This window comes from Ailuropoda melanoleuca, chromosome 20 (assembly GCF_002007445.2).
Source record: "Ailuropoda melanoleuca isolate Jingjing chromosome 20, ASM200744v2, whole genome shotgun sequence".
Classification (NCBI taxonomy): Eukaryota; Metazoa; Chordata; class Mammalia; order Carnivora; family Ursidae; genus Ailuropoda; species Ailuropoda melanoleuca.
The window spans coordinates 3,544,200-3,614,487 of record NC_048237.1 but is presented as its reverse complement, the minus strand read 5'-3'; the positions used below and the strand labels follow the sequence as shown (position 1 = coordinate 3,614,487).

Here is a 70,288-nt window from a genome sequence, read left to right as displayed (position 1 = left end):
GATGACGTGAAGGACTGAGTGCCAAAAGGCCTTTTCACTTGTGTTCAGCTCTGCACACGTCCAGTGCTGCCACTGCCATATACGCTTTCCAGTCTTAAGCCTTACTTTGCTTGACCAAAAAAATCTCTGTGACCCGATTTTTTTTTTTTAACAAGGGTAAGGTTGAAAGAGAGCTGGATGCCCCCTTGTCTTTTACATAAAAAGTTTTCCGCAGAAAAGCCATGCTCCTATCTCCTCCATTCCCACCAAGGAGAGACAGCTTTGGGAGCACAAGACTTCTCCCTGGGAGGACACAGGGAAGGCAGCGGCAAGGGAACGTCCCTAGGCTTGTCCTGGGTAAACACGGTCTCCCCAGGTCCGAGGGCTCACAGTCTAGCACTTCATCCCCTCGGGAAAATATCAGCCCTTCATAAATCAACGGACCTCGAAGTTTCCCTTCAGGGGAATGGGTACTATTTAACGCTCGCCCCCGCTGACTGCTAACACCCAGCAACGGCAGGAGCAGAGAAGTACGCCGCCGTGCATGAGCTAAGCCCTAATTCATCAAGCTACTCCCAACCCTGTCTGCAGTCAGTGCGTTTTCCCTTGGCTCAGTGCCATGTGGAAGTGTATGTTTCTGCTGTGAATAGAGTTCTGGAGGGACATGGCTTCTGAGGGTTGGAAGGCATCTGAGGACCCGTGACCCCCAAAGCCCGTTCTGTGCACATCCATGATTCTCTCTCTTCAATGCATGGCCAGGCTGCAGACCTCAGCCTTCCTGGATGGGTCCCTTAGCACAAGGATGGGCAGGCCCCAGGCCAAACCCGCATGGACACGGCTCCTGGTTGAGCTGCCCCGCGGGGCTCTGGGGCAAGAGGGGGGACAGCGCTGAGCAACAGCGGCGATACAGCCAAGGTTCATGCTTGGAATGGAGAAAGGACGGAGGGGCCGAGGAGAAACAGCTGAGGAGTCTAAGAAGGAGCAAACAAGGACCGAGATGAGGTGACGTGGTGTAGACAGAGTCCTCCCACCACATCAGGCGAACACTCTTCCTACACACCCACACATCCTGGGGTGAAGTCGCAAGGCAGGGTGAAGTCTTCAGGGGAGCAAACCACCCCCAAATAAAGAGAAGGGAAGGAGGAAATGAAATATCATCCAGAGATACTGAATGACGCCCTGGATTGGGAGGCGGGAGCTCTGCTTTCCAGTTCTGGCCCTGCCCTTGAGCCTTTGGGTAAATGACACGATCAGAATGGAGTGATTTCATAGTTGTCACAGCACTCTCAACATAATAGGCACTTGGTAGTAGAAACGGTGCAAGGGATCTTCTGTGAAGGCTGGTGTAGTTCCCACTTCCCACACAGCTGCCCCCAGACCCCAGGCCTCTTAGAAGATGGACAGCTGCCAAGCCAGCTGTGGTAAGTCCGTGTTCTCCAGCGTGAATGTCCAGGAGGGAGGACCTCTAACAGGAAATGGCCAAAGACGGTCCCAGTGGAGTGTCCTTCTCACAAATCTCCAGGGAATCATTGTACATGTGAGCACATGGAAACCCGCTCAATCCTTTCACTGAACTGTGCCTCTCAGAGCTCCGACCACAGCCCAGCTGCTGCCCTGCAGCCCTTCACTGTGCTATGCTGTGGCCACACCTGCCCTGGGCTGCCCGCGGCCAAGACAGAGCAGAGCAGGGACACCGAGGCAGGACTGTTCCAGGGAGACGCAGGGTCCTCTGATGGCCGACTTTGACCAAGGACTCCCAACAGCTTTGCCAGACTTCCTTCAGCTGCGCAAGGGGCTAGGACACTTCTACCCAAATTCCTTTCTCCTCCCTCCCTGCGGGGAGACCTGCACCTCACGTGCTCACAGCTCCCCGGCTCCCCTCCCACCTTCCCCTTGGCTACATCCCTAATAAATCTTGCTCATTTCACCCCCTCTCAGTGTCCACTTCTTGGAGGGCTGCGGCTAACACTACTAGTGACCATCTCCTAACTAGTTGAATGAATGATTGTTTCTCACTGAAATGTTCCGCCTATTCAGTTAGAGCCATAGGGCCAATCTGCATGAAAATGTTTTTAAAAGGTTTTCCCAGGATTTGTGTGCAGAGCTAGCAATGGGTCTCCTTTTCGAGTGTCATGTTTATCAACTCGTTTGCATTAAGGCTTACGACATGTCCGGGACTAGAACTCAAACAGTATCGGTGACTGGGGGTCAGGCATAAATGGGCACGACCAGCAGACCGGACTCGAGGGCTACGCAGAAGCCGGATTAGAATGGGGCTCTGGGCTCCTCTGAGCAGCCACCTGAGGGGCAAGCACGCACCGGCGGACTAGAGACTGTCATTTGAAGCTGCCTCCTCCAGGAGGGCGTATCAGCGCTTGCCTGCCTCGCAGGGAAAGCAACAGGGATTTCCTGTCTGTGTGGAAGTTAAAACACTGGCTTTCATGCATTGCTGATGGGAATGTACCATGGTGCCCGCAGCCTGTGGGAAACTGTGCTACTGAGTCACGTGCTTAAAAATTGTTTAAGCGCGTTTTCCAACCAGGGCCCGGCAGCATGTCTCCTGCAAAGAAGAGTGGTGAGAAGAAGGGCCGTTCTGCCGTCAACAAGGTAGCAGCCAGAGAACACACCAGCAACAGTGACAAGCACATGCAGGGAGTGGGTCTCAAGAGGCGTGCCCCTCGGGCTGTCCGAGAGATCTGGAAATCTGCCATGAAGGAGACGGGAACTCCAGATGGGCTCTCTGACACCAGGCTCAACAAAGCTGTCTGGGCCACAGGAATAGGGAATGCTCCGTTGTATCTGTGCGTGGTTGTCCAGAAAACAGAACAAGGATGAAGATTCACCAAACAAGTTCTATGCGTTGCTTACGTATGTGTCTGTCACTGCTTTCAAACACCTACAGGCAAGTTAACGTGGATGAGAACTAACCGCTGATTGTCAGATAAAGAGGAAACTACCAAACGTGAAGACAAGGATTGTTTACAGAAGACATGGGCCTGGGTCGCCCTCACCACACACCCTGCTGCTTAGAAACGAGGGGTGCCAGGACTCTACTAAGCCAACAGCCAGTGCAGTGACTGCAGGGAAATGGGCAGGACGCAGACAACCTCTGATGCTCTGCTTAGAAGTCCCTGCAGAGCTAAGGATGGTGAGGCGTCTGACTCTTAGTTTTTGTTCAGGTCATGATCTCAGGGTCGTGAGATCGAGCCCCATATTGGGGCTGAGCACGGAGCCTGCTTGAGATTCTCCTCCCTCTCCCTGTGCCCATACCACTTGTCCTCTCTCTCTCTCTCTAAAACAAATAAATCTTTAAAAAAATAATAATAATAATTACCTGAAGTGCTGCTAATTACAGTTTCCATCAGTCTGACAATCTGAGTTCAAAAGTGACAGCCGCTCAGATTCCCCCCCAGGAAGATCCCTGGAAGCCAGACTCTTCGGTAATGGACCTACTTCCAGCAACTGTCCTTTCTTCCTCTTCACCCCCAGGGTGTCAGGAGTGGCTCAGTGTGCCTGCTTCTCTTCCCCATTTTTTTAAAAAAGATTTTATTTACTTATTCGACAGAGATAGAGACAGCCAGCAAGAGAGGGAACACAAGCAGGGGGAGTGGGAGAGGAAGAAGCAGGCTCATAGCGGAGGAGCCTGATGTGGGGCTCGATCCCAAAACGCCGGGATCACGCCCTGAGCCAAAGGCAGACGCTTAACCGCTGTGCCACCCAGGCGCCCCTCTTTCCCATTTTTATTCACTGTTTCGAGCAAGAACATTTCTAGCAGGCCCCTTGAAAATTTTCTTCACAGGGTGGTTTAAGTAGCAAGGCCTGGGAATCCACCTACATAGCCAAATATTAGAAATATGGTTTAGTATATTAACTATTACCAATATGATAGATTATTACATTATTTAAAATTGAGTAAGACTATGTGGCAACATAAAAAAGTATTAATAACAGTATTGAGGGAAAACAGAATATAAAGTAGCAGACAGACCAGCCCCACAAATACAAAAATAGTATACGTGAAAAAAAAAATTAAAGTGAAAATTTTTTGTTATATATATTTTTACTATTTAAAAAATTAATAATGTAACATACCAGAAAAAGAATGGTACGCTTTAAACGGATGAATCATATGGTATATGGATTATGTCTCCATAAAGCTCTTTTTTAAAGAAGTACAAACACAGCGGCAGCTGTGGGTCTATGACACTCTGCTATGGGGCCCCGGGAAGAGAGACAAATGCAAGCAAGAGGGGGCTGTTTCCCCTCCATTCACAATGTGATGGAGCAGCAAGGACCCAAGCACCGGGCAGGCAGTGTTTCCCAAGCCAGGCGCGCAGCTCCAGCCGTACGTGGGACGGCCTGGGGGAGGTCCTGCACAGAGGCTTGGAAGTGAATGAGCACTGTGCTGTCTCCTGGATTAGCTCGGAAGTGAACGGTGGCCCCTCTGAGGCTCCTAAGACAGGAGATGTAGGTGGAAGCTTGCAAGGGGGCAGGGAGACAGCCGTTTCAGATCCCACTGGTCAGGGCTAGTGAGCTGGCTGGGCCACAAGATGCATATTGATGGGACCACAATTACACGTGACGTCATTGGTACCCGCACGGTCAGTCCAGGGATACTCGGTATATAAACAAAGTAGGGACTTGTTACAATTATTTAGATAACTTAAAAAGCAAGAAAGACAATCTTGCCTGAGTATCTGAACTTCCTATCTTTGTGTGTATGGCACTGGGGCTCTGGAGTATATGTGTTATCATCTGAATTTGCCCTTTCTACTGTAAGTGGATACTCTTATGGGGTGCAGAGAAATGTGGGAAATGAGCTGATTTTTACCAGTGCAGAGAGGTATCTGGACAGGCTAAAAGACAGACCCCTCTTACTAACCTGACCGTGAGCCCATAGCTTTCTCAGCATTTGCAATGAATGACAGCATCCGTATGTTCAGATTCTAGGAGAAGGACACAAAATGATTGAGAGTGACGATGTTAACGTAAGTCTCCGTATTCTCGGTGTTGGCCATGCTCTCGCACATCAAATTTCCGTGTCAGAGTAATAATCAATGGACAGACAGTCATCCCAAGTCTGAAACCCCACATGGCTCCTGTAGCAATGCGCTGGGATTGGCTATTTGGATTTACATAAAAATAGAAGCCTCTATGTAGCACACCTAACAGGCCTTCATACTGGGGGAAACTGATTACTTGGGATTATTGTTACTGACAAGTGTTTTTGTTTTGAATTTTTGGAAAAGATTATACATGCAGTTACACATGTATAAATGGGTATTCTAGAAGGAAGTCTCCCTCTCAGTGCCCTGTCTTAGAAGCAACCATTGCTATGCGCTCCTTCCAGAGACTCCATAGGACTTTCAATAATGCTAAAAGTTTCTCTGCACTGGGCATGGATCAATAGCCATTCGTAGGGAGACACACCTCTTTTCAGGTGGATATTTTGTCCCCAGATGCAAATATGTGCATTTGTAAACACATAAACACACACGGGTTAGTCAAAAGTCTCTAACAGATTGGAAGAAAAACACAAACAGTGGATTTATCCCTGTTTATAAATAGAAAAAAAATCTCAACGTTTATGGGACTTTAAACATTTAAACAAGGTATGCTTGAATATTAATAATTAAAGGGATTTTTCTGGCCAAGTTCCATTTTTAAAAAGCAAAGAGTTGTCCTATAGAAATAAATGCACTAATCTAGTGACTTGGACTCCACATTCTGTGCACCTGTCTAAAAATGCAAAATAGCTATACCTTTTAAGCCATTTTTCTCCTGGTCCATTACTCTGCAGAAGTAATTTGAGTAGGCATTGATTATGATGAACACCACAGTTTAGAAGATGTTAAACCAAGCTTATCCGAGCTCACATAGAGAAACAAATTAGGCAAACTGAAGTAATTTGAGCTAATGAAGTTTGATTCCAAACATCCAGAACAATTAAGTTTCCAGTACCTGCTTGGGTTCCTGCTCCAGAAGGCAGCAAGGAGCTGCCGCCTGGAGGGCCGGGCAGAGAGAACTGACGAGAAGGTTTGTAAGTAAAGGCCACAGAGCCATTCGGGACCTCTTTCACACGTTTGAGGATCACATCATATTGAAAGGAAGGGGAAGTGGGCAATGCACCCATGGGGACCCTGCTTATTGAGGGTCTCAGGGGTTCCAATATTCCAAAGACCCAGTACTGTGAGAGTGGGACCAGCTCAGACTTTGAGTCTGAGCCTTGACTCTGCCCCTTACCAACTACAGGCACTATATCTAAACTCTCTATGCCTCAGTTTCCTTGTCTGTAAAATAATAACATATTTCTTCATGTTGTACTGTAATTATCACCATCTAGACATTCTCCCTCTCCCTCTCCTAGCTTATTCATTGTGTGTCTTATTCAATCACTCATGCATCAAGTGATTCATTCTACTGGCTCGGTCAGAGGAGCATGCGACTCTTTATCTTGGGGTCCTGAATTCACCCCACATTGGGTGTAGGGATTATTTGAATAAACTTTAAAGAAAAAAGATATTAAAGGGCAATATAAAGTGATGTGAATTGGAGTAGAGGCTATTTTGGATTGGAGGCTAAAACGTCCTCACTAAGGTGTGACATTTGGATAGGTACCCAAGTGAAATGATGGCTATCTGAGGAATTAGGAAAAGAACGCCCAGTCCAAGGGATGATACCAGTACGGGTTCTGAGACAGACATGAGCTTGGACTGTTCTAGGACCAGTAAGGACCCAGTGTGACCACAGCAGGGGAGACCAGTTAATCAGTGCCCAGACCATCTTGCATCTTGAGGCCACTTTCAGAACTTTGAGTTTTATTTGGAGGATGACGGGGGACTGCAGGAGAGGACTTAGAGCCACATTGAAGCCAATCAGCATAACTCCTAGAGACTCCTGGGTAACAGACCCTAGTTACACACCCTCAAGTTCAGGGGTCACTTGGATCAGCTGTGTTAGTGGGGGAGGGGGGAGGCTGACGGTGCCACGTGAGCGCTGTATTGATGCCTGAATGTATGGTACTTACTGCTCTCTGTGGTGACCTTGTATATTAAATGACCTTGAATGTAGCTGGTTCAGAAGAGGCTGGGCTCGCCCACGGTCTAGACCAGCAGTTGCTCTTGCAGCCTTATAGGGTAGATCTGGAATGAGAGGAGCTTCCAAAAGCTCTGATGGGACCACCACTCACTCGGACATTGCTTTCTGCAACTGCTGACCAGTTGAAGAGGCACTTTGGGGTCTAAAAGCTTGCAATTACCACCTGTCCAGGAAAATACTGCAGACACCTTTGCAATGTGGCCTGAGTGTAGGGACTTCCTTCCTGTAATTTTTTTAGATAGGTAAATGTAGCTTGACTTACACCTGTGTCAGTATCTGCACGTAATCTTCCTGTCAATCTGTGCCTGCTATTGACTCGGCCGTGTAGAAAGCTGGTGGCTGTGTAGAAACCAGGGCCCTGGAGGGTTTGCGGTAGGGGACTAACAAGATATCATTTGTATTCGTCAAAGATCCCTCTGCCTTCTGTGTGAGGAGTTTATTGTAGAGAGGCAAGAAGAAGCAGGGAAACCAGTTGGGAGACTGTTGGGATGATAGTGATGGTGGGATTTACAGTTGGGATATGTATTGAGGATAGAACCGCAGAAGCCGCTCCTGCATAGCCTGTGAAGGAAAAAAAAGGAATCCAGAAAAACTTGTAGGTTAGGACCTGATCACCTGGGAGAGCAGTGGTGGTGTTTACTGAGAAGACAGCACATTCAGGTTGGGATGGATGGAGGACTTGAGTTTGGTTGAGACGTAATAAATCTGAGATGCTTACTGGACATCTCTATGGCAATGTTGACCAGAGACGGTTCACTAATTTTCTGTCATGTGAGTCATCTGTGCACCCTTTGGAGGGAAAATATGTGCCCACCTCACATCTTTACATAAGGATGTGATTCGGTCAATGAGATGGGAGGGCAAGTGCATGGCTGCGCAAAAGCTTTAAATGTGATTTCATGGTTTATGTGGCACCCTCTCGCTTGCCCTCCACCATGAGCACAACATAGTCCAGAAAAGGGCTACTGAGTCTAGGATGAGAAGTCACACTAGTCCCGCCAAGTTAGGCAGAGCCACAGCTGACCCGTAGCATTTATGTACCTTTAACAAGAAATGCATGTTTACTGTAAGGCATTGGGGTATTGGAGTAATTTGCTACTGCATCAGGAATTGATAGCACAAGGGTCATCAGTCTATAGACCGTGTATTTAAGGCCACAGTACCCAATGATATCACTTAGGGAATAAGCATAAATAAAGAAAAAGGCTGAGTCCTGGGAAGACAAGAGTCCAGGAAAACAGAAAATCCGTGGACAAAGATATCAGAGGAAAATCAGGAAAGAGCTAGCCTAGAAGCCAAGTTTTGTTTTTTTAAGTGCTCTATGAAAAAGAACACAGTCCATGATGCCAAATACACCTGAGGATATGGGGGGGGGGGGGATACACAGAAATGACATCCAATTTAGCAAGAGAGAAAACATTGATGACCTTGACAAAAATGATCTCAATGACTTGGTGGGCAAAAAATCAGCAAAAATTGGATAGAATCTGAGGTGAGAATGGGGAGACAAAAAGTACAAATGACATTTTTAAATAAATTTGCCATAAAGGGGAGCAGAGGCATGGAGCAAGTGGAGGAGCTCAGGAAATTCTGTTTTGTTTTCCAGATGAGAGATAATACAGAATGCATACATGTGGATGAGAAAAAACCAGTACAAAGTGGTCGTTTCGAGGTAACATGAAAAACTAACCGATGCTCATATGAGTGATGAATCTTGCCAGATTCACTATGGGAGTTTTTACATAGATATTGTTTAATTGTACCATCACCAGGAATCCAAAGAAAAATATCAAAATCCTACGATGCCAATTTTTCTCTTCCCCCCAGTTCTCTGAGGATCCTAAGGGAGCCACAGACAAGGAATAACAAACAATTAAATGCTACTAATGGTTGTTTGAGTGCCTCAGCTCCAGCTCAAAGTCATAATAATGGTTCACGAAGACTCGGCAGCTCGGCTTTCCCCTTCCAGCCCCGAATCCAGTTCTTAGGATCTTAACCTCTCCAGAAAACTTTAGAAAGAAAGTCAGCTGAAGAGAGTGGTCTTGAATCCACTTACACATCCCCACAGAATGGCAGAGGGCTGAAGGGGCTCTGTTTGTGCCTGTTATGTCACTACGTTCCATCCATTACCTGTTAAGTTCCAGTTAATGTCTTGAGTTCCAATAATTCACAATAGTGGCTTGTCCTCCCTTAAAGGGGCAGCTAGCAAAGTGCAGGCAGGTCGGTCATAGAAAGGCAAGTTCTCTCCCACTGTGCAGGTGGGTCATTGTGTTTTCTCCAAGGGCAACTCATTCATATTGAACTGAGAACCTCCGAAGATAGTGTCCTCATCAAAAGGCATGGCCTTCAGAGTGGAAATTTCAGAGCCGAGGTACAAGATTGGCAGAACGACTTGGGGCAATGCTCCCAAGCCTTCCATCTTCCCTCATGGGAAAGCTGGCTCACGCCAAGTTCAGACTCCTTTGGGACTCTTATACATGCATCACGTGCAGGCTCTTCACTATAAAACCTCTAGAAAGCTCTCTTATGCTGGCGCTCTCCCTCCCGGCATGCTCAAATGAACATTCTTTTTTCAAACAGCCCATAATTATCAAATAGCTTGATTTTTATTGCAAAGAAAGAATAATTGCACCGAAATCCAGTGACCATGCTTTTTGGGAAGCTCAAAGGGAATTTCATAATTCAGAATTAATTAGGCAATGAGAGAGAACAGGAGGCATATTTTAGTCTATTAATTCATGCCAAGTTCAAACTCATTCCATCTCAGTTGCCCAGTGTGAATAATTATGCCATTAATCTAAGGCTGGAGGAGAGCTATGGTGACTGCAATACATTTCTAAGCAAATAAAGAAAAATGTCACTTCTCCTTCAACTAATGCTCTGAATAGAGCTACATAATAATAATACCTTCATTTATTTATAGGGCATAAATTCTCCAGAGCACAATAAACTATAGGATAAGCAAAATGCTAGTTAAAGAGGAAAAAAAACAGAAGTCTTCTAGCTAATTCTGAAACAAAACACTAGAGAGGAAAAATGACTAAGGAGAGAAGCTGAAAATTTTAAAAGAGCTTCGGAAAGCGCTACGGGGAAGAGGTGATGATATGGTTTTTTGATCTCCCTCTCCCCGTCTATGGAACACTCTCCTGGTGACTCAGTGACTCAGAGGGCTAGCAGTTTGCGGGAGGAAAGTTTCATTCACATTTCATCAGCTCTGAACAGGCCCCCTCTTGCCAATCATCCTTTGCTGTCAAGGTGCAGGGCAGCCTGCCCCCTTCCCCACGACCAGATGCCCTTCCAGTTCACGTACAGTTTATTGAGAGTAGAAGTACTGTGGGGATCAGATCTCAGGATCCCTGATTGTGAATTAAGGGAGAGAGAAAAGGCAAGGAATCTGGAAACTTTCAATTTCCTGCCAGCACTGACTGTCTGCATGGCGCCCTCTGGTGTCTGGACTGCGTTCTCTTACTGTCTCCACAAGGCTGTCCAGAGCAATTTTTCCCCCCACAGGAGGGAGCGAAACAGGGAAAATAAAATTATTAGAAGACATAATTTTATTTTAAAATAATAGCTTTACTGAGTTTCAAGAGAAATGTACATTCTTAAAACTTGGATTATGCAATTTACTGACTAGAAGATCAATTAGAATATGGGAAGAGAGTTTTAATAATTTTTTATTATGTTATGTTAGTCACCATACAGTACATCCCTGGTTTCTGATGTAAAGTTCGATGATTCATTAGTTGTGTATAACACCCAGTGCACCATGCAATACGTGCCCTCCTTACTACCCATCACCAGTCTATCCCATTCCCCCACCCCCCTCCCCTCTGAGGCCCTCAGTTTGTTTCTCAGAGTCCATAGTCTCTCATGCTTCATTCCCCCTTCTGATTACCTCCCCTTTCTTTATCCCTTTCTTCTCCTACCGATCTTCCTAGTTCTTATGTTCCATAGATGAGAGAGAAACCATATGATAACTGTCTTTCTCTGCTTGACTTATTTCACTTAGCATTATCTCCTCCAGTGCTGTCCATGTTGCAGCAAATGTTGAGAACTCGTTCTTTCTGATGTCTGCAGTTCTGTACACTGTATAACAGCACAAGAGCCATATTAACTTCTGATTTTAATAATGGTACCATGTCCTTAAAAAAGAATTTCTTCCTTTGGGAAGACACATCAAAGTATTTAGGTGTAAAAAGACAATATATCTGCAAGTTTCACTTAACTGAGAGAGGCAGAGAGAAGCCAATGTAATAACAAGTTGACATGCAGAACATTGGCGAAGGCTATTTAGTAATTCTTTGTATCATTCTTGCAACTTTTCTGAAATCTTGAAATGATGTCAAAATAAAATATTTCTTTTTGAAACTGGCTCCTTCCCCTGACTCAGCCTACAAGTGTGGTCAATCACCAGGTGCTTTCGACGCCATTTCCTAAACATAATCTAGTCGCTTGTGTTTCTCTCCACTGCCACTATTCCAATATAAAGCACCCCTCCTGCATGCACTAACAACTAACGAAAAATAGCAAATACCTTAATGGTATAATCTTACCTCTCTAACGTCCCTTTAAATCAACATTGCATTTATGTTGCCAGTCCTAACCTAGCAATAAGTTAGGAAAAGGGAGCAAATGTTATAAGGATTGGAAAAGGGGATGGAATAGTCTATTTTCACAGATGATGTGACTGTCCCTGTCAATATAGACAACCCGAGAGAATCTACAAAGTATTATAACTAATTAGATTCAATAAAATCAATAACACAAAAAATCTATTCCTATACAACCAATCAGAACATGTATTTTTTTTTAAAGATTTTATTTATTTATTCGACAGAGACAGAGACAGCCAGCGAGAGAGGGAACACAAGCAGGGGGAGTGGGAGAGGAATAAGCAGGCTCCCAGCGGAGGAGCCTGAGGTGGGACTCGATCCCAGAACGCCGGGATCACGCCCTGAGCCGAAGGCAGATGCTTAACCGCTGTGCCACCCAGGCGCCCCCAGAACATGTATTTTTTAAGTGACAACAGCAATAAAAGTATAGGGTTCCTAGCAGCAAATCTAACATGTTAAACACATGCACAAGAACATAATAAAAGTTTCTGAGGAACATAAAGGAAGGCTGAATAAATTCAAGAAATATACAACATTGATGGATGGTGTAACATATCTACAGGTTACCTTTATGAAATCTATTCACCACCTTCTTGTTTTGCTAACAAAACCCAAAATTTGGGGAGAGGGTAGAAACATGTTTTGCTAAGTTTTCTTGCTGAAAGGCAAAATTTTCTTTTTTTTTTTTTTTAATATTTTATTTATTTATTTATTTGACAGAGAGAGAGAGCACAAGCAGGGGGAGCAGCAGAGGGAAAGGGAGAAGCAGGCTTTCCGCGGAGCAGGGCACCGGGTGCAGGGCTCCATCCCAGGACCCTGGGTCACAACCTAAGCCAAAGGCAGACACTTAACGACTGAGCCTCCCAGGTGTCCCAGAAAGGCATAATTTTCAAGGAAGTCCTGGCCAACAAGAGGTAAACAAATGCCTGGGGTAGTTTCTGTTTGTTTGCTCGTTTGTTTGTTTGGCTTTCCCCTCTTCGTGTTCCTTTTTCCTGAAGGAAAACAGATGTGATGCCTGAAGTAGCTTCAGCTATTTGGTAACAGCAGCAAGAAGCAGTAAGCATAGGCTGAAAGCGCAACACGTACAGAGAGAAGAAGTCAAAGACACTTAATGAGAAGCACTGGACAGTCACTGCAGCGGCCCTGGGCCGCTCACCTCCAGACCGCCCGGCATACGGAGACAGGAGCCTTCACGGTCTCACTGCTCTAAGTCAGGTTTCTCTTCCTCGAATACAAAAATACCGCTCGGCACTAGAGGAGATAATGCTAAGTGAAATAAGTCAAGCAGAGAAAGACAATTATCATATGATTTCTCTCATCTATGGAACATAAGAACTAGGATGATCGGTAGGGGAAGAAAGGGATAAAGAAAGGGGGGGTAATCAGAAGGGGGAATGAAGCATGAGAGACTATGGACTCTGAGAAACAAACTGAGGGCCCCAGAGGGGAGGAGGGTGGGGGAATGGGATAGGCTGACGATGGGTAGTAAGGAGGGCACGTATTGCATGGTGCATTGGGTGTTACATGCAACTAATGAATCATCGAACTTTGCATCGGAGACCGGGGATGTACTGTATGGTGACTAACATAATATAATAAAAAATCATTAAAAAAAAATACCGCTCAATGTTGCAGCTTGGAACCCCGTGTTTTAAAGATGGCGGTCCTCCTCCAATTAATTTATAAATGAATTAACGGCAGACACCCGGAGCGATCTTCACCTGGCTGGTAAACACAGCTGCTCTTTGCGGAGCCGTGTGCGATGTCAAACAGGAAGCCACCACATCCGGTTCTGGACTCTCTTGGGCTTGTTCTGGGACCAACCCAGACGCTTAGAGGCTGTTTGCTTTCCTCACTGTGCCCCCTGTCTCCCTCCTTCCACCCCATGTCACTCCATATGCTCATGAGCTCCCTTTACATTTCTTTATACTACAGGGACACGCACCCCCTCAGCGGTGCCCTCAGTCCCGGATTCCCCTCCCCTCCCCCACGTTCACCCTCTGACCTGAAGCAGAAACTCTGGTGAGCAGGCTTCACTAGAGCTGATTCAAAAGCAGGGGCAAGAATCCACCCTCAGTGTGCCCAGTGTGGGGGAACAAGGGGAATGGGGGTGGAGGGGAAAATCACCTTCCCTGACCTCAAAATGAGATAAGAGGCTGTGTTTTCTTGGAAATAAACCTCCATATTCTGGTCACTTCCGGGGGGCTTCTGATAAGCACTTTGTCAGGTCCCCTCTCTCCCACCCACTTCTGTGGTCACACACCACACTGAGATGAGCAATCCTTTCCAAGCGCAGCCTCTGCCCCCCAGCCTCGTAGCTGGGCCCTGCCCATGTAGCCCTGGCCCGTGAGTTACCTGTATTTTGCTGGCTTCTGACATACAACTTTCAGGTCCCAAGTACCTGGCTCATGCCCTCACCCTTACCCTCCTGCCACATAATTTCCTGGAAACCCCTAAAAAAAAAAGTGCGTCACAAATGCTCACAAACAAGTCCTTTGCTAATCCGCTAATCCACTAATCCATGGCATGGCCGCTCCGACAGTCCTCTTCCCTGGTGTTGACTTCCTCTTCCCTGTGGAGCCTGACACAGCCTGCAAAACTGCACCAAGACAGCACAGCACCAACCGGAGTGTCACCTCTGAGCCGTCACCTCCTCTAACACCCCATGAAGGAACGCAGGCCATTGAGACCAAAGGATGCTGTGCTTCCTTGAAGTTCTAGAAACACCCAACCTGATCAAGTCACATGCCATGCTAACACCTCTTCCCTCTTTCCTTGGTACTAGTCTTAGGATTTGACATCCCAGCAGCACAGCAATTCTGCTTGTGCCTCAGTGTCTCCCCAAGAGTTTTAGGGAAAAGAATGCTTTCATTCTGTGCTCTTGACCTCTGTCTTCCACAAGCCGAGCTGGGACAGGCACCCTGTGCTGTCTCACTGTCCTCCTCTCTCTACTTGCATTACCCCTTCTCCTTTGCCCCGAGACTGATGGGTCACTTGAAGCATTCAATAAAAGGGATGGCTTTTGTCCCTTTTCTGTTTTTTTTTTTTTGTTGGCTGGGCCCAGGTATATGACCCTGTTTGGCTTCTAGCCTCCAGTAGATGGAAGTTGAATCTCACTCCCTCACACATTCAGCTGCCTGAGTTGGAGACCCTCCCTCCCCTCAACTGTTTCTCTCAGGTCCCAATATGGCTTCTTGAGAGGCTCTCTCTAGGCTCAATGCTTTCAGTCCTCCATTCAACAATTAAAGGAGCATTTATCAAGCACCATCACTTTTACAAACCACCCAGTTTGAGTAAAATCAAGAAACATTCAGTCACGCATGAGGGCAAAATTGTAAGGATAAGGATATGTATAGCAGTTATGTTAATAAAACGGGGGAAAATACAAATAATTTGACTGTACCAAAATAAATAATTGATTGAATAAATAATGGTATATCCCCACAATGGAAAATTAGGCAAGAGTTACAATTATTGGTGTAGAAAGGTGATTCTCAAACTGTCAAAGAATAACCTGCATCAAAATTAGCCAGAGGCTTGTTAAAAATACAGATTTCTGGGCACAGGTCCAGATTACAGAAACAGAATCTCTGGGAGTAGGACTTGGAATCTTTATTTTAACAAGCTACTCCAGTGATACTTAATGCATGTAATATTTAAAAACTTACATCCAAGGAAGTCTAGTTAACCATGAAGGAAAATGGTCATGATATATTGTTAAATGAAAATTATAGGTTATACAAAATATTTATAATATAATCCCATTTTTTAAAACAAATAGTGTAGACCAATGGATAAAACTGAAAAGATACTTCACAAAATATCAACAGGACTGAGTGGTAAGTTTATAGACAATTTTTATTTTACTCTTTTTACATGTTTGCTTGTTGTGAGCAATTTCTACATTTCTTTTTTTTTTTTTTTAAGATTTTATTTATTTATTTGACACAGAGAGAGACAGCCAGCGAGAGAGGGCACACAGGCAGGGGGAATGGGAGAGGAAGAAGCAGGCTCCCAGTGGAGGAGCCTGATGTAGGGCTCTATTCCAGAACGCCGGGATCATGCCCTGAGGCGAAGGCAGACGCTTAACGACTGCGCCACCCAGGCGCCCCCTACATTTCTAAAATAAGCACGTATTTCATGAGTACTTAACAAATGATAAAAGTTGTTTTGTTTTGACAGAATAATATAGGAGTTCGCCTGCATACAACTTTTTTTAACTTTTACTTCACCTTGGATTTAAGAAAGCCAATTTGACGCAGCTCGCAAAATTTTGTGCCACATGACAAAATTTTTAAATGAAGAATTAGAAATAAAGGGGAAATGTGGGTATTAATATAAAAGGAAGCTAGGATTAAGGTCAGTTTCCAAGAGTCCATGGCCATTAACTTTAGTATTGTTTCTAAAGTTGAGCTGTGCGTTGGGCTCTTGCTGATAACGGAAGAGCTACAGTAACTGGGCATCAAGGGCAGCCAGGCAGAGGGAGGAGGGAAGGATCACAGCTAAGTTTTAACTTTGACGATTGTGCGGATTATAGTGCCCTTAACCAAGACAAAAGATTCACGAGAGCCCTGAGCAGTTTTCTGTATAACTCCCCACTAGAAAAAATTATAAAACAGCAAGTCCGGAAGAGACTGCTCCCCTGGGTGCTGGGCACCCAGCCAAGTGACTGGCCCACACACCAGGCTCGCAGCCTGAGATTCAAACCCCAGTCTCAATAAAAAGTCAGGGACGTTATAAAAAATGAGCAGAGCAGGGGAATAAACATGTCTCCAAAGAGGATGTACAAAAGGCAAACAAGCCCTGAAAAGATGCTCTGTGTCATTAGTCGTGAGGGAGACTCAGATCAAAACCACAGTGAGATATTACTTCACACCCACTAGGATGGCCGCCATCTTTTAAAAGGTGGTGGGGGAAGTGCTGGCCAGGATACAGAGAGATCAGAACTTTGTACGTTGCTATGGGGATGCAAAGGATAAGGTGTAAATGTCAAATGGCGTGGCCCCCTGCAGGAAACCATTGCGCAGTTGCTCAACGAGTCATACAGAACTGTCCTCTGGCCTGGCCATCCCGGTGCTAGGTGGGTATCAGGAAGTAGAACACAAGAATTCAAACGAATACTGGAACATGAGTGTTCATGGCAGCGCCACACGCAATAGCCAAAAAGTGGAAACCAACCCAAATGTCCGTCAACGGATGAACGGACAAACAAAATGTGGTCGATCCATAGAGTGGAATCTTATTCAGCCATAAAAAGGCACTGATGCTAGAACGTGAACCCTGAAAACGTTCTGCTGAAATAAAGAAGCCAGACACAAGCCATCACAGACTGCAGGATTCCATTTACGTTCAGCATAAAGAATAGGCGAATCTGTAGTGGTGAAAAGGAGACTAGTGTTTTCCAGAGCCTGAGGGGAGGGGAGATGGAGAGTGATGGCTTAATGGGTGTATTTCTTTTTGGGGGTGATGGAAATGTCTTGGAACTAGATAGAACTGATGGTCACACAACACTGTGAATGTACTGCCACTAAATAGTACATTTTAAAACAGTTCATGGTTACTATTAAGTGAATGTTGCCCCAATTAAAAAAAGAGAGAGAGAAACAGGGAATTTCAGGGTCATTTAGGAGTTGTTTGTGAAAGTTAAATCTGAGAATACTGGGGTTTTCAAAAAGATTCTGGAGAGGAAATGGAAATAATTAGTCCAGTTTTGGACCCCTGAGTCTGATTGTGCCCAGAGAGCATCCAGGGGAAGGTTCTAGAAATCAGTCAGGATACCAGTCTCAAACTGGGGAGAGAAGTCTGGGCTGGAACTCTAGATTTCAGGATCATCAAGCTGGAGGTAGGAGTTGAATCCATACATGTGGGTTCTCCTTGGGGCCCCTTGTATGAATGGTGTAGAATATAGGCCCCCATGAAGAAATTCTATCATTACCCCTGGATGATTCTTCTTTGAAAGGTTTCCTCATCAGTGTGGGCTTTGTATTCATTCATTGCTTTAATGAAGGTGGAGGGTCATATGTAAACTTTCACCATGCAGAAAAGCCTTGGCTCTGATGGGAATGGATTTCTCTGACATGCCAAAATAATTTTTAAAATGTGACCTCTGTTTGACACATTACCAGAACAATCAACCACAGGCCCCTCCTTGTCAGCTTCTTTCTATCTGTACCCAGCAAAGTGTGAGAGCCCTCCCTTGCCCTTCCCAGCATGTGGTCCCAGGTGTTTGTGGTGGGCTTATGGAGAGCCCACTGATGGGTCACATGTTACTGTGACTGGCAAAGTGAGGTCATACTTTCTTCCAAATCTTTTCTCATGTTTGAATTGGAACAAATTTCAGAGCATAAATAAATTTTTAAATAGCATTTGAAGAAGACAATATGGTGGGAGGAACGGGGAGGATGGATGAAATAGGCGAAGGGGATTAAGGAGTGCAGTTGATGGGGCACCTGGGTGGCTCAGTCGGTTAAGCATCTGCCTTCGGCTCAGGTCATGATCCCAGGGTCCTGGGATTGAGCCCTGCATTAGGCTCCCTGCTCAGCGGAGAGCCTGCTTCTCCCTCTCCCTCTGCCTCTCCTCCCCCGACCATGCACGCTCTCTCTCTCTCTATCTACCTCAAATAAATAAATAAAATCTTTAAAAAAAAAAAAAGAGTGCACCTGTCATTATGAGCACAGGGTAATGCATGGAACTGTTGAATCACTATATTGTATATCCGAAACTAATATAACACTGTAGGTTAACTAATTGGAATTAAAATTAAAACTTAAATAAATTTTAAAAAGAACCAATTAAAAATGCAAAAGCACACAAAAAGAAAAAGCAAATATGACAAACTCGGTAACTGTTTAATCTAGATAAGGAGTGTATGAAGATTTATTGTACCATTTTCTCCATGATTATATCATGAAAATATAACGATTTCGCACAGAATCTTTACCATTGCAGTGATTTAGATTTCACACAGTTTATTAGGCATAATATTTGTTCCAGGCACTAAGCTAGGACATTTCACACATGACTAGTGCCTGCATGATGGACCATTTTGGGGACATCTCCTCTTCCCAATAAATGCCCTCAGCCTTAGGTTACAGTAAATAATGTTACGGAGTAGGAAGGTGATTAACGATGATCCCTTGGGTCAATAAGAGGTGAAGATGAAATCTGACTTGGATAAGAAGATTTGAAATAGAACGCATTCCCTGCCCCTACCCCTACCCCCAAAGGGATAAACCTAACTTCTCTGTATCTCCCAGAATAACATTTTGGGAGGTTCCATCACATCGCTTCATCTTCTCATAGAGAGGAGTTGACTCCCCCACATACAGGTAGAACTTTCTAGAGCAACTCCTAGGGCAGCCTCATCTGTTGGATGCTGGTTGCGGGGTAAGTCCCGCTGACAGCCCAATGTACATGGACTTCTTCACATTGCCTCTGAAGTGGTGTGAGAACGCTACTTAACTGTGGGCTCTGGTAACCACAGGCCCACAGACCAGTCCTCCTCTTAAACCAGGCACAAGCTCTAGACTGAGAAGAAAATCCAAGAAAGGGGAGAGAAGGCTCACTGCTTTCCCCTGTCTAGTCTTAGATGGAAGAACATACCTCTTGGACACAGATAATGAAATCATTACTCTGAAAATCCCATGTTAGCTCAAAGCTCTGATACCATATTATCATGGGGTATCACTGTCACTCCTGTTTCCCCTATAAGAAAAATGAGGCCAAGAAAAGCTAATGTCAAGATTTAATGTCATATCATATTAAGCCTCCAACTCTAATTTCTGCTTAGAATTTCAATTTCAATTTTAATTTAATTTCAATCTTAGTATTATGGAAGGAAACCTTTAATGAGTTTCTCTTTTATTGAAATATAAGTGACATATAATATACTAGTTTCGCTTGTATAACATAATTATTTGCTGTATTATACACTATGAAACGATCACCACAATAAGTCTAATCAACATCCATCACCTCGTGTAGTTACAAATTTTTTTCTTGTGATGAAAACCTGTAAGATCTACTCTCTGAGCAACTTTCAAATACATAATACAGTACTATTAACTACAGCTACTGTGCTATATATTACATCCCCAGGACCTACTTGAAACTAGAAGGTTGTATTTTTTGACCACCTTCGCCCATTTCACTTCCCACCCCCAACCCTGTCTGGCAAACACCAATGTGTTCTCAATGACTATGAGCTCAGGGTTTTGATGGGGTTTGGCCTGGGAGGTGGGGAATTTCACTTATAAGTGAGATCACAAGGTATTCGCCTTTCTCTGACTTATTTCATTTAGAATAATGCCCTCGACATCCATCCATGTCGTCACAAATGGCAAGATTTCCTTCTTTTTTAGTGTCTGAATAACATTCCATTGTATATATACCACATTTTCTTTATCCATTCATCCATCAATGGACACTTAAGTTGTTTCCATGTCTTGGCTACTGTAAACAGTGCAACAATTAACATGGGTGTACATGTATCTTTTCAAGTTAGTGCTTTCATTTCCTTCAGATAAATAGCCAGAAGTAGAATTGCCAGGTCTTACGGTAGTTCTATTTTTAATTTTTTTGAGAAATCTCCATACTGTTTTTCAAAATGGCTGCACCAATTTACACTCCCATCTACAATGCACAAGAGTTCCTTTTCTCCACATTCTTGCCAACACTTGTTATTTCTTGTCCTTAATAATGATTATCCTAACAGGTGTGAGGTGATAGCTCATGGTGGTTTTGATTTGTCTTTCCCTGATGACTAGTGATGTTAAGCACCTCTTCATTGAAGATAAACAGCTGCCCCCCAAAACACACACACACCAAAAAAAAAAAAGGATTAAGGAGGAAATAAGAGTTATCCAAACATTTCTGAACATCTGCCATGTGGATGGGGTCATTACAGAATTGGTATCTGTAAAATAGCTCAACTCTAGTGTTTGAGTCACAATGAAGTTATAAAGGTCACCAGCATCTTCCCAGGTAGGACTGCATCACTAAACTGTTCTATGATTGGTATACAAAATTGTCTGGAAAAAGGACCTACCATGTGCCAAGCTCTGGGCATGGTGTTTTACGTACCTTATCTCATTTAATCATTTTAGCAGTCCTGTGTGCTGACATTTTTAACATATACAGAAATGTCTCAAAGAGTTGAAATAACTTGACTGAAGTCACAACAATAGTAAACGGTCAAACCAATAATCAAACTTGGGTCAATCTGACACCAAAACGTCTCTTGTCGAAACAACTTGTTTCAGGGAGTAGATTGTTACGCAATTCAGGAGCTCATGTCTTTTTAACTTTGTTTATGGTTTCTTCTATGGTTTCTTTCTCAAATTTTTTTTCACTTAAGTATAATATTTTTCTTACGGTCTTTGCTTTCTGTGTTTTGTTAAGGAAATTTGTCTACCCTAAGATTATAAATGTATTCTGTTTTCTTTTAGACTTATAAAAATCTGTTTCTTACATTCAGACTTCTAACCATCTTTAATTTCTACTTTAATTTCTAATTTTTTCTAATTTTCTTTAATTTGATGATGGCATGAGTTAGTGATATAATTTAATTTTTCCCCACGTAAATAACCAATTATCCAACACCATGGATGAGAGTCCATCTTTTCTCTGCTAATATTTCATGCCTCTGTCATCTATTGAGTCTAAATGTGAGGTCTCTTTCTGAAATTTGTACTCTCTTCCATTGATCTTCTCTTTTTTTAATCTCTTTGTAAATACTGCATAGTGTTAATAACTATAGCCTTGTAACAAATATATTAATATTTGCTTCGGTAAGCCCCATCTTATTTTTCTCCAATTTTTTGCTTGATTATTTGAAGCTTTTTAGTTTTGTATTTAAATTTTAAAGACAACTTATGTTACTTGAAAAACTCTATTGAATTTTTGATGAGAACAATATTGTGTCTGTGAGTTAATTTTGGGAGAAGTGACACTTTAGGAATATTGAGTCTTCTCATCCAAGGACATAGTATGTTTCACCATTTATTTTTTTTAGTAACTTTCTCCATAAAAGCCTCACCTACCTATTATTTTTTCCTGGATAACTTCAAGACTTTGTTTCTATTGTAAATAAGTTTCTTTTTAAAACTTATGTAGTCTAATTTTTTGTCCTAAGTTTCTAGAACCCAATTGGTTTTTTATATTCATCTTGTACCCAGCAATACTGCTGAACTCTTATTAGCTTGTAGATCCTATTAGAGTCTTCAGCGATTTTTCCCTAATAAATACTGCATTGATTTAAGCATGCTTAGCCCCTCAGAATTATCAATACATACGTACAAAGTTTAAAAACTCCAGAATTTGAAATAAATCGCCTCTCTTATTTTCTGTAAATTGATGTAAGTTTTATTTGAGCTGGCATCACACGCAGATCATGTCTGAGTCCATGGTCTGAAACATGTCCACGGCCTGGGGGCTAGGGAGCACCCTCTCTGGTCATGTGCCCTCAGCATAGTGGGTTTGCTGCAGCCACACCTGTTCTGTCTGCGCAGCTCCCATCCTGCAGCTCCCTGCAGCATTCGTGCTTGTGAGGGACTCCTTCTCCAAGGCAGACGGGAGGGTGAATCCAACCAAGTGTTTCAACGGAGCATCAGCAGCTATTTCCCAGGGCAGAAAATGCACCCTGGAAGCAAGCCGTTGTGCTGGAGAGAAAAGGAGAGAGCACGCCAGTGAAAACAAAGTGGGTAGGGAGGGGAGAGAAGCCTTCACTCACACCATCTCACAAGCGTAAGACATAAGTGATACTTCCTCTCCAGGCACGAAAGGAGGGGACAAAGAATAAAGAGAAGACCCCCCTTTTAAACCGTCTCCTAGAAGGGGCACCTGGGTGGCTCAGTCAGTTAAGCATCTGCCTTCGGCTCAGGTCATGATCCCAGGGTCCCAGGATCAAGCCCCGCATGGGACTCCCTGCTCAGCGGGAAATCTGCTTCTCCCTCTGCCCCAACCCCCCCAGGGCTCTCCCTCACACGTGTACCCTCTCGCTCTCTCCCAAATAAACAAAATCTAAAACCTCTCCTAGAAATCCTGCTCAGCGACTTCCATTGGCTGGAATTGTATCACACATAAAGCCCAGTGTGCAAAGGAGTCTGGGAAGGCGGGTATATTTAACTGGGTGCCATCATCACCCTGAGTAAAACTGGGGTTCTTTAGTGAGAAAAAAGAGGAGATGACTACTGAACAAGCAACAAGCAATGTCAGCCTCCATTTTAAGAAGGAGGACACAACGCCTTAGTGCCTTCTCCAACGTGAGCCAGGAAATGTTGGGGGCTGTTTGAAGAGATCTTAATACAATTCACCGGCTAAGGCACACTCTGTGGTGATACTGTGTACCTCAGATTTGCAACCTGTGTATAGTGGGACACTGCTGGAGCTTGGGGCTATGAGACACACTTATTCTGATGGTGTTGCTTTGTCACCAGGGAGGGGACTTATGCAATTAGACCTGCGCTTGTGCACAGGAAGAAATGTGCACACCCCACCCCACCAAGCCCTCAGGTGGTGGCAGCTGAAGAGTTAGTGGGAAAAGCCACAAGCCTGTCATTTTATTTCTCCACCTTAACGCTCTAAACATCTTATAGGGTCTCCCCAGTCAGTGACGGGGAGCCTGCTCTGGAACCACCAGGAGCTTTTTTTATTTGGTTAAGGGCATGGGGCAGAGATCTCTTTGGACTACTTGCCTGGGCAGAGTTGTCTGAGCTTGGATTCAGTGGGAGGATTCTCTCCGAGAATCTCAGGATGTAGGTTCAAGCGGCGGCAGAGTTCCATGACCCCACCCCAGCACTTTCTCCTTTATTCCTTCACCTGAGGCTTCTCCTTCCTAGGCTAGCCTGGCCACCTGTGGGGGTCCAGGTGAAACATAAACCTTTCTTTTGGAGACTTTTCTCTCCCAATTTAACTCAGAGGGTTGTTCAAGGATCCTTCTAACACCACAAAATCTCTTAAGACTACTCCCCCTCACCACCACTCCTAGAAGGTACAAGATGCAAATTCTGACACTTTTCTGTTGCTTGAGCTGATGAAGCCAGATCTCAGAACACATGAGAAATGGTCCCTGAGGGAAGGGGTTTATATAATACAGATGGAGGTGGAATGGCCAGGTCTGGGCAATTCTTTCATTCAAAAAGAATGTATTAAGTACTTTCTCTGCGTGTGGCTTTGTACAAAGCACTGAGAATCAATGCAAAGAAGAGGGACTTAATGAGAGAAGAAGCTGAGCTAATGATCCACGACCCGGTCAACTAAGCCCTAAAGCTTAGGTCTTATCCTCCAGTTTCAAGGGCCCAAGGGAAGGGTCTGTTCTCCTTCACAAGAGTGGAACTCAGACACACCAGGATTTAGAAATCTGAGTAGGTCTGAAAGAAGAAAGGAAAGAAAAAAAAAAGAAAGAAAGAAAGAAAGAAAGAAAGAAAGAAAGAAAGAGAAAGAAAGAAGAAAGAAGAGAGAGAGAGAAAGAAAGAAAGAGAAAAGAAAGAAAGGAAAAGAAAGAAAGGAAGGAAGGAAGGAAGGAAGAAAGAAGAGAGAGAGAAAGAAGAAAGAAAGAAAGAAAGAAAGAAAGAAAGAAAGAAAGAAAGAAAGAAAGAAAGAAAGAAGAAAGGGAGGGAAGGGAAGAAAGGAAAAGAAATCTGAGCAGGGAGAGATCTGTCTACAGTGTAGACATAAGCTGATTTATATATTTATCATGACGATGTGTACAACAGATTTCAGCAAAGTGCTTTGCACTAACTCGGCCAGCACATTGTGATAAGTTTCAGAAGGAAGTAAACAATCTTGAGAAAGGAAGGAGAACAGCTGCCAAGTCATCCAGAGGAGCTGGGCTTTCCAGAAAGGCTGCCCAGGGCAGAGGTCACTCTGCACACCAGGTGCTTGCCCTCAGAGTAGGAAGGAGAGTGAGCACTCAGAGGCCCCAGCCTCTCCTTTGTGTAGGTTCCAATATTTTACTGGTTCTTGATACACTTTTCTTCCCCTGATGTCTCCATTGTCAGAAGCAAATAATGGAAGAAAATCAAGAGCTTTGGTTCCCAGCCAATGCGGTGGCTCAGGCTTAGAAATGTAGGGGAAGTCTGGACTCCTCTGAGTTAAGCTGTGAGCTGCCTGAGTTGTTGACACCATGTGAGAAACAGAAGTGAGCTGGCTGTTCTTCGTTTTGTCTGTTTTAAAACTTTTTAAGGATGGTTGATCCTATACCAGCCTCTGCGACCTTGTAATTATTCAACATTTTTTAAAAATTAATGGTATTTTTTAAAGATTTTTATTTATTTATTTGAGAGAGAGAGAGAGCACAATCAGGGGGAGTGACAGGCAGAGAGAAAGAAGACTCCCCGCTGAGCAGGGAGCCCGATGCAGGGCTCGATCCCAGGACCCGGGGATCATGACCTGAGCCAAAGGCAGACACTTAACCAACTGAGCCACCCAGGTACCCCTAAAAATTAATTGTATTTTTGGGGCGCCTGGGTGGCACAGTTGGTTAAGCGTCCGACTCTTGGTTTTGGCTCAGGTCATGATCTCAGGCTCATGAGATCAAGCCCTGCATCCAGCTGCACACTTAGCAGGGAGGCTGCTTGGGAGTCTCTCTCCCTCTCCCTCGGCCCCTCCTGCTTGTGCTCTCTCTCTCTCTCTAAAATAAATGAACAAACCTTTTTAAAAATTTAATTTTATTTTTTTAAGAAATGTGTTTACCTAGTGCAAAATTTAGGTTCCAAAAGCATGAAAAAGTAAAAATACTCCTCTCACCTCTGACTGCTAGTCATCCTGTCTCCCCTCCTGAAAGAAACAAATCAATGATATATTTTTGAGACTTATCCATGTTGATACACATAAATATAGTCCATTCATATTAATGGATGCACAATAACACAATTTATTTATGCGTCTATATCCTGAAAGTGGATATACCCTGGGTATATGGCTGGGTCGTAGAATATATGTACCTTCACTTGTCTTTAGTATTGCCCAATTGCTTCACAAAGTTATTGTTCCAGTTAATACAACAATACCTAGTATTGTAAAGTGCAATAATTTTTGTCATTCTACTCGGTGTGAAATGGGAAACCATGATGGTTTTTATTACCACTTCCCTGATTACTGGTGAGGCTCATTATATTTCAAACATTTACTAGCCATCTCAGTTAGCTCTTCTATGAATTGTCTGTCATATCCTTTGCACATTTACACTAGAGTTGTTTTCCTTAAGAATTTTTTAAATGTCTTTATATGTTTTAGACGCCTTATTCAACAGATAATTTTAATATCGTCTCCCAGTCCAGAGTTGTTTTCTATACTATCATGAGGCCTTTGGTTAAAATAGAAGACTTAAGTTTTCAAAGACTCCAATTTATTAATATCTGCCTATTGTCTTTGAACTCCATGTATTTTCTGGAAAATAGAAGACATTAATTTTTGGCGAAATTCTACGCTATTTCTAATAATGTTGGGATACTCCAGAACCTCTGGGTATGTGATCACCCCAAGATGATTACTTAAACGTATTGGAGAACATTTTTTATCTTCGACTTCATGTTTGCATTATGGGAAAATGTTACCTTCTCAGGAAAGTCTTTCCTGGCCCTTATAAAAGGTCAAGTTAGGGGCGCCTGGGTGGCACAGCGGTTCAGCGTCTGCCTTCGGCTCAGGGCGTGATCCCGGCGTTATGGGATCGAGCCCCACATCAGGCTCCTCCGCTATGAGCCTGCTTCTTCCTCTCCCACTCCCCCTGCTTGTGTTCCGTCTCTCGCTGGTTGTCTCTATCTCTGTTAAATAAATAAATAAAATCTTTTAAAAGAAAAAAAGTCAAGTTAACCTATCATATTCTCTTAATTTTTTTGCCTTCGGAGTACTTGCTGTCATTCATAATCACACACGTATGTTTATTTGGCTAATGTATGTCTCACTCCTCGAAGTTAGACACTAACTTGGTATTGCTGACCGACTGATTCCCAGTGCTTTGTACAATACCACACACAGAGAAAATACTGAATACATTCTTTTGGGCTGAAAGAATTGCCCAGACCTGGACGTGCCACCTCCATCTGTATTATGTAAAAACCCTTCCCACAGGGACTGTTTCTCACGTGTTTTAAGATTTGGCTTCCCCTTGTCAGCTCAAGTACTGGAAAGTCTCAGAATTTGCAGGAGGCAGCGTCTTTATCTTTGATCTAAAGACCACAGTTATCTCTTCATGAGGTTCCCACTGCGGCTACAATGACTATAAAGAGTCAACGGCTCTTGCAACACAGTAAACCCTAAAAGAGCGATCTGTGGTAACAGCAGGTAATTGCAATTTTGTGGTTATTGGCTAATCAGAATGAGCTATCTGCCTTAACTCAGGCTCCCAGGCATTTTGCACTTTTTCTATGACGCATTTTCAAAGGATTATTTTATTTTTATTAAGTCTGGGGCAATGGAAGGGGCATCAACATTATACTACGAGTGATCTGGCAATGTTGGAATGCCTGCCTTCCATCCGGATGCCACAGAACAGGGTTAACATTGTCTGCCTGTCACAGGTTTCCTGAGTATATCATATGTACCCTCCTCTCCTCATCCTGGCTAGAGTTTGGGGTGGAAACAAGATGACAGATGAAAACATTGATTTGGACTATCAGGTATGTGGTGTACAGCCATTTTATATAATGAAGGAAAAAGGAGGGCAGAAATCACATGGGAAAGAGGGAGTCCAGTGGAATTTCTAAAGATGAAAAGTTATTCTTCAATGACACAATGAAATGGAAAGACGTTCCATACTCATGGACTGGAAGAAAAAATATCATTAAAATATTAATACTACCCAAAGCAATTTACACGTTTAACGTAATCCCTAACAGCATTTTTCACAGAACTGGAACAAGCAATTCTAAAATTTGTATGAAACCAGAAAAGACCCCAAATAGCCAAAGCAATCTTGAAAAAGAAAAACAAAGCTGGAGGCATCACAGTTCTGGACTTCAAGTTATATTACAAAACAGCCGTAATCAAAACGGTGTGGTACTGGCACAAAAGTAGATACCTAGATCAATAGAACAGAATAGAAAAGCCAGAAATGAACCCACAGGTATACGGTCAATTAAACTTTGACAAAGCAGGGAAGAATACCCAATGGGAAAAAGACTATCTCTTCAACAAATGGTGTTGGTAAAACTGGAAGCAACATGCAGAAGAGCAAAACTGCACCACTTTCTTACACCATACACAAAAATAAATGTAAAATGGTTTGAAGGACCTAAATGTGAGATCTGAAACCACAAAAATCCTGTAGGAGAACACAGGCAGTAACTTCTTTGACATTGGCCGTAGGAAGTTCTTTCTAGATATGTGTCCTAGGGCAAGGGGAACAAAAGCAAAAATAAACTATTGGGACTACATCAAAATAAAGAGCTTCTGCACAGTGAAGGAAACCATCAACAAAACTAAAAGACAACCTACTGGATGGGAGAAGACATTTGTAAATGGCATATCTGATAAGGGTTGGTATACTATGATCCAACAATTGCACTACTGGGTGTTTACCCCAAAGATACAGACGTAGTGAAGAGAAGGGCCATATGCACCCCAATGTTCATAGCTGCATTGTCCACAATAGCTAAATCATGGAAGGAGCCGAGATGCCCGTCAACAGATGACTGGATTAAGAAGATGTGGTCCACACGAAGAGGTAAATCTCCTATGTTATATGTCATTTTAATTTTAAAAGGTCTTACTGTGTTAATTTCCTATTCCTGGGGGTGCCTGGGTGGCTCAGTTGTTAAGCATCTGCCTTCGGCTCAGGGCGTGATCCCGGCGTTCTGGGATCAAGCCCTGCATCGGCCTCCTCCGCTGGGAGCCTGCTTCCTCCTCTCCCACTCCCCCTGCTTGTGTTCCCTCTCTCACTGGCTGTCTCTCTCTCTCTGCCAAATAAATAAATAAAATATTTTTTTTAAAAAAAAGGGGGCGCCTGGGTGGCACAGCGGTTAAGCGTCTGCCTTCGGCTCAGGGCGTGATCCCAGCGTTATGGGATCAAGCCCCACATCAGGCACCTCCGCTATAAGCCTGCTTCTTCCTCTCCCACTCCCCCTGCTTGTGTTCCCTCTCTCGCTGGCTGTCTCTATCTCTGTCAAATAAATAAATAAAATCTTTAAAAAAAATAAAATAAAATAAAGATGTGGTCCATATATACAATGGAATATTACTCAGCCATCAGAAGGAACGATTACACAACATTTGCTGCAACATGGACAGCACTGGAGGAGATAATGCTAAGTGAAATAAGTCAAGCAGAGAAAGACGATTATCATATGGTTTCTCTCTCATCTATGGAACATAAGAACTAGGAAGATAGGTAGGAGAAGAAAGGGATAAAGAAAGGGGAGGTAATCAGAAGGGGGAATGAAGCATGAGAGACTATGGACTATGAGAAACAAACTGAGGGCTTCAGAGGGGAGGTGGGTGGGGGAATGGGATAGGCTGACGATGGGTAGTAAGGAGGGCACGTATTGCATGGCGCCCTGTGTTATACGCAACTAATGAGTCATCAAACTTTACATCAGAAACCAGGGATGTACTGTATGGTGACTAACATAATATAATAAAAAAATATTATTATTAAAAAAAATATGTAAAGAACTTATAAAACTCAGTGCCCAAAAAACAAATAATCCAATTAAAAATGGGCAGAGGATATGAATAGACATTTCTCCAAAGAAGACATCCAGATGGCCAACAGACACCTAAAAAGATGCTCAACATCACTGATCATCAGGGAAAGCAAATCAAAACTACAAGGAGATATCACCTCACACCTGCCAGAATGGCTAAAATCAACAACACAAGAAACAACAGGTGTTGGTGAGGGTGTAGAGAAAAAGAACCCTCTTGCACCGTTGGTGGGAATGCAAACTGGTGCAGCCACTGTGGAAAACAGTATGGAAGTTCCTCAAAAAGGTAAAAATAACTACCCTATGACCCAGCAATTGCACTACTAGGAATTTACACAAAGGATACAAAAATACTGATTCAAAGGGATATATGCCTCCCCCCCAATGTTTATAGCAACATCATCAACAATGGTCCAATTATGGAAAGAGCCCAAGTGCCCATCGACTGATGAGTGGAGATATATATGTATAATGGAATATTACTCAGCCATAAAAAAGAATGAGATCTTGCCATTTGCAAGGACATGGATGGAGCTAGAGAGTATTAAGCTAAGCGAAATAAGTCAATCAGAGAAAGACAAATACCATATGATTTCATTCATATGTGGAATTTAAGAAACAAAACAAACAAGCAAAAGGGGGAAAAAAAGAGGCAAACTAAGAAACAGACTCTTAACTATATAAAACAAACATGGTTACCGGAGGGTAGGTGGGTGGGGGATGGGTGAAATAGGTGAAGGGGATTATGGAGTGCCCCTGTTGTGATGAGCACCGGGTGTTGTATGAGTGTTGAATCACTATATTCCACACCTGAAACTAATATTACACTGTACATTAACTGGAATTTAAATAAAAACTTAAATTTTTAAAATTTATTCTTCATATCGGGGCGCCTGGGTGGCTCAGTCGTTAAGCGTCTGCCTTTGGCTCAGGGCGTGATCCCAGCGTTCTGGGATCGAGCCCCACATCAGGCTCCTCGGCTATGAGCCTGCTTCTTTCTCTCCCACTCCCCCTGCTTGTGTTCCCTCTCTCGCTGGCTGTCTCTCTCTGTCGAATAAATAAATAAAATCTTTAAAAAAAAATTTATTCTTCACATAAAAAGGCAAGACTGAAGTTACACAATTGGTTTCTACTTTTTAAATTTCGGGTTCCTAGAAAGGAAACTTCATAGTAGAAGGTAGTGTCATTCAGGAAGAGGGCTACATGTCACCCCACATGAAAGGGACCCAAAAAAGTTAGAGGACCAGATCAAATGCCAGAAATGAAATGATCTATAGAAAGACAGAGAAAGTAAAGATGAAGTCTTTGTCTCATGGGTTAAGAAAAATGCAAAACTGCAATTGAGGACAACTAATCAGTTCTAAAAGATCTCCATGCCTGATTTCCTGGAAATCCCAAGAAGCTTCTAGGAAAGGCCTTCTCTTTTCTATCACTGATTCTTCAGCAATCTTTTGAGTAGCTACTAAGTAATTTATGAACTATCAGTTTCTTTCTCATTACCCTTTTCCTTATTTTTCCACATTCATCCCCTGCCTTAAAGTCCACAGCTTTGTATTTTGCATCATTTCTTATCCTCCCCATCGTTCCTGACAGCATTAAATATCTACACGTGCATTAGTCCCCATCGTGCACATTCAGTCATTCTTTGGCTGTTTCTCGTCATCCTCTGAAAACAGGAAGAATGAGGTATTGGAAGAGTAAGGGAAAATACAACCAATTTTGAGACCATCAGGGGGTTTTGGTGACTTTGTGAGATCTGAGCCCCAGTTCTTTCTTGATTACTGAAGTATTTAATGATATAGACATCTCATTTTCCCAATGAGATGTTTTGCCTTCAGAAGGCACAGGATCAACTTCCTTCCTTCAGTGGGGCTGAGACTCGGGATGCTCTTGATAAAGGTACAACACTGGCTTTACTCTACCAATAGAGAGTATTGAGGTGACATTCCTGGTCCCCCAGAAACTCATTGCGAAGGGGGATAAGTAAAGGCCTCCCATCCCAAACCTTGGTTGTAAAGAGGGGAGAAATATCCAAAGACTGCCAGGAGGGGATACCATAAGGAGGCAAGACTTTAACGGAAGGATATCCCAGGAGATTATCCTGTTTGTAATTTATGAGAAGACTCCCTTTGAGCTTCAACTTCCGACCTGAAATACAAGGAAGAAATGCCAAAAATTGGGCTTTCCCACTTTGTCCTATCCTGACTCCTATAGGAAACAGAGCCTGAAGCAAGGATTATGGTGGTAGCAATTTATTTGGGAGGTGCAAACCCAGGTCAATAAGAATGAGAAAAAAGAATGGAGTCAAGGAAAGATGTGATCTGTGATATTACCACAGCCGGTCATACTTCCCAAGTTGCTAAGGCAAGTGGCTCAGCAAGCTTGGTCACTCAGGGTCAGGGGCTTCTCCAGAACAATTGTAAGGAGTGTCTCAGAGAGTCCGGCCCTGGATAGTAAGGACTAAAGCACGAACTTTCCCTGGAGAGAGGCCCAAGAAGGAGTTATCCACAGGGAATAATATCCCAGAATATCAGTTCTACCCTCTCAGTTTTTCCTCAAAAAGAGATTCCTTGAGAATGGCCGAGTTTCAATTCTTCTGTATATAGCTGTCCAGTTTTCCCAGCACCATTTGTTAAAGAGACTGTCTTTTTTCTATTGGATTTTTTTTCTTGCTTTGTTGAAGGTTAGTTGACCATAGAGTTGAGGGTCCATATCCGGGCTCTCTATTCTGTTCTATTGATCTTTGAGTCTGTTTTTGTGCCAGTACCATGTTGTCTTGATGATCACAGCTTTGTATTATAGCTTGAAATCAGGCAATGTGATGCCCCCAGCTTTGTTTTTCTTTTACAATACCTCCTTGGTGATTTGGGGTCTTTTCTGGTTCCATACAAATTTTAGGATTGTTTGTTCCAGCACTTTGAAAAATGCCGTTGGTATTTTGATTGGGATGGCATTGAAAGTATAGATTGTTCTGGGCAGCACAGACACATGAAAAAATGTTCAACATCATTAGCCATCAGGGAAATTTAAATCAAAACCACATTGAGATACTACCACTTTATACAAGTAAGAATGGCAAAAACTGACAAGGCAGGAAACAACAAATGTTGGAGAGGATGTGGAGAAAGGGGAACCCTCTTACACTGTTGGGGGGAATGCAAGGTGGTACAGACATTTTGGAAAACAGTATGGAGTTTCCTCAAAAAGTTTAAAAAAAAAAAAAAAGAGCTATCCTATGACCCAGGAGTTGCACTACTGGATATTTACCCCGAAGATACAGATGCAGTGAAAAGAAGGGGTACATGCACCCCAATGTTCAGAGCAACAATGTCCACATAGCCCAACTGTGGAAGGAGCCAAGATCCCCTTCGACAGACGCAGGGATAAAGAAGATGTGGTCCATATTTACAATGGAATATTACTCAGCCATCAGAAAGGATGAATACCCACCATTTGCATTGACATGGATGGAATTGGAGGGGATTATGCTGAGTGAAGTAAGTCAAGCAGAGAAAGACAATTATCATATGGTTTCCCTCATATGTGGAACATAAGGAATAGCAGGGAGGACATTAGGAGAGGGAAGGGAAAATGAAGGGGGAGAAATCTTGGTGGGGGGGAACCATGAGAGACTATGGACTATGGGAAACAAACTGAGGGTTTCAGAGGGGAGGGGAGTGGGGGGATGGGTTAGCCCGGTGATGGGTATTAAGGAGGGCACGTATTGCATGGAGCACTGGGTGTTATCCGCAAACAGTGGATCATGGAACACTACACCAGAAGCTAATGATGAAATGTATGGTGACTAACGTAAGATAATAGCATAAAATTTAAAGAAAGATATTCCTCGAGCCCAAACTACTACCCCATGCTGTCCCCATAAATTTTTTACTCTGGTTGTCCAAAACATGGAGAAAAAGCCAAAGACTGCCAGCCCCGTGATGGACCATCACAACAACCTTGTTCACTGTCACTTACCACTGGACCTACTACCTAGTAGTGATTTGCAAGGGGCACCCTGGCCGGCAGGCGTGGAGCTTGGCCTCTGTGCCCTGCTGATCTCCCCTGAACAGTAGAACCCCAGGGCCCCAAACATGGGAGCATACATCAGCATCAGGGCACCAAGTCCAGAGAACTGGGATGAAAGCTAGAAACAGAGTCTGTAGGGAACAAACCCTCCTCCTCTCTGGTCCAGCCCTGCTTCTTCTCAGAGATCTACTCTCACATTCTCCTCCTTTAATCTCTATAGACTTCCCCGAAAGTATCCCACTTGGGATCTTTTGCAAGTGTAGGCCTCCCAAGGGAAGTAACTGGGAGGAGAGCACCAGGATCACACACTCCGTGTGCAGCACAGCCTGGAGAGAAGGGCTTTCCTGTGTTCTTGTGGGGAAGACGGAAGCATCAATTTTCTTACTAGATGAGGCGTTGGTTAAATGGTTTCTGAGGTTTTGCACACGCTGTTTATTAGACTAAGGAAGCTTCTTCTCATTTTGGTCTGCTAAAAGGATATCTTCGTTACCATGAGTGAATGTTGAATTTTATTAACTGCTTTTCTGTTTGTTAAGATTATGATATGATTTTTCTCTTAGACCTGTTTGTGTGGCAAATTACATCAACTGATCTTCCCAGGGTTCAGTGAGATCGGCATTCTCAGTGTAAATCTAACTTGTCTGTGGCATATTAACCTTTTAATGTATCAGTTGGACTAATTTCAAGAGTTGATACTTTGTGCAGAGTTTTTGCGCCTATGAATCATGCATGAGATTGACCTGTAAATTTCCTTATTCTGTTATTTGTATCAAGGCAATGTCAGCCTTATAAAGTGAGATGGGTAATATTCCTTCTTTATCTCTTTCCTGGAAGACTTTGTAGATTGTTTTCCTTCCTTGACTTTTAGTAAAAATTAATATTAAAGCCATCTAGGCCAGTTCTCTATGTGGAAAATTGCTGATTGCTGATGCAATTTCTTTGCCAATTCCAGGATCATCTTAAGTTTGCAGTTTCTTCTTGAATAGGGGTGAGGCACTGATATTTCTATGTTGTCTGAAATTTAAATTTTCTTAGTATCAAGTTGTTCTATAATTTTTTTGGCTTATTTTTTAATGGCCTGCAGCATGTGTAAAAATCCTCCCTTTTTAGTCCAAATATTAAACATCTACTCCTTGTCTCTTTTATCCTTGACTAGTTTCTCCAGAGGTTTGTCAATTTTATTAGCCTTTTCAAATAATTCATCTGTGCTTTATTAAACCTCTCTATTGTGTGTTTTCCTGTTATTTCATTAATTTCTGCTACCTCTTACTGCTTCTTCCTCCTATTTCATTGAATTTATTCACTTATTAATTTCTAACTTCTTGAGATATATAATTTCAGTTTTTGTAATTGTGAGGTTTAAGACTAAATTTTTCTCCGCTTGCTTTAGCCGCATTCCACCGTTTGTAATAAGAACTGGTACTGGTATTATTCAGTTCAAAACATTTTCTGTTTCTTTTTAAATTTCATTTTGACTTGTGGGTTATCTCAAAATATGTTTCTTTTTCTCTAATATTGTAAGGATTTTTCTAGTTACCATTTTATTGATTTCTAACTTAATTATGTTACGGCCAAAAAATAGTCCCAAGATTTATGTTTTTGGAATTTCTCAAGATATGCTTTGTGGCCAGTGTAAGATCAATTTTGGCAAATGTGTTCTGGGTACTTGTAATAATATATATTCTGCACTGGGTGGGCACACTGTTCTAAATATGTCTATTATGTCCAATTTGGTCATTGTTTTGTTTAAATCATCCTTACTGATTTTTTTGAAGGGGTGCGATCTACTTACCGTACCAATTCCTGAAACTATTTATCTCCTTGGAGTTCTTTCAATTTTTGTTTTATATATTTTCTAGTCATAGAATGAGGTGAATTAAAATTTTAAATCATTTTGTCTTCCTGATGAATTTAAACTTTTTATTGATGAACTTGGTGATGAAACAGCCTTATTTATTTTTAGAAATGCTTTTGACTTAAAGTCGGTTTCGGCAGGTGCAAATACTCCAATAATGGTTTCCTATGGTTACTGTAAATGGTGTATCCATTTCCTTTCTTTTCCTTTCAACTTCTAAAACCCATCTGTTACACAGAACACATATTTATGTTTTGTTTTCATAGCTGATCTGATATTCTTTGACTTGACTGGAGCATTCCATATGTTTACATTTAATACAGTTATTGATATATTGCTTTTAAATATACTCTTTTACCTATGCTTTTTATTTGTCTCCAACTATTCTATGGTTTTTTCCCCTCTTCTTTCTTACTTTTTCTAGGATGGATTACTTTTTACCTTTCCTTTTTTCCCTTCTACTGATTTGAAAGATAGACATTGTTTATATTATTTTAGTGGTTACAAGGTACAGCATGTTTCCTTAACTTATCAAAGACTAAACTTAACAGGTTGACCCTCCTCCCTGAAAACAAAAGAAATGCAGGAACTTTAATCTCATTTTCCTTCTCTCAACATTTTTGCATTTTCTTTCTACCCTATTTCTTTTTTTTTTTTTTTTTGAGATTTTATTTATTTATTTGGCAGAGAGAGAGAAAGAGTGTGTGTGTGTGTACAAGCAGGGGGAGCGGCAGACAGAGAAGCAGGCTCCCCACTGAGCAGAAAGCCCAACACAGGACTCGATCCCAGGATCCTGGGATCATGACCCGAGCCCAAGGCAGATGCTTAACCGACTGAGCCACCCAGGCGCCCCCATTCCACCCTATTTGTTCAGCACTATTAGAAATTGCGATTATCATTTTATATAGACAATGTTCATTTTCCTTTAATAGTTTCTAGTAACTAGATTGGTTTTGGGTTTTTCTGCATTGTACTCTAATAATTTCTTCTGCTATTTCTTCCAGCTAAAAATTCTCTTTTCTGTGGTCTTCAGTCTGCAATCAAACCCATCCATTGAATTTTTAATTTTGTTGCATTTTTTTAATTTTGGAAGTCCTGTTTAGTTTCTTATCAAATTGGTTATGACACTTCATATTTTCCTGTTCCCTTGAGTTATTTTTAAGTTTGTATTATGACACGTGCCAGATAGCTCCAACATCTCAAGGTCTCGCTGACCTTTTCCTACTATTATTTCTGCTGACTCGTTTACAGAGTCCTGTGTTCTTGCGGTCTTCGGCATTTTGATTACGTGCAGCTTGTTACTTTTAAAAAGGTTTGGGTGAGTGTGGGGGATGGCAGGATTTCCAAGGCCTAGACTAAAGTGTTTCCTTCAGAAAGGATTTGTAATTGCTTCTGCACGACGCCTGGAGGCATTTCCCTTCTAGACCATTAGAAAGTCAAGACCGCTGCTTTAGACCCAGTCTGTCCAGTCAGAGGGAATCTAGGCTGTAAATCTTCAGGAAGGTTGGCCCTTGGTCACAACTTCTCAGGGTCTGGTTATTTTTCCTTTTTTGATATTTTTCCACTTTATTCAGCCCTGCCTTCTCTGGTGGGGACAGATTTAATTCTGCTTTACCTTTATGCCACAGGGCAGCCCAGGGGGGCCCCCAGATTAGAGTGAGGGAGTTCCTTCTTGACCCTCCATACCGTTTGGACCCAGGAGCTTGACTTCTATCCCTCTTGCCCAAAGAAATCAACAAAACTAAGGGCCAAATTGTTTAGATGGCAAATACCCTCAGGACAAAAAATGCTGGAGTTACCTTGATCTCTGCTTGCCTTTCTGGATTTCAGAATTAAATCCAAAGTTTAACTTGAGAGTTCTCCACTGTCTTATCAGTTCATGAGCGCTTTAAAAAGCTTTTTCTTCCCTGGTTTTTTTTCCCCCAATTTTTTTTCTGTCAGAGGGTTGGGCTAACTAGCCTGCCTGCTAAAACTTCAGCTAGAAGTCGGCATATTCCTTTTTTATCTACCCAAACAACCTGATTCCGTTTCTCCTGTGAGGGACATAATTAGAGCTATTTTCCCTAGCCTTTGCCCTATCTTTTTGGCAGTTACTCTTTACCTCACAAAATCCCAGAAAATAGTTCAATGATTACATTTTAGTGAGCTCCTGTCCTGGTAACATGTAGAGAAACTAATTTCAGTGAGAAATATCCAAATGTGTCCCAGGTTGGTTTTCTTCAGGGGAATGTTTCCTATAAAAAGTTAATCCAATCGGGTGTGTAAACTCTTTCCATATCCTCTTCCTGAATTTTTAAACTCCCCTTTTCTACATTTAGGGGAATCTTGTGGCACTTAGAGGAATGTAAGGGGCATCCAACAGATCACTGCTTGATAGTCAGGCCAGAGAATAATGGAAAAAGGAAAGGGGAAGGCCTGAGAAACCAGGTAAGGGAGATGTTCTGACCCAGCAGACAAGGGACCAAGGCTGGAGCAGGAGAAGGAATGAACATCCCCCAACCACCTCCTGATCCAGCCTCTTGTTCTCCTAAATTGCTAGCACCTGATGGACACCCTGGCCCTATGTAGTGGTGTAAAAGTGAGACCGTAGGGATGAGAGACACAATGATGAAATGGTACTGCACTGTGGTAATGGCCGTGGCCAGACAAGAACCAGGGAGTACTTGACGAGCCAGGATCCAGGATGTCTTCTTTCTTAGTAGGTTTCCCAGCAACAAAGAGAAGCAGTTCAGTGTTTCAATGTCATTTTTCAGAATGTTTATATGCTGGGGCGCCTGGGTGGCACAGCGGTTAAGCGTCTGCCTTCAGCTCAGGGCGTGATCCCGGCGTTATGGGTTCGAGCCCCCACATCAGGCTCCTCCGCTATGAGCCTGTTTCTTCCTCTCCCACTGCCCCTGCTTGTGTTTCCTCTCTCGCTGGCTGTCTCTATCTCTGTCGAATAAATAAATAAAATCTTAAAAAAAAAAAAAAAAAGAATGTTTATATGCTACGACATACTCATTCTACCACTGGGAATATATCCTAAAAAACAGAACCCAAAACACACGCACACACACACAGAAGCTGCAATAAACAATAAACTTTGAGCATAAAGGTGTTCATCTCAGTTTCATTTAATATTGCCAGAAATTTGAATTGGCCTAAATAACAAAGTGGGGAATGATTAACTATGGGTATATCGACATAATGGAGTAGGATATAAACATAAATAGGATTTTTAGGAACCCTACAGAAAACCAGGCTAGAAACATTAACTAGCTATTTGCATGCTCTCACTCCCAAAAAAGAAAAGCATTAAAACATCAAGATAACACTTCAGTCTTTCTGACTGGCAGGGACGCATAAGAGTGACAATATTCAGTATAGGCATAGGTGTACAGGACTGCCTAGAGATTTCCTGATATTGAGTATATAAATTTGCACAATCTGGGGCACTTGGATGATTCAGTGGGTTAAGCATCTGCCTTTGGCTCAGGTCATGATCTCAGGGTTTGGGGATTGAGCCCCGGCATCAGACTCCCTGCTCAGCAGGGAGTCTGCGTCTCCCTCTCTTCTGCCCCTCCCCCCTCTGCTTGTGCTCTCTCTCTCTCAAATAAATAAATAAAATCTTCTTTAAAAAATAAAATAAATCTGTACAGTCTTTTTAGATAGCAATTGCTAATGTGTACAAAAAGTTAAGAAATACAACTAAGCTTTGAAGAAGCTAATCCGTCCTTGGACAATGGGACACGTACATAAAGGTTGTCATTACTGTGCTGCATATACTAGCAAAAAAGAAAAAAAGAAGGTTGAGAGAAACCTTGGCATAAACCAAAGGAGAAACAGGGGTGCCTGGGTGAGTTAAGCTCAGTCAGTTAAGCATCTGCTTTCAGCTCAGGTCACAATCCCAGGGTCCTGGGATCGAGCCCTACAGCAGGCTCCCTGCTCAGTGGGAAGCCTGCTTCTCCCTCTCCCGCTCCCCCTGCTTGGGTTCCCTCTCTTGCAGTCTCTCTGTCAAATAAAAAAATAAAATCTTAAAAAAAATAAAAACAAAAGGAGAAACAGTAAGTAAATTGTCGTAAGTTCATATGTCACATGCAAATGACAAAATAGAATAAAATGATGATTAATATTTCCTGATAGTCACATATGACTAAGTAACAAAAGCAGATTACAAAATCTTATGTGTGAGAGAATGATGTCACCAAGATGGCGACAGAAGTTGTTCTTGATTTGGCTGCCCCTCACAAGAAGATCAGTAACTCTTCATGGACAAGACGCCACTGAGAAAATCCTAGAACACGAAGCACCTCCCTGTACCACAGAGACCAAGACAGAACACATTAGACGGATAATGTATGTTAGCTAAACTTATTTTTGGTAATCGTTTCACAATATATGTAAGTCAAGCCATTATGCTGTTCACCTTAAATTTACATGGTGCTGTGTGTCAATTATACCTCAATAAAACTGGGGGGAAATCTAATGTGTGGTATTATCCCTTTTTCATTTTGCTAAGTACATATATTTGCATAGGAAAAAATCTATTAAAATATACACCAAATCATTGGTGCTTGTAACTAGGTAGTGAATATCATGTGATATTTTTTCCTAACTTGACTTATTTGTAGCTCCTTTAATTATATTTTTATATATTTTGAAGATGGAGGAAGGGGACATGAACAAAGGAATGTACTCTTGAAACTGGAAGAAGGAAGCAATAGATTCCCCTAGGCTGTCCAAAGGGGACACAACCCGGCTGACACCTTGACATCAGCCCCACAAAATTGATGTTTCTGGGCTTGTGGCCTCCAGAACTGTGAGAGAATATATGTCTGTCATTTTAAGCCATCAAATAGGTGATCATTTGTTGCAGTGGCCATAGGAAACTAACACAGCACCTTATCTGGAAGTGTGCATTTGAAAATCACACCCCCTGGGTTAGATGCATCAGAAAAAGCCAGCACCTCCGAGAGGAGTAAATAGAGACAGACACCTTAGTAGGACTGTCACTAGTGTGGTTACACTGGTGTGCATTTGTGAGTAAATGGTGGCCATTTTTCCAGGGGTCTGCAGCCCCAAGCCAGGGATTCTCCCAGGAGAGCCAAATCCTGGCTCAGAGCTGTGTGAGAACACGGCCTGCACAAGCCCAGGCATCTGTTTTGGAGTTATTGCTACAACAAAGCTCTGTGGCCTGACGCTAGGCCTGGATCAAGCTGCGAGAACATTCAAGGCCAGGGCTGGGCCCCAGGACTGCACCTGATACCCCACACAGCCCCTTAACAGAGACCACCCATCCCAGGGCAGCTGGGAGGGCAGGACCAGGAGAAAGCCAGCTCAATCCTTCCTCTCTCTGCCCACAGGAGGCTCCAGAGACCCCTTGCATACAACAACGCAGCCCAGGGCATTGTCTCCTCTGGATGAAAAATGGACCACCTCCAGGTCTTTAAGATCCTGAACTTCCTGCCTGGAAAAAGAGATCAGTGAAAGCAGGCACTCCACAAAGCCCCCTCTGTGACTGACCATTGTCCTTGGGGAAGAGTCCAGACCTCCCTGCTTGGAGGCTGCCATGGCCTTAATAAATATCCGTTTCTCAAATGCAGTGATTGATTTGTCCTTTATTTATTCAATGGTCACTGGGTAGGAACTATGGGCCAAGTCGGCCTTGTGCCCTCTGCTCACATTTCTCCCTTGTCTCCTGCGTCTTTCTCTCTTCTACCCCTCACCACCTCCTCACAAAGCCTTGCCATGTTATGACCTGCTTGACTCTTTTCCACACCGTTCCCTCACAGCTTTGGCCCCTTTCACCTGCCTTTTAGTCACCCATGGTAACCTGGCTTCTATCTAAGACCCTGGCTGCTCACCTGTTGTTGAGCAAGAGAGAGAGTCTCTGCAGTGGGACTAGACAGCACTACTTTTGCTGTCAATCAGCGGATATCACATACTGAGCACCTGTTATGTGCCAGGCACTGGAGGCTCAGAAGGGAGCATGGCAGGCACTGTCCATGCCCTCATGAAACTTAAGGCCGAAGGACATTCACCAGAATTTCCCCAAGTCTCCTTCCTTGTTCAGTTTGGTCAGATTGGCCTGAATCTATGTGGGAAATCCACCCAAATGAAAGTCACCTTGTTCGAGGTTAATATTCATTTGTCTTGGGGCACCTGGGTGGCACAGCGGTTAAGCGTCTGCCTTCGGCTCAGGGCGTGATCCCGGCGTTATGGGATCGAGCCCCACATCAGGCTCCTCTGCTATGAGCCTGCTTCTTCCTCTCCCACTCCCCCTGCTTGTGTTCCCTCTCTCACTGGCTGTCTCTATCTCTGTCGAATAAATAAATAAAATCTTAAAAAAAAAAAAAAGATTTAAAAAAAATATATTCATTAGTCTTACAACTTGCAGTTTGCATCTGTGTGATCACATTTGACCCCAGGATTGAAGTTTCTAATTCTGGTGTCAATTTATACCTACCTCCGGATGCAGGAGAGATGTAGGAAGGAAAAAATATAACCAGGGCAGCCATTTCTTCATGGTTTACGTTTAGGGTACCCTATGGGGTAGAAAGTTCAATATAAACTCTGACATGGAGGACATACCACATTTCCCTTATCTTCTTTAAATCAAATTAGAGAGGCTCCCGTGGGGCCAAAAAAATGGAGAACAGCCTCCAAACCTCAGACCATCATGGTCACCTCCACTCACTGAGTTTCCAAGCCCACAGTGACCCTTCAAAGTCATTCAGCTCTTAGCTGGGAGACTACACAAGTGGTATGAGACTCTTTCTGGACCCTGTGCTGGGTCAGTCTAGGCAGGCATGCCCAGCAGCCATCCCCTCCCAGGTCTCGACGCCAATCGGGGAAGCTGCTTTGGGGTTAACGTCAGTCACAATTGTGGATGACTATTCTTCAACCAAATAACACACACCACTAATACCATACTCATTTTCACATAGAGGAAATATCTGCCTCTGGGTTCCCATCACCCTCAGAGTCATGTCTTCTCACATCTGGTTGCCCACAAAGATCTCTGTAGCAGAATATCTTAGTGATCTTGACCACTTTCATAATGAGGGTAAAAGGGTTGACTTCACACAGCTCAGTTTGAATGCTGAAAATGCTCCCGAAACAAAAATGTACCAAAATCATGCCCAGAAAGAAAAAAATGAAGGGATCCAAACAAACAAAAACATACAGCTTATACATACACAAAAATATACATAAGCACATATAAATATATCCCAGGCACTAGACCACCGGGGAACTGTAAGTACATATAAATGTATATGTACATATATACACATATATGAGGACATTTGTAGAGCTGTGGATAAGATCACAGACTTTGGAATCAGATCCCTGCTATGTTAATGGGCGTACATGGTATAGAGGTATCATTTGTGACAATAACAACATGGGGTGGGAGGTTGAGCTGAATAGAAGTCAATAAAATGAATTCAACAAATTGCAGGGTATAAGATCCGTTGTTTCTTTTTTGTATTTTTAAAATTTGTAATAAACGATCTCTTTATTTGGAGGTAATTGTGGATTCACATGTAGTTGTAAAATATAATACAGCAATATCTCATAGACACTTTATCCGGTTAAGCCAATGGTAACATCTTGCACAACTATAGTACAATATCGTAACTGGGCTATTGATACATAACATTGATACAGGCAAGGCACAGAACAGTTCTGTCATCACAACGATTCCTCCTGTTGCACTTGTACAGCTACACCCACCCGCCTCCCTCACCCTCGCATCCCTGACAACTGGCAACCACTAAAATGTTCTCCATAATCATAATATTGATATTTCAAGAATGCGAAAACAATTCAGCTATGTTCATCTTAAACAGAAGGTAAGTCCTGTACATGTTTTGAGAGATTTATCTCACAGTATTTCTCTTGAGCAGTTGTAAGAGGTATTTTTTTTTTTGAGATCTGTTTATTTATTTGAGAGAGACAGAGAAAGAGTAGGGGGAGGGGCAGAGGAAAAGGGAAAGAAAATCTCAAGCAGACTCCCCACTGAGCACAGAGCCTGGCACCAGGCTCAATCTCAGGACCCTGAGATCATGACCTGAGCCAAAGTCCAAAGTTGGACACTTAATCAACTGAGCCACCCAGGCGCCCCAGTGCTATTGTATTTTAAAGTTCAGTGCCAACATGTTCATTGAGACATAGCCTAACAAATCTTGAGAAAGAAGAATAAATTGTTTCTATACACCAGCAATGAACAATCAATAAGGAAGTTTTAAAAAACAGTTCCATTTACAATAGAATCCAAAAGAATAAAATACCTAGGACTAAAGTTAATTTAACCAAGCAGGTGAACAAATTATACACTGAAAATTACAAAGTGTTGTTGAAAGTAGTTAAAGAAGAGCTACTTAAATGGAAAGACATCCCATGTTCACGGATTGGAAGGCATACATTGTTAAGATGGCAATACTCCCCAAAGTCATCTACAGAGTCAAAGCAACCTTTGTCAAAATTCCAGTGACCTTTTCTGCTGAAATGAAAGAACCAATTCTAGAACTCATATGGAATTGCAAGGGGCCCCAAATAGCTAAAACAACATTAAAAAAGAAAAACTAAGTGGGAGGACTCACACTTCTTGGTTTCAGAACTTATTATGAGGCTACAGCAATCAAAACTAGTGTGGTACCAGCATAAGGATAGACATATAGATGAAAGGGATAAAATTGAGAGCCCAGAAATAAACCCAAAAGTCTATGGCCAATTGATTTTTTGACAAGGGTGCCAAGACCATTTGGTGGAGAAAAAATGATATCTTCAATGAATGTTGCTGGAACAACCAGATAACTACCTGAAAAGAATACAGTTGAACCCCTACCTCACTCCATACACAATAATCCATTCAAAATGGATCAACAGCCTAAGAGCAGCCTAAGAGCTAAACCATTAAACTCTTAGAAGAAAACAGAGGGTAAATCTTCATGACCTTTGATCTGACACTGGATTCTTACATTTGACACCAAAAGCACAAACAACAAAAGATAAAATAGATATATTGGATTTCATAAATATTTTAAAACTTGTACACTAAAGAATAGTATCAAGAAAGTGAAAATACAATCCACAGAATGGGAGAAAATATTTGCAAATTATATATCTGATAGGAGTATAGTATCTAGAATATACAAAGAACTCTTACAACTCAACCACAAAAACACAAGCAAGTAGGACACCTGGGTGGCTCAGTCAGTTAAGCATCTGCCTTCGACTCAGGTCATGATCCCAGCATCCTGGGGTGGAGTCCCACATCAGGCTCCCTGCTCAGTGGGGAGCCTGCTTCTTTGCCCCTCCCCAGCTCGTTCTTTCTCTCTCTCTCTTTCTCTTACTCTCTCAAATAAAGAAATAAAATCTTAAAAAAAAAAAAAAAGACAACTCAATTAAGAAATGGGTGAAGAACTTGAATTGACAGTCCTCCAAGGAAGATATACAAATGACCAGCAAACATAGGTAAAGATGCTAAACATAGTTAGTCATGAAGGAAATGTAAACCAAAACCACGATACCACTCTACACACTAGGATGGCTATAATAAAAAAAATGAAAAATAACAAGTATTAATGAGGATGTGCAGAAATAGGAACCCCTGTAAAGAAGCCAGACACAACAGGTCACATATTGCATGATCCTTTTATATGAAATATGCAGAATATGCAAATCTATGGAGACAGAAAGATTAGTGGTTGCCAATGGACCAGGCAGGCTTGGGGAAGGGAGAATGGAAAGTTATTAAGTACCCATTAAGTTGTGGATGGGATAGATGGATGTCCTGGGGTGATGAAAAAAATTTGTAAGTAGAAAGAGGTGGTAGTCTCACAACATTTGGAATGTACTAAATGCCACTGGATTGTACACTTTAATGAGTTGTGGGTTATGTGAAATTCACCTCAATTGTTATGTGGGTCATAGCCTTATGTTTAGCATAATCCTCTTTTAATTTAAAAAAATGCAGATATATGTGAGAGAAAAATATGTTAGATCACACTTCAAGGCACTAAAGATGATTACCAATGAATGATGAGAAATCAGATCATTTTTATTAAGTAGGTTCCACACCCAGCATGGAGCCCAATATGGGGCTTGAACTCATGACCCTGAGATTAAGACTTGAGCTGAGATCAAGACCTTAGCTGACATTAAGCCAGCTTAACTAACTGAGCCACCCAGGCACCCCAGAAATCAGATAATTTTAGGGGCACTTCAGTGGCACAGTTAAGCATTGGATTCTTGGTTTTGACTCAGGTAGTGATTTGATGGTTGTGAGATCAACTCCTGCACTCAGCATGGAGTCGCTTAAGAGTCTCTTTCCCTCTCTCTCTCTGCCCCTGCACTCTGCTCTCTCTCTAAAATAAAAATAAATATTTAAAAAAATCAGATAATTTTAATTTTCTCTTTGCTTAAATTATTTTTCAAATTTCCCAACAATTTTAGAAAATAATTCCTTGCTAAATTTTTTAGTAACTCGGAAAGATAAACTAATAGTCCTTAAGAGCATGAAGAAAATACTTCAGTTATGGGGTAAAGTGAGAAGAAAACAAAATTACATTGTATGTATAGTATGATTCCAGGTATTTAAAATGTATTGCTAGGGCTCCTGGGTGGCTCAATCGGTGACCATCAGACTCTTGATCTCAGCTCAGGTCTTGATCTCAAGGTCGTGAGTTCAAGCCCCTGGCTTGAGTGAGTTCACCCACCCTGGAGCCTATGGCTCAGGTGTGATCTTGGGCTCTTGGGATCAAGCCCCACGATGGGCTCCGTGCTCAGCTTGGAGAGTGGTTCGGGTTCTTTCTTCCTCCCCCTCTGCTCCTCCCCCTGCTTGGCTGCACACATGCACTCTCTCTCAAATAAATAAATAAATAAATAAATCTTTTAAAAAATAAAACGCATTGCTTAGGTAACAGTTTGTAGAAGATATGCAAATAAGTGACATTTTTCCTTTCCGGTTTCCAAATTTTCTCAATGGACGTATATTACCACTATAATCAGAGAGACACTTTTATTTTTTAAATGTCCACGACTGGGCAAGCTAAGTTCAAAAAAGTAGAGGTTTGATAAAGGTGCTTGTTCTGATATGGAGGATATTTACGCCAGAATTATATATTTTGATAGGTAATCTTCCTCATAGAAAAATTGTAAAGGACAGAAAATATAGAGATGGAAACTTCAATCACCACACTCTACCCACTCAGAGATACTTAATTGTTCTTTAAACAGAACTGGGCTTAGCTGTTTAGAAACAATGGCCCCTCACATCCAATGGTAGTGAGATCACCAGCAGGGTTTGCTTAGCGAGAGTGAGTCTGTTGTGTGGCAAACCTGCTATCTCAGAAGTGTGGCTCTCTGGACAGAGGCCAGAAAATACTAAAAGGACAACTCTTGGTCTTGCTTGCCCTGCATACTTTCACTTCACATGGCATTGGCAATCTAGCAATGTGAACTTCTGTTGGGGCACCAGCCCTTTCCCAGTCTTAGTTCACGTGGTTTGGATGGTTTGGGCAGGACCGACCCCAGTGTACCCAAAGGAGGAATGACCTAGGCTTCCCTCAATCAGTGGATTCAATGTCTAGGGTCAAGGTGGTCCATTAACTTAAGCTAAGTGTCAAGCGTAAGACATTTGTTAAAAACATTGACAAGAGAGGTGGACTTTATGACTCTGAGCATTTGTAATTTAAAAGCAGTGGTTCAAATCCTTCCTAGGAAGGAAGCTGGGGTGATGACTGGGTTACCCTATGGATTTAGTAGTAGCGCTCACGCTCTCGTACTGCCTTGTGCATCCCTCTACCATGGCGCTGACCATGCTGGACCCTGGTCACTGCTCTTTCTGTCTCCTCCACCAGACAGCCAGCTCTCTAAGGGAAGGAGACACAGCTCCAGTTGTGGGCTCATCCAGCCAGGGGGCCTAAATACTGCTGAAGAAATTATCCTGATGGACTTAGCAGTGTGGAGATGAGGCGGTGGTGGCCCTATCACTGGGGACTCAGGTTTCTGGGCTCTAGAACCCCTACAGGCTGACACCACATCCTCCAGTCCCCAGCTTGTACGCCCTCTGTCCTATTCTGGGCTGGAACAAGTGGTCTGCTCTGAGTCAGCTGGCGTGGGTTCTCCTGTGGTCACAGCACCATTCTCACACAACCACTCAGAGAACGTCATCGGACAGAGGGGGTGGGGGCAGGGAAGCTTTCATAGAAAGCCTTCTAGGATGAAGCACCACAAACCAGAGAGGAGTTCAAGGTCAGTGAGCCCATCTGTACCCCTTCCCTCTCCTGGGAGCTAAAGGACAGCGCAGAGCAAGCAGAGGGAGCCCCAGCCACTCGGACCTGTGCAGCCTCCTGGGAACGATGCGGTCCCTCCTGCTCCTGCTGGCCTTTTGCCTGCCTTCCAGGGCCAAGGCAGGTGAGTGACCACCCCCACCTTCAGGGGCCCAACCCCATCCCACATGGGCACGGAACTCCCATCCCTTCCGCACACCCCTGATCCACCCATCCACCAGGAACGTTCCGCACCCTGCCTTCACCCTGCCTCCCACCCTCAAATAGGATGCTGCCTGAGCTACCAGCAGGAAGGGCAGGGCAGAAGGCTGGTCTCCAGAAGAGCCCCTAGGTACTGCCCACACCCCAGGCTTTACCTTTGCCATCTGGAAATGCAACTTTCCTACAAGGGCATAGCAGAGGGTGAGAAACTGGAAAAGAGAACATCATAAATCCCCCTGCAGAGGGCAGAGCGGGCCTGGCTTCCCAGTGGGATGAGCCAGGTGCTTCCCACAGCATCTGCTTGGGAGAGAGCCCGGGGCTCAGCTGACCGCACAGTGGGACAGACCACGGTCCCCAGAAGACTGCTGCTGCCTTGGCTCTGTCCCAAGCCTCCTCATCCCTAGCTCCGATGCTGCTTTTCTTCCCGGGCTGTGAGTGGCTCCCCTCTTTCAATCAGAGCATTGGCAGACCTAAACTTCTCTGCTTTCCAGAATCCTAGCAGCACTGGCCCTGCTAACCTTCATCCGGAGCTCCCTGGGGAGGCTTGCTTTCACGCAGCCAACCGACAGCTACTAGGCACCCCCTACGTGTCAGGCCCTAGGAAATCGACCATGTCAGGCAACACCTACGTAACTAAACTTAGGTCCTAGCTGCTGGAAAAGACTTCACGGGATGACTGGGGCCTAGAATCTCGCTTGAAACAAAGCAAAGTGAGGAGAGGGATTGTTCAGAAGTCTCTAGGACTCACTACCCCCGAGACAGGTATGCTTTCCTCCGGTGATGTGTAGAAGACAGATTCATAGACCAAGACGCGGCCCTTGCCCTTCCCAGAGGAGGAGGTGGAGTGCCCTCCCCTCCCCTCCCCAGTCCAGGCCCTGTCGGCCCGGCGCACTCGGTGGGTACACAGGAGCAGAACAGAATTTTCCCTCAGGAGAGATCATCGGGGGACATGAGGCCAAGGCCCACTCCCGGCCCTATATGGCATATCTTAGGATCCAGAATCAGGATGGGGAGACTAAGTGTGGAGGGTTCCTGATACAGGAGAACTTCGTGCTGACCGCCGCTCACTGTTGGGGAAGGTGAGGAGCCGCAAACAGCCCGCACTGCCCTGAGAACCCCGGCACGGAGCCCTGCCTTCTTCCCCAGGAGCTCTGAGGATCACGGGAGCCAGGAGGGCTCCTAAAAGGGGGTGAGGGAGGGCAGGTAGGTCGTGGGGAGAGGGAAGGCCACAACCAGGTGCTTTACTGGAGTAAGAGAAGAGCTGGGACATGCTTTGGCGTCAGAATGCAGACTCATGCCATTACACATGTTTCTCTGGGTACCTGACCCCTGAGAATCCCTGCCACAGTCGCCAATGGCTCCAGAATCCCACCTCAGCTCTGAGAAGCAGAAGACGCAAGCAACTCAAACCCGGGCCCTCCTGTTGCCTCAGTTTCCCCATTAACTTCAGTCCTGCCCACCCCCCACTGCCACCTGCCCTTCACGGCCCCTGGGCTGTGTCCTGTGACTCCACACCCCCACACCCGATTCTATTCTCTGTGCAGCTCCGTCAAGGTCACCCTGGGGGCCCACAACATCCAGAAACAGGAGAAGACCCAGCAGGTCATCCCCGTGAAAACAGCCATCCCCCACCCAGACTATAATCCGAAGAACTTTTCCAACGACATCATGTTACTGAAGGTAAGGAAACCTCCCTGCGGCTCTTACTCTCCTGGGTCCAGACTGTTTCCTCCTCCCACTGGGACCTGTCCCTTCCCTCCTTCCCACCCTGGCCTCCTGACCAGTCCCCGTGGCTCAGGGCAGAGAGAAGACAGTGCAGCCTCATCCGGCGTCCAGGCCCAGAGGCCGCTGGCTGAGCTGGACTCTCTCGCCTCTTCCCATCAGCTGGAGAGAAGGGCCCAGCAGACTGCCGCTGTGAGGCCCCTCCGCCTGCCCGGGACCAAGAACCGGGTGAGGCCAGGACAGGTGTGCAGTGTGGCCGGCTGGGGGCGGGTCGACGCCCTGATACGCCGGTACCCAGACACTCTGCAGGAGGTGAGGCTGACGGTGCAGGACGATCAGGAGTGCAAATCCCGCTTCCCCAAGTATTACGACCGCACCATTCAGCTGTGCGTGGGGGACCCGAACGAAAAGAAGTCTTCCTTTCGGGTGAGACTGAGTGTCTGCTTAGCATGGCTCTGGGCGCAGCAGTGTTTGGGGAAGACCTGGGATCTGAAAACCCGAGCAGTGATCTCTCTGCTGAGGAAGAGAGGGGGAGCAGCCAGAGATGGGGGCACCCAGACCCTCTGCAAGCCTGCTGGGCCTAGGATGAATCCCAAAGAGGCGCTCCTCCAGGAGGATGAATTTGCCACACTCTGACCCATGCCAGGCCACTGATGCTGGAAAACTCTGCTCCCTGGGCGTGCAGTGCCGAAAACACGTGGCTCCTCAGAGCTGGGCCCACGTGGGTTAAGGGGCTCGTCCTCCTTGCTGAGTGTCAGCCCCGCCCACCTGCTTCCGGGGCCCCTAAACAGGAGTGTGAAGCCACCAGAGGATCTGGGACCCGGGGGAGGAGAGGGAGCTGCCACCTGGGGTGAAGTGAGGCAGTGACAAGGTCCAGCCCCCCTACCCTCCCATCTCCCATGGTGGCCACACAAGGCAGCCTTCTCAGAGGAGCTGGGGAGGGCGGGGGCAGCAGGACAGCTGACTCACGCCTTCCCTGTCTCTGTCCACAGGGGGACTCTGGGGGCCCTCTCGTGTGTAACAATGTGGCTCAGGGCATTGTCTCCTTTGGACGAAAAGAGGGGACACCTCCACGTGTCTACACCAAAATCTCAAGTTTCCTGCCCTGGATAAAGAAAACCATGAAAAGTCCCTACCTACAGGAACCAGACTATTTGCTCCGCTGATCCAGAATCGCCCTGGGAAGGGAGGCAGGGAAGGTGCCAGCAATTGAATAAATGTCTCTTACCTGAGTGTGAAGGGCTGGTTTCTTGTTTATTCGTTGACCTTCATTCCCTGGCATCAACTCTGTGCTTACAAGGCCAATGACACAATTCTGCTGTTTTCTGCTTCTTTCTTCATCCTCCACCCCACTCCCCCCTACCCCATGCAGAGTTCTTTCCAGCTCCTTCTTTTTTTTTTTTTTTAAGATTTTATTTATTTATTTGACAGAGAGAGACAGCCAGCAAGAGAGGGAACACAGGCATGGGGAGTGGGAGAGGAAGAAGCAGGCTCCCAGCAGAGCAGGGAGCCTGTTGCAGGGCTCAGTCCCAGGACTCCAGGATCACGCCCTGAGCCGAAGGCAGACGCTTTACGACTGAGCCACCCAGGTGCCCCCCAGCTCCTTCTTACCTACACCTGACTCTCAGAGCCTGCCCTTCTGCCAGGGCTGAAGCTGAGCACCACCAGGAGAAACCGTGTACCTCTCTGGGCCTGGGTGCCCATCTGAGCTCAGGGTGAACATCTTACCCCCTCCCTCTGTGATCTCTGGCAGAGAGGAAGGGGGTAACACCGTGGTCCTGGACACCAAGCTGGCACAGTCTAGGGCTACAGCTCAAGGACATAGCCCTATCCCACTGGGAAGTGACAGGGACCTTCTCAAGCAGGATATTTCTCTCCCACAGCCAAGGCAGCTGGCACGGAGTGGGGATGGGTCTCTTGAGCAGCTCTGGAGTCTCGCCTCGACTGAGTTCCCTTCCCTGACCTCCTCTGAGCTCAGGCACCAGCTCGGCCTCGAGTCTCTGGCTGCCCCTTCTTCTCCATCCCTGCTTACCGCTGAGAGTGTTCAGTGGCCACCCACTCCTGTCCCCTCCAGACAGCACTGATCTGAACTGGTCCCTGCCTCCTCTCCCTTCCACCTACAACACCCAAGTTCCAGCAGGGCCTCACCACTGAGACGCCGGCCCAGCTCATGACCCAACAGAAGCACCAGACAGCATCCGTGGAGGACAGGGCTGGTGGGGTGGCTCTCCAGAACCCCTGGCCTCATCTGTCACCTGGGAAGGGCCAGCTCAACCCCCCCCCATCCAGCCCAGTGTCTCCCCATGTGCTCAGGGTCCACTGGCTGCCTGGTCACTCAGTAGCCTGAGTCCCTCTCACTGCCAACCTCTAGGCTGAGACTCCCTGCTGGCCACCTTGGGTTACATCAGCCTTGTGACTTAGAAAGGGCTCCTCTGTGCAGTAGGACTGGAAAGGATGATTTTTTCCATCGACCAACCAGCAAATGCCGATTGAGCACCTACTAAGTGTCAGGCATTGATTGGCCAGAATGCAAACCCTCTCACCTGAGCCCAGGTGAACCTGACACTGTTGAATTTCACTTAAACCATCTAAACCCTTCTCCCTCCTTCACACCAGTCCATGTGGCCTACGTCTCTTTGGGAAGTCCACGGGAAGCAAGCATTCGTGGTTATTTTTATTGCTGGTCACAGCCTGTATAAGTATTATTGCATGTGACTCTAGAACAGCAGTGTATGGGATTTGGAAATGACTTTCGTCATTTAGTTCCTAGATGTGAACTTGCCAAAATGGTTAACTGACCATCCTCTTCACCTAAGGGACAGGGCAGCCTTATTTTCATTTGCTTCAAAAGTAACTGGTGTAAGGGGAACCCGGGTGGCTCAGTCGGTTAAGCATCTGCCTTGGGCTCAGGTCGTGATCTCGGGATCCTGGACCGGAGCCCTGCATGGGCTCCCTGCTCAGCGGGGTGTCTGCTTCTCCCTCTCCCTCTGCCCCTCCTCCCCTACCCCCACTCACTCGCAAGCACTTGCTCCTTGTCTCTCTCACGGATAAATACATAAAAAAATTTTTTTTAATAAAAATAAAATAAATTTTAAGAAGTAGCAGATATGAATGTCATTGTACAGATTCAAACGGTAAAAACCACAATATTCGATTGCCCGAAGGCAATCTAAGTTTGACTCTAGACGCCCATCCAATCGGACAAGCCAGAAACGGTCTCTGTCATGACTGCAAGCTCCCACCCGTGCAGACGCAAACTAGAATCAGAAAGGCTCACATGGCCCGGAAAAATGGAGAATCGCTTCTGCTCTTCAGGTCACCATGGTTCCTGCTGCAAGCCCAAAGCCCAGGACTTTCTAGACCCTTCAACATTCAGAAGTGCCTGGCTTGGATGCTGTTGTTCTGAACCACTCAGTTCTTCAGTAAGTGGAGCAAGCCCTCTTCGACATGACTCCCACACCATTCGTTCAGTCCATCCCTCTAACTGGCCCTCACCACCCTTAACGGATCTCTGGTGGTTTTGACTCCTCCACCAGAACCAAGGGATCTCACCGGCAATACCCCTGAGTCTCAAAAAGGGGGCTCAATGAAGGATCATCCTGATAGTCTAAAGAGAGCCAAGGAAAAGAAGACGTTCTTGGATCTGTCCTCAGGAGGCTCCGGTTTCTGAAGCTCAGGGCCCAGCTACTCACGGGTGCGACGTCTCTAACCACCCCGCCTGTAGCCTGTGGTTCCTGTTCTCAGCTGGTGTGGTCAAGAGCTACCCGTGCTGATGCGGTGACTGATAAATTATCCCACTCAGGCCAGGACTTGATCAGACAGCAGCAGGAGGCGCTCAGAGGAAGACTACAACACCAGAGAGGAACGCGGGGGTTAGAAGGCTGGGAGGAGATACCAGCAGCTCCAACCTGGGCAGCCTTCCTGGGGACATGCAGCTGCTCCTGCTCCTGGTGGCCTTTCTTCTGGCCCCCGAGGTTGAGGCAGGTGAGTGACTGTCCCCCCCAACAGAGGACCAGCCCCATCCCACTGTGGCATAGCCCTGCTCAAATGCTGAACTCAGGCACGTCCTGGCCCTGCGGACTTTTTATCCCACATCCGATTTGCCAGCCTCGCTCAAAGGTGGGCAAATCTGAAGCAGGATAAACACTCAGCATGAATAGCAGGGCAGAAGGCTGTTCCCCGGGGGGGGGGGGGCTGTAGGTCCTATCCCCTCCCCAGGTCCTACACTCATCATCTGGAAATTGGGTTCTTATACAAAGGCATCTAGAAGAATGTTAGAAGGTGGGAATGAGAAATATTTAAGGCCCCGGGAATGCAGTTTGGAGAAAGGGGCTGGCTTCTGTACTCAAAGCAAGGCCCACTAACTTTCTAACTCAATATCTTAAAATCTATCCTCAATCTCCACCTAGTTCTCCTAGCTTTGTCATTCTTATGCTGCCCAAGAAAGAAGCCAAGGACCCAGTTGGTCCCAGAGTTGGTGGCATCCTGGTCCCCTTAATACTTAATGTTTGGTAATTTTTCAGCCACAATGGGCACAATGGCTTTGGCAGGCCCCATATTTCCTGGTACTTAGAACTGCAACCAACGTTCATTCAGAAGCTAACTGGGAGCCATTCCTTCATGCAGCTAAGACATTTACTGAGCACCTAGTATGTGTCAGGCTCTAGCGAAGATCAAACACAACCCACGACACAAGCATGAGCATTTGGAGCTCGTGTTCCAAACATTACACGTCAGGAGCCGCTCAGTAGGGTCTGAGAGGACCCAGATACTATCAGGGAAAGGATCTTCCAGGACCCGTGGGGACTTCACTGCTTGTTCCAAACGCAAATTCCATCTGCCACCATATGTGCCCGCAGCAGGAATTAAGGAACAAGGACTGCTTTTCTCTTTGTTAGAGGTAGAATCTGAGTCTTGTGGGTCATTGGGCATGCCAGGAATGCTGCCCGAGGAACCCTTCTTGGTTGCTGCTGGCTACTACCGACTCTGCGCTCTGCCACCCCAACTCCTTCCCACCTGCTTCGGTTTATCCCCATCTCCCCTTCTCCAGCCTTTGGCTCCATGAGCACAGCAGGCAGGATAAAATGTTTCTTTCAGGGAAAATAATCGGGGGCCACGAGCTCAAGCCTCATTCTCGTCCCTTCATGGCATTTCTCCAGATCCAGAATCCAAGCAAAACCTATGGGGTTTCCTTGTACGTGAGGACTTTGTGCTAACAGCAGCTCACTGCAAGGGAAGGTAAAAAGCAGTGCCTGGAAGCCCACCCTTTTGTAACTCCACATGGGGAACCCTTTTCCAAGAACTGCCACCCAGCCTGGGCTGCCAAGAAGCAGAGGGTTCAGAGATGCTCAGCCCCGGGGCCCCATCCACTAGAAGTCCTCTCCACTCCAGCCCTGCCCTGCCCTGAGCTGTCCTGTTTCATCCACGGCTTTTGGGCTGTACCTCCTGTGACCCCGCCTCCCACTCACTCTCTGCGCAGCTCCATCAACGTCATTCTGGGGGCCCACAACATCAAGAAGCAGGAGAGGACCCAGCAGGTCATTCCGGTGAGAAAAGCCACCCGCCACCCCGACTATGATCCTAAATACATCTTCAACGACATCATGTTACTGCAGGTACGGCCCTCGATCCACTGGTTCTTGCACACCTTATTCCTGGGGATTTTGCATCCCCTGTGACCTCCTTCCTGTCCCAGTATGACATTTTCTCTTGTCCCAGAGCTATGAGGAAGTCAACCCCATGACTGTCCCTGGAGTCCTTGTGAGCCATCGGTAGATTAGAATTCCGTTCCTCTGCATTCAGCTGGAAAAGAAGGCTCACCTGACTGCCAACGTGAGCCCCCTCCAGGCTGCGCAAGAGGAGTGAGCGGGTGTGGCCAGGGATGGTGCGCAATGTGGCCGGCTGGGGGCGCCTCCGCGTGAACAGCACCTCTCGGGCAGGGAAGCTGCACGAGGTAGAGCTTGAAGTCCAGAAGGACAAGCAATGCATCTCATGCTGCAGAAACCTCCACGACAGCAGGACCCAGATGTGTGTGGGGAACCCGAGAAAGAAGAAGTCCTCTTTTAAGGTGAGATCCCCAACATTGTCCATGCCCAGGAGGGCAGTATCAGGGCCAGGCTGGAGCCTGAGCACCAAGGGAGGCCACAAGGCCTGTCCTGGCCCTGATCTCACCCAAGGCCCCCTAACAGAGACCACCTACCCCCAGGGGCAGCAGGGAGGACAGGACCGAGAGAAAGCCCAACTCAGTCCTTCCTCCCTCTGCCCATAGGGAGACTCCGGGGGGCCTCCTCGTGTGTAACAACGCGGCCCAGGGCATTGTCTCCTTTGGAAAAACAGATGGGGAACCTTCACGTGTCTACACCAGGATCTCGAGCTTTTTGCCCTGGATAGAAAGAACAATGAGATGCTTCAGCCTGCAGGGACCAGACTAAGATGCCCCCCAGGATCAATCTGCCCACCTTCTCTGGGGCAGAGGCCAGAACTCTGCAGGAGAGGAGGCTGCCAGAGCTTAATAAACTTCCATCTCTTGAGTCGAAATTAGATTCCTCCTTTATTCACCAAAACAACATTTGTTAGTTACCTACCACGTATCCAGCAACCATCTGTTCATATTTCTCTAGAATAAAAAGTCATGCTGCTTTGATACCCAGCTCCTTCCCAATACACCTCCCAGCACTGCCTCCCCCTGCCAGGCTAAATGCAAGGTCCATCAGGAAAAGAGGGACACTGCCCCAAGAAAAATGCCCCTCTCCTAGAGGACCCTCTCATCTCATCCATATTGCCCTCATCCCATACCTACACCCCCACCCCGTCCTTCCCCAATATGGCAACATAAAGAAATCCACATTTGGAAGGAGGACCACCTAAGAAGCTCTGCGATAGGGGGCCACTTCATCCTAATAGAAATGGGCGGGAAGATTCTGGAAAGCTGTAACTCACCTCATGCAACACTCCCTCCCCAAATCAGAGTGGCAGCTTGGGAGCCAGAGGGTTTCAGAAGGGCCTTTCGGTGGGTACTTCCAGGCCTGGCCCAAGTGCTGGTCACAGCCTTGCCGTGGTCCCAGAGCCCAGCCTCTGGTGCCCTGACGCCCATCTCCCCGCAGCCCCAAATGATGCTGAGAGTGCTCTTCCATCTTGGTCTGATCCAGCCTCTGCCCACCTCAAGCTATTTCCGTGTGTGTGTGTGTCCAAAAGAAACTCCTTACAATAAAAAGTTGTGTTTCAAAGGTATCCTATGGTTTCAAAGGTGTCCTATGGCCTATAGTTTATTGAATAAATTTTTTTCTTCCATTTTTCAACAACCTCTAAGTCTCTTATATAAGAATGTATTCAGAAAAAGTAATCTCATTTTTAAAACGTCCACCTCAGAGAAGGCAGGGTGAAAAGAAAAAGTGGTTTGCCAAATGTCTGCCATTGACGAGTGTGCTTCGACTGTGGGAAAATGTACTCACCACAGATTCCTAGTCTGCCCCAGACGACCATCGGCGTCTCAGGGCAGGAGCTGTGTCTCTCATATCCCTGGACCTAGCTGGCTCAAAAATCATTCATGATTTCCTCGGAATGGAAAAAGAGCCAGGTGCTGAGAAACGGAGACATTCTTGAGTCAGTCACTGAGGGGCTTCTGAGGTACCAGCCCTCCAGCTGGCAGGAGCCACAGCCTTCACTTTCTAGTTCTTTCTTCTTGCTTTCCCCTTATGACTCAGCAGTGGGAGTGCAAGTGCGATCGCTGCACCATTCTCACCTAACCTAAGCCAGAGAACTTCAACAAACCATCTTCTGTGAGGAGCAGAGGTCGAAGGGGCCCAGATCAGTGAGCCACCTTTCTGTCACTCCCTTCAGGGCTCTGTATCTGGAAGGAAGACCAGCAGCCCTGACCTGGACAGAACTTCAGGGAAGATGCAGCCACTCCTGCTTTTGTTGGCCCTGCTTCTGCCCCTTGGGGCTGCGACAGGTGAGCGACCATCCCCATTCCAGAGACCTGAGCCCATCCCACAAAGCCCCCTGTACTCTTGACCCTTCTGTCCAGCACAGTCAGGGATTGTCCTCAATTTGAGCCCAGGAACTTTCTGAACCCCAGCTCCTCCCTCAACCCCAGACTATCAGCTCTGATGCGAGACAGACGCTCAACAAAGATGGCTGGCCGAAGGGCGCTCACTGAAAGGGTTAGTAGGGGTTAGCCTCCTTCTTGTCACTTGGAAAATGAGTTGTTTGGAGAAAGGCATTTGGTAGAAAATACAAAGCTACAGAAGACAGGTAATTAAAAGCCCTCACTCCAACCCCGGGAAGGTAAGCTCAGACAAACGGACTGCAGTAGTGGGGGGTGTCACTGGACCCAGCCTAAAGACCAGTTAACTTTCTCAGTGCTCTCCTCCCACGCACGCCTGCCTGGGAGAGGAGCCCAGGGTGCTGCTGATCTCAGCAGCAGCCAGATGACTGCGCCCAAAGCTCAGCCCCAGGCCTGTGCAGCCCGTTGTCAGCACCACCTCTCCCTGCCTCTCCGGGGCCCTCGGCAGTGTCCTCCCCGATTCCTGCGGCCTCGCATTCCACCAACACCATCTCCACCCAACCTCAGCCAAAAGCTCACTGCAGGCCATTCCTTTTTGCAACATCAAAATGTCTACTGAGACCATGTGCTAGACCCTAGGACATGAGGATTTTAGAAAATCCAAGTCCATAAACTCATAGGTAGTTTATTAGAAAATGGCACCCAGCGGGATGTGAGCAGAGGCTCAGAGGGACCTGGGAGATTCACTGAGAAACAAGGCACCAAGGGAGTCCTGTCCACCATCCTCCAGGGCTCCATCGTCTTGAAGGTAGGTCTTATCTCCTCCATACGTGTGTCTGAAGTAGGACGTGGAGAACGAGCACTGCCCCCTTCTCAGGGAGATTCTGAGGCTCGAGGTTCAAGAAAGGTTATCCTGCTACAAGAACCTGGAGGACTGCCCACCCTGGAGTCCACAGGGTGCTGTACACCCCGCCCTCTATCACTACCTTCCTAAGCCTTCCCTCCTGACCACAGCCACCCCCAGACACCCCATGTTCCAGCCTTTTCTTTCAGAGGAGATCATCGGGGGCCATGAGGCCAAGCCCCACTCCCGGCCCTACATGGCATTTGTTCAGTTTCTGGATAAGGGCAAGAAGAGGAGGTGTGGCGGTGTCCTCGTGCACAAGTACTTTGTTCTGACGGCTGCTCACTGCTGGGGAAGGTGAGGGGCAGCAGCCAGCCTACACATCTGAGACCCCAACAGGGACCCCTGTCCTCTCCCCAGGGGCTGTAGCCCAGGGAAGCACCCGGGGCTCCTGGTAACTCAAGCCTGTGAGAGCCCATCAGAGGAGCCAGCTGAAAGCATGGTGGGGGTAACGAAAGGCTGAGAAGTAGGACAGGTAAGCTTTGGGGTCAGAGAGTCTGACGTGAGAGCAAGGGGTACAATTGAAAAGAGAGGGACCACACCAGGCAAATAAAGCAGGGTGGCTCTTTGCATTAGAGCCAAAATGCAAAGTCAGAGTAAATTCACAGTATTGCCTGAAGGCAAAAGAAAGCTCGAAGAAGCCCTACCTTCAGTGTCATTGGAAAAAAGAGGATCCAGAACTCATCTGTCACCTCGATTTCCCCCTCAGTTCCAGTCCTGCTAGCTGCACTTGCCCTTCACGGCCCCTGGGCTGTGTCCTGTAACTCCACACACCCACACTCTGTTCTGCTCTCTGTGCAGCTCCGTCAAGGTCACCCTGGGGGCCCACAACATCCAGAAACAGGAGAAGACCCAGCAGGTCATCCCCGTGAAAACAGCCATCCCCCACCCAGACTATAATCCGAAGAACTTTTCCAACGACATCATGTTACTGAAGGTAAGGAAACCTCCCTGCGGCTCTTACTCTCCTGGGTCCAGACTGTTTCCTCCTCCCACTGGGACCTGTCCCTTCCCTCCTTCCCACCCTGGCCTCCTGACCAGTCCCCGTGGCTCAGGGCAGAGAGAAGACAGTGCAGCCTCATCCGGCGTCCAGGCCCAGAGGCCGCTGGCTGAGCTGGACTCTCTCGCCTCTTCCCATCAGCTGGAGAGAAGGGCCCAGCAGACTGCCGCTGTGAGGCCCCTCCGCCTGCCCGGGACCAAGAACCGGGTGAGGCCAGGACAGGTGTGCAGTGTGGCCGGCTGGGGGCGGGTCTCAATGAGCACTTCAGCAACCACTCTGCAGGAGGTGTCTCTGGAAGTGCAGAGCGATGGGCAGTGTGAATCCCTCTTCCACGGCTATTACAGTGGGGCCACCCAGCTTTGTGTAGGAGACCCGAAGAAGATGAAGACCGGCTTCAAGGTCAGGCTTCCAGCATCTACCTAGATAGGCCCCAGGAGAGAGGAACCTGGGGGGAGTCCGGGGTGTGGGAGTGGCCATATCTTCGTGCCTCAGCCTGAGAGCTTGGGCAGGTGGGTCCACAAATCAGTCTTCAGTTTTCCCCCAAGTGGGTTGGGACAGAGGGGAGGAAGGATCTGCCATACCACAGCAGCATTACCCGCCCCCCAACCCCACCCCTGAGTTTCCCTGAGGATCGGAGAGAAAGTTTTGGCCTGGGTGACGCTAGAAAGAACAGTCAGCGCCAGGCTGGAGCCCAGGGACTGAGACAGGGGGACAACGCCTGCCCTGGGCCCAGTCTCCCATGCAGTCCCCTGACATAGACCACCCATCCCCAGGGCAGCAGAGGGGAGGGCAGGACCACTGGGAGGCCTGCTCAGTCCTTCCTCTCTCTGCCCACAGGGGGACTCCGGGGGCCCCCTCGTGTGTAACAACGTGGTCCAGGGGACTTTCTCCTATGGAAAACCGGATGGGACCCCTCCAGGGGTCTTCATGAAGGTCTCCCACTTCCTGCCCTGGATTAAGAGAGCACTGAAGAGCCTTTGAAGCAGGCATGAGACTGACCTCCCTCTGTGTTTGGCCATCTTCTCTGGGGCAGAGGCAAGAATCCCTTGGGGCTGGGGGTGGGGGTGGGGGGTAGGGATAGCAGGCCCCCCAAACCCTATGTGGCCTAGCTTCTCATCAATTTCTCAATTACACCTCTTCGGTGCTTAGCCCTCTGCCAAAGTTCAGTCTAAACTCTATTACAGAAGGGCAATCCAAAAAGTATCCCCTCTGGGCCTTAGAAATTTCTTAACTTCTCTAAGCCAGCCTCCATCACCAACCTAACAATTTGGTCAATAGAAAGGGGGTGATTCCAGGGACCCAGGAGGTCAGGGGGCCATGGCACGGGCACTCAGTTTCCTGTTTCCAAGGGCTCTCTCTCTCTGCAGGGAGGGGCAGGTTTCTCCTACAGCCAGGACTGTGCACAACTCCCCCAGCCTCACCCCGGGTTCCCTTCCATGCCTTGCCCAGGGCTCAGCACTGAATTTAGTCAGCCTTCCTCCCTGGCTGTCCATCCCACAACAGCTTCTGTTTTTCATCCTGGCACCTGAGCTGCCAGCCCCCTGGATGCCTATCAGAGAAGCCAGTACCCACCTCCGAAGGGTAGGACCAGCTGAGTCCCTCCGTCCAAACCAGCATCCCATCCCCCAGGGGCTTAGCCACCGCAGCCTGTGGAGTCACTCAACAGCCTCAGCCCCTTTCAGCCTGGCCCGGTCTCAGGACCCCATCTCCCCCTGCTGGCAATCTGGGTTACAGCAGCTTGGTGAGCCAGAGAGCCCTGGGCCCCAGAGGATCAGATCAAATGTTCATCTCTCTGTGCCAGGCACATGATAGGCTCTGTCCCTGCCACTGGGAAACTTTGCGAGATATGTCTCCTAAATTCCCCTTCCATCTCCTTCCACCAAGCAGTTCGGGTTTGGCACAAATGGATCTGTATTTAGAATCCACGAGATGTGCTATATGTTGGCTAACTGAACACAATAAGAAAAAAAAAAAATCCATGAGAAAGCCAGTCTTAAAAATAATTGAAATCCCTGAATTTTTTCTGTATTGCACGTTACAGTTTCACATGCATGACTTTGGTTCCAGAAAGGCAATGTGAAATTGGAAGAAAGTTGGAGACCCGCAAGTCCCGAGGTTTCCAAATCTATGCACGGTAGAGGCCACGTCCTGAGGTGAGGAAGGGAGGGGCAGCCTTATTTTTATTTCATATGTCGAAGGCTGTCCACAAACCCATGAAATGCCACATTTCAGGTGCAAGATAGTTCATTGTGACCACATAATCCTTATTTAAGGGCCCTGTATCCTTTATTTTTTTAATATTTATTTATTTTAGAGAGAGAACACATACACATGTGAGAGTGGAGTGGGGAGGACAGGGAGAAAGGGCGAGAATCTTAAGCAGACTCCCCGCTGAGCTCGGACCCTGAGATCATGACCTGAGCCGAAATCAAGAGTCAGACGCTTAACTGCCTGAGCCCCCCAGGCGCCCCAGAGTCCTCGATCCTTCAAACAGCACCACTAGCGAGTTGGAGGTGACAAAACACAATAAATTCACAATAGCCAGACAACTGGCCTAACACTGACTCAAGTGGGACCCACATCAAAAAGAGAATTTCCCTGAAAAGGATAACAAATAAATCATACAAATGTGAAAAAGCAAACTCCAGCACATTGAAAAATAAGGTGAAAAGCACATAAAAGCCACTTTCCCACATGCGACTGTGCCTCTGTCCGTCTGCCAAGCGTGCCCTGGAGCTCCCAGCACCAGCAACATCACAGGTGAGATTAAGGCGGGTGCGCGTGTGGAGCTGAGCAAGCGGACAGTAGGAGCTGCACAAGCCGGGGGACAGCTTCGGGCCCAGCAGGAGAAACAGCACCCTTAGAGGAAGCCACCACACCGAAGAACTGTAGAGACCTCGGAAAGGCACCGTGAAGAGCTCCACGGAGCTCCAGGGTGTAAGCCTGAGCAGGCGGCAGAGTGGCCAAGGACATCCAGCGCCAGGGGCGGACGTGTGTGGCCTTGAAAGACAGAGCCTGATGGGTCGGTGTTCGCCTCACACCTGATAGATGCACTTGACCGAGTATGATATACATTAGGAAGAAACACTATCACCCTACAAGGACCGTAGCAGCATCGTAAGACGGGGCTGCCGTCGATATTCCCTTAAAATGATGTCTAAGTCAGTTCGCACCTGTTTCTCTCTCTTGATTTTGTGATTTTTGTTTCTAGAACTTCATCCTATATAAGGTTTAAAGTGTGTGTGTGTGCAGATGTGTGTGTGTGCGCGCACACCCACGCGTGCAAGGAGGTTATTCAAAAGGTGTTCATTCATCACACCACTCTTTAACGATAGACCTCAGACAGGAATCAGTATTAATGTCCAAAATAGGGAAATTGTGAGGGACGCCTGGGGGGCTCAGTCGGTGAAGCAGCCTTCGGCTCGGGTCATGATCCCGGGGTCCTGGGATCGAGTCCTGCCTCAGGCTCCCTGCTCAGCGGGGAGCCTGCTTCTCCCTCTGCCTGCCCCTCCCCCTGCTCACGCTCTCTCTCTCTCTCTCTCTCTCTCTCTCCCCCTCCCTCTGACAAATAAATAAATAAAATCTTTTAAAAAACTAGGGAGGGGCGCCTGGGTGGCACAGCGGTTAAGCGTCTGCCTTCGGCTCAGGGCGTGATCCCGGTGTTATGGGATCGAAGCCCCACATCAGGCTCCTCTGCTATGAGCCTGCTTCTTCCTCTCCCACTCCCCCTGCTTGTGTTCCCTCTCTCACTGGCTGTCTCTATCTCTGTCAAATAAATAAATAAAATATTTTTAAAAATAAATAAATAAATAATTTTAAAAACTAGGGAAATGGTGAAATATGACACATTGACATGAATGTGCTATACAGCCGTTGACATCTACGTTATCCACTGCTCTAGAAAACTAGCTAAGGAAACGAAAGAAAGCAAACTAAGCTTAGAACATTAATAGGCAAGTTATTAAAAAAAAAGACCTTTGGAAAAAGTAAAATCTCATTCATTAATCCAAATCAAAAGATTAATTTTTTGTTTCTATGGGAAAAATTCACAACTGAGATTCTGTAGGACATGGAGAAGATGGCATTTTCACATTTTTTACACAAAGGTTCTATTAAAAAAAAAAAAGGAACAAAGGAGTCCTGGACCTACCCATCAACCACATGGAGAAAACTGGGCAAGGTCATTCCTTACAGATTTGTTACACAAGTGAGATCTTAGAAACAACACCAGTGTCCAGGACTAATGTGGGGATTCGTTTTTTTAAAATTATGTACTGCTGAACACTATGGAAACTTTAAAGTTATGAAATAGAATTATATTTTGCCCCATGGAAGAATGCTCCGAGGTATACCTAAGTCAGAAGTAACTGAGAGCAGTATATGCTACTGTCAAAAAAAAAAATCGAATTTTTGCTCACAGGTATATTTTCCTTTTAGGTTTTTATTATTCTTCCTATAAATCCATTTTCCTGATGTTTCTGCAACTTTACGTATTATTTAAATAACTTAAAAGCCTGTTTATTAAATACGAATGCGAACTTAAAACAATATTCATTAACAGATATTCACTAACAGAGGGAGATGCCGAGATGTCTATGTTGGCTAATTTAAACTGTAGAATTCAAAACCAAATATATTATAATCACACCTCTATAAATATTGAAAAACACTCAGGTGGAAATACATCTGTTAACAGTGGTCCGTTGGGTGGTGGGATTAAGGCTGACATTTTTTTTCTTCCTATTTTTTAATGTATTCAATATTTAAATTTTATAATTAAGAAAACAATTTGGGGGCACCTGGGTGGCTCAGTCGGTTAAGCGTCAGCTTTCTGCTCAGGTCATGATCTCAGAGCCCCAGGATTGAGCTCCCCCACCCCTTCCCGAGTCAGGCTCCCTGCTCAGCAGGGTGTCTGCTTCACCCTCCCCCCTTCTTGTGGTCTGTCTCTCATGCTCTCTCTCAAATAAATAAATAAATAAAATCTCTTTTTTAAAAACAACAGTTTTATTGAAGAAAACATTCCATGTCAGAAAAAGGTAGGCTTGAGACAGCTGGGTGGCTCAGCCGGTTAAGTGTCCGCCAGGTCACGACCCCAGGGTCCTGGAATCAAGTCCCACATCAGGCTTCCTGCTCAGCAGGGAGTCTGCTTCTCCCTCTGTCTGCCATTCTCTCTCTCTCTCTCTCTCTCTCTCTCTGACGTATAAATAAATAAATACTTTAAAAAAAGAAAAGAAAAGAAAAGTTAGGTTTAAGTAAGTTGGTACATGTGTTAGTTAAGATAACACTAACTATCCCACCAATAAACTTCAGCAGTTCAGTGACTAACACAATAGAAGCCTATTTCTTGCTCACGAACAGTCCAAAGTGAATGTTCCTGCTGAGTAGTGCCCCCTTTTACTCTCGAGTGTCCCAGCTGGGACAATAAATTACATGCTTGCCCATGATTAAGGAGCCCAGACTCAAGGCTCCTAAAGATGGCTTCCAAGCTCCCCGAGTTCATCTGGGTCAAACCAGGTAGGGGAGGAACCTGGCTGGTCAGGCACGGGAGCAGGTGATAGGCCAGGTCTGGGAGGTACCCACAGCATCTCCGTCACATCCCGTTTGCTACAACAGTCACATAGTCACACCTAATGTCAAGTGAGGCTGCACAATGGCGTGCACCCAGGTGCCCTGGAAGAAAAGGAGATTGTTTTGCTAAACCGCTAGCTCGCCTACCACAATTCCTTATCGTGCTTGCTGTTTATACAGATCACAGGCCCAAAATTTTGTTCTGCCTGTAAAACCAATACATACCCATTTTAGAAAAAAATTGGATAATATAAAAGGGAAAATAAGAGTCATAAATTGATTGTTCTGGCTGCTGCTCTTTTTTAACAGAATTAGTATCAAATTGTATACACCGTTCCACATTCTGCTTTTTCCACTTACTATTAGATGATGCAAAGTGCTCCGTGCCACAAAGCAGCCTTCAAAACACGATGCTATTTGATGGCTGGATAGCATTTCACCCCCATGAATATGTTAGAATTAAGATTACTGATCTCCTATTGTTGAAGAGTTGGGTGGTCTGAGCATTGCGGGAAGAGGGTCTCAGGGAATGTGTCCACCTAGAATTTCCCTTGTCACCCGTTCTTTCCTACTGAAGCAGAGCACAGGCCAGTTCTTGGCAAGAGAGTCTCAGTCCCAGCAGACACGTGTGTGTGGGAAGACGACAGTGCAGACACCTGCTTCCCCCTCCGCCCCCTGCCCAGCACTGGCACTCCAAAAACAATCAGAAGCTCATCAGCAGAAACTTCCCAAGGAGCTTCCAATCTGTCCTTCTAAATGTGATACTAAGGCAGCCCTGAGAATGTCCGGAATGCCTCAGTAGTACGCTGGTCTCCTACAATGCCAAGGGCAACCAGATCGGTTTCTGACCAGAGGAGCATCAAAGGGGCAGAGAGGGAAGTGGCCCGGCCTCAGCAGGCAACTGCCTGCTCAGAGGTTTTGCATTTTAGCGGTATACAGGGCCTGGGAGGAGATGGGAAACATCCTACTTTAATGTCCCAACATCCCAGAGGAGAAAGCTATTGTAACTGACGGAAATGTAATAAAACAGTCAACAGTAGATGTAACCAGCTCTGAATATTGTGAAATGGATCACAGTCTTCCTTGTTCCAATACCACAATTTTTATTAAAATAGAAAATACAAACATTCAAAACATATGTGCCCCTCTTTATTCTCCCACATTCCATTCTCTGTCCAAATGTTCTGTCTAATCCCCAACCTTGGCAAACAGACTTTTAAAGAATTTTTATTGTAAAACATAGACCCATGAAAAGTACCCAAAACTTAAACAACAATGGCCAAATTTCAGAACCACCCCCCCAAGTGTCTCTTCCCGGTAAAAAATGCCCTTGCTGCCCTCCAACCCCAGAATGAACTTACCATTGTGACTTTTTTTTTTAAAGATTTATTTATTTTTGAGAGAGAGAGAGCACACATGCTCGTGACAGGGAGGGGCAGAGAGAGGGAGATAGAAACTTTAGCAGACTGGCTGCTGAGCCCCTCCACCCCGCCCCCCCCAAAATAAATAAATAAAATCTTTAAAAAAGAAGTTAGACTAATGGTTTTAAAACAAAGTGTTGAGGGGCTCCCGGGTGGCGCAGTCGTTAAGCATCTGCCTTCGGCTCAGGACGTGATCCCGGCGTTCTGGGATGGAGCCCCACATCAGGCTCCTCCACTGGGAGCCTGCTTCTTCCTCTCCCACTCCCCCTGCTTGTGTTCCCTCTCTCGCTGGCTGTCTCTCTGTCACATAAACAAATAAAATCTTAAAAAAAAAAAAAAAGAATTGTATTAATTTTTAATTCTGACATTTTTGCAAAAATTATACCGTATTTCAGCGTTTTTCTGTGCACCCACAGAGTCTTCTAAGTTTCTCTGAGTGTGTCTGGGTTACTCTGCAGTGATGTACGAGGCCTTACTCTCCATACGGAATGTGTGTGCTTAGTGCATTATGGGCCGTTCTTTTTGGATTCCAGAGAGCACAGCCAGCATGCCTTCCCTCCTCTGAAGTCCCTGGGGCAGAGAATGGGGATTAGGTGAATTGGACTCACGGATGAAAAGGATCTAGTTGCTTTTCTTTCAGCCAGGGTCTTTTCTGTGTGCAGGGAACCTTCTGGGACACAAAAGCCCTCACCTTGAGTAGGAAGCAGGAAAATAGAAATCTTCAACTGGGTCATAATTTTCACTGAGAGTTTGTTGGGGCTCAAATGTCCTGAGAAAGTAATCATCGGTGGCGGAGTCTTGTTCTTCCCTTTTCCTTCCCTGGGAATGCCCTGTACCAACTCAGGAGAGCTACTCAATCTGCCTTGCCAACTTCTAGAAAGAACTGGGAGCCGCAAAGGTACCCACAGGGGGTCCGGGGGCCGAAGGGTAAAGACAGGCAGGCCCCTCCCCCTCCCTCCTCTACCACCTCTGACTTATGCCTGGTGTCCTGGCCACATCCCACCACCACCCCACACCCGTCTTTCATTCACCCATGTCCACACCTTACCATGGTATCAATTAAATAAACAATCTAGGAAGTGTGCATTTATTTAGAGGAACCCTGAAGTTCCAAAGGCCTGAGGCTCTAACCCTGGAGAGGTTGGACGTGGTGGAGGGAGGCAGCTACCAGCTTTCACACATTGTTGGGGTATTATTGAATTTGGCGGGCTTAGGGTTCTGGGACATGGCTCCCCAAGCCCCCTTCCTCGTTGCCCCAGGTTCCCATTTGTGCAGCCAGCACTGACTCAGCTGCTGTGTGGACACCTGTGGTGTTGGCTGGGACCACTCTCTTCCCCCCAGATCACTGGCAGTTGGTGGGCAAGCCTCCTGGGCAGGCTTGGGTGACGAAACCTATCACACCAGCAGGAGAATGGAACTGTTCTCGAGCCCCCCTCTCGCCCCCCAGACTTCCTTCCTCTCTCGGGGGGCTACAAGTCAGGCAGGAGACAGCACCTACAGCACCTGACTGGGGCAGCCTTCCCGAGAAGATGCCGCTGCTTCTGCTCCTGATGGCCTTTCTCCTCCCCCCAGGGGCTGGGGCAGGTGAGTGACCGTCCCCAACCTCAGGCCCGACCCCTCTCCTAGACCCTGGAGCCAGACTGCCGAGCCCCCTCCTAACTCTGTATTGTTGGGCAAGTTATTTGAATTCACAGCCCCTCCGACTCCTCATTTATAATAATTAGGAACGATACCAATGCAGACCTCCCGGAGTTCTTGGAGACTTGAGTTAGTGTACACAAAACTCTTGGAATGGCCCCAGCACGCAGTACGTGTGATATCAGTGTGCTCTCTAAATTCGTCCTGCTGCCCAGGGCTCCGAGCCGAGGCAATAAGAATACGCAGGAACTACCATCAACTCTTGTCTAGATTCTGAAAATCCAGTCCCATGCTGGTCATGAGCAGGCCCTGAGCACACCTGGGAGGGACCTGCGAATGTCCCTGAGGAGGAAAGTCCCAGGGCACTTGGGGCAGGCCTCTCCAGAGGGCTCCGGATTTGCCACCCAGCCGCAGGCCATCTCTCTTCAGGGTGGGGGCCTGAAGCTGACCCCGCCTGGAGCCGCCCCCGCCCCCTCCTCCTCTCCCCGCCGTGTTTCAGGCAGAACCCGGGAGCCCTCTTCCAAAGTGTGGGGCCCTGCACACCCAATTCTCACCGCCAGCTGCTCCTTCCCCTGCATCATCTCTCCCCGCTCCCCATCTGCGAGCCTTTCGGGAGCCTCCAGCCTGGTGCCCACACTGAGGGTTCAGCGAGCGCAGAGATAAGTGCCAAATGCTTCCTTCCAGGGGAGATCATCGGAGGCCGTGAGGCCAGGCCTCATTCCCACCCCTACATGGCATTTCTCCGAATCCAGTCTCCAAACGGGCGGCGCCTATCCTGCGGCGGCTTCCTGGTGAGAAACGACTTTGTGCTGACCGCGGCGCACTGCTGGGGAAGGTGAGCGCGTCTCGGGGTGCTCCCTGACGGCCAGGACCGCAGCCCCGGGGAGCCGCAGGCCGGGTGTGAAAGCAGGGCTCCAGGAGTGAAAAAGAGACCAGTGGGACTTTGGGGGCGGGGAACAGGCCAGGACGAATGAGGACCAAAGGGGGACATGATCAAACAGAGCAGGAGCTGATGAAGGCACCTGCCGGGGTTCAAAATAGGAACTTAAGCTATTTCTCAACTTCTCCCAGGGGAAGCAAAACTCAAAGTCACCGCATCCCACACCACCCCCAGCTCAGGGCTGAGGAGAAGCACAGAGCGCTGGGCCCCTGAACCCCCTGTCCCTTCAACTCCCTCAGCTGCAATCTTGCTGCCCGGGGCTGTCCACCTGCCCTGCAGAGCTCCTGAGGCTCACCCTGCCTCTGGGCCACCTCTCCTTTGCAGAACTATCACCGTCATCATGGGGGCCCACAACATCCAGAGGCAGGAAAGGACCCAGCAGCACACAAGGGCGCTCAGAGCCATCCGCCACCCTGGCTATAATCCCCAGACCACCAGGAATGACATCATGTTAGTGCAGGTAGCCCGACCCTCTGACCTTCTGGTTCTCAGGCGCCCCCAGTCTGCGCCAGTGCTGGGGCGGGGGTGGGGAGGGGCTCGCCATCATGGGATTCGGGGGGAGGAAGCAGGGGCACAGTCCCGGGGTGGGGATGGAGCGCCCGCGAGCTCTCGGCACAGACAGTCCCTGAGTGCCTGCCCTCCTCCTGCCAGCTGGCAAAGAGAATGCGCAGGACATCAGCTGTGAGGCCAGTGGCTCTGCCTCGGAGGTCGGGCAGTGTGAGACCGGGGAACAGGTGCACTGTGGCGGGCTGGGGCCTGCTGGGCCTGAACAGGAGAACAAACAAACTCCACGAGGTGCAGCTAACCGTGCAGAGGGACTCGAGGTGTTCCAATCGCTTCCGTTTCTACGACAGCCAAACGCAAATTTGTGTGGGAAACCCAGGGCAGAGGAAGTCCGCCTTCATGGTAAGGCTGAGGGCAGCTGCCAGCACTGCCCGACACAGGGGCCGGGGCAGGCTGGGCAGTGGGAACAAGTTCTGTCCCCACGGCCACCCCCCCCCACCGTCTGGTGGGGTCAGAGCAGAGTGAGGTGGGGGCTTTTCCCATCCATCCCGTCCCCAGGGGAACAGGAGGAGCAATGGGCACAGAACACATATACGTGCAGGGCTTTCCTGCCGAAGGCGAAGGTATGCTGACATGGGTTGAGTGACAGACAGTAACTGTAGCCAGGCCTGAAGCCCAGCCGTGGAAAGATCCAGAAGGTTGACTTCCATACCTCCACTGCCCTCCCATCTCACCCACCCACCCCTGCTTTCTCTGAGAGCCAGGCCTTAGGGCAGGGGGAGCAGTGGGGAGGCGTGGCTTAGGGTCTCTTTCTCTCCGCGCCCACAGGGGGACTCCGGAGGGCCCCTGGTGTGTAACGGTGTGGCCCAGGGCATTGTCTCCTATGGAAGT

At 46.2% G+C, this 70,288-nt stretch overlaps 3 protein-coding genes, 1 long non-coding RNA gene and 2 pseudogenes across 6 annotated transcripts in view; 5 read left to right on the top strand and 1 right to left on the bottom strand.

The window, feature by feature from the left end:
* The first annotated feature begins 2,532 nt into the window (after window positions 1-2,532).
* On the top strand, window positions 2,533-2,906 carry LOC100464167 (annotated as a pseudogene).
* A 19,162-nt stretch (window positions 2,907-22,068) lies between these two features.
* LOC109489914 lies at window positions 22,069-26,410 on the bottom strand. Its single transcript, XR_002143077.2, has 3 exons — window positions 26,246-26,410; window positions 25,437-25,466; window positions 22,069-22,348 (listed from the first exon to the last, which is right to left on the bottom strand). It is a non-coding gene; the product is annotated as an uncharacterized LOC109489914 (long non-coding RNA).
* Window positions 26,411-47,360: 20,950 nt separating this feature from the next.
* LOC100464420 (granzyme B) lies at window positions 47,361-50,652 on the top strand. Its single transcript, XM_002921032.4, has 5 exons — window positions 47,361-47,618; window positions 48,627-48,774; window positions 49,240-49,375; window positions 49,580-49,843; window positions 50,410-50,652. The coding sequence occupies exons 1-5, from the start codon at window positions 47,564-47,566 to the stop codon at window positions 50,581-50,583; spliced, it is 777 nt and encodes a 258-aa protein (XP_002921078.1). The 5' UTR covers window positions 47,361-47,563; the 3' UTR covers window positions 50,584-50,652.
* Window positions 50,653-52,557: 1,905 nt separating this feature from the next.
* Window positions 52,558-55,921, top strand: LOC109489911 (annotated as a pseudogene).
* Window positions 55,922-57,121: 1,200 nt separating this feature from the next.
* LOC100484190 (granzyme H) lies at window positions 57,122-60,385 on the top strand. Of its 2 annotated transcripts, none has more exons than XM_034648542.1 (5): window positions 57,122-57,368; window positions 58,476-58,623; window positions 59,128-59,263; window positions 59,468-59,725; window positions 60,164-60,385. In XM_034648542.1, the coding sequence occupies exons 1-5, from the start codon at window positions 57,314-57,316 to the stop codon at window positions 60,305-60,307; spliced, it is 741 nt and encodes a 246-aa protein (XP_034504433.1). In that variant the 5' UTR covers window positions 57,122-57,313; the 3' UTR covers window positions 60,308-60,385. The 2 variants fall into 2 exon arrangements, with proteins under 2 accessions (XP_034504433.1, XP_034504434.1); XM_034648543.1 differs by lacking the exon at window positions 57,122-57,368 and adding an exon at window positions 57,432-58,230.
* Window positions 60,386-67,746: 7,361 nt separating this feature from the next.
* The window catches only part of LOC117797265 (cathepsin G-like), a 2,721-nt gene continuing 179 nt past the window's right edge, over window positions 67,747-70,288 (top strand). The window contains exons 1-5 of one of the 2 annotated variants that reach the window (XM_034648631.1): window positions 67,747-67,899; window positions 68,638-68,788; window positions 69,218-69,353; window positions 69,545-69,799; window positions 70,226-70,288. The exon at window positions 70,226-70,288 is cut by the window's right edge and continues 179 nt beyond it. In XM_034648631.1, the coding sequence (XP_034504522.1) occupies window positions 67,845-67,899; window positions 68,638-68,788; window positions 69,218-69,353; window positions 69,545-69,799; window positions 70,226-70,288 (660 nt within the window). In that variant the 5' untranslated portion in view covers window positions 67,747-67,844. Of the gene's footprint in view, window positions 67,900-68,174; window positions 68,384-68,637; window positions 68,789-69,217; window positions 69,354-69,544; window positions 69,800-70,225 lie in introns of those variants that run through there. The other variant, XM_034648630.1, reaches the window with a different exon arrangement.

Coding starts and splice junctions, on each gene's coding strand:
- LOC100464420 (XM_002921032.4), top strand. CDS start 47,564: ATGCGGTCCCTCCTGCTCCTGCTGGCCTTTTGCCTGCCTTCCAGGGCC. Junction 47,619..48,626: donor GCCTTCCAGGGCCAAGGCAG/GTGAGTGACCAC, acceptor ATTTTCCCTCAG/GAGAGATCATCGGGGGACAT. Junction 49,844..50,409: donor AAAAGAAGTCTTCCTTTCGG/GTGAGACTGAGT, acceptor CTCTGTCCACAG/GGGGACTCTGGGGGCCCTCT.
- LOC100484190 (XM_034648542.1), top strand. CDS start 57,314: ATGCAGCCACTCCTGCTTTTGTTGGCCCTGCTTCTGCCCCTTGGGGCT. Junction 57,369..58,475: donor GCCCCTTGGGGCTGCGACAG/GTGAGCGACCAT, acceptor CTTTTCTTTCAG/AGGAGATCATCGGGGGCCAT. Junction 59,264..59,467: donor ACGACATCATGTTACTGAAG/GTAAGGAAACCT, acceptor TCTTCCCATCAG/CTGGAGAGAAGGGCCCAGCA.